This window comes from Salvelinus fontinalis, chromosome 25 (genome assembly GCF_029448725.1).
Source record: "Salvelinus fontinalis isolate EN_2023a chromosome 25, ASM2944872v1, whole genome shotgun sequence".
Lineage (NCBI taxonomy): Eukaryota > Metazoa > Chordata > Actinopteri > Salmoniformes > Salmonidae > Salvelinus > Salvelinus fontinalis.
Window position 1 is genome coordinate 25,960,365 of NC_074689.1, and position 72,089 is coordinate 26,032,453.

At 42.3% G+C, this 72,089-nt stretch overlaps 1 protein-coding gene across 1 annotated transcript; it reads right to left on the reverse strand.

Annotated features, from left to right (window-relative positions):
- Window positions 1-19,822: 19,822 nt before the first annotated feature.
- Window positions 19,823-41,171, reverse strand: LOC129823041 (adenosine 3'-phospho 5'-phosphosulfate transporter 2-like). The gene is made up of 8 exons (XM_055881710.1): window positions 37,431-41,171; window positions 36,656-36,777; window positions 36,111-36,265; window positions 27,347-27,454; window positions 26,959-27,062; window positions 26,106-26,178; window positions 25,839-25,950; window positions 19,823-20,279 (listed from the first exon to the last, which is right to left on the reverse strand). The coding sequence occupies exons 1-8, from the start codon at window positions 37,647-37,649 to the stop codon at window positions 20,252-20,254; spliced, it is 921 nt and encodes a 306-aa protein (XP_055737685.1). The 5' UTR covers window positions 37,650-41,171; the 3' UTR covers window positions 19,823-20,251.
- Window positions 41,172-72,089: the final 30,918 nt, after the last annotated feature.

Below are 72,089 nucleotides of genomic sequence, written 5' to 3' on the forward strand. Positions count from 1 at the left end.
AGCTCAAATTCAAGCAAAACTATAGGATTAAAGCGAAACTAAAAGGACCATAAAACAACCATTGGACTTAATACATTTTGGATTCACTACGTTTGTAGGTGCAACAGTTTTTATTAAATGTAAACTCAGCAAAAAAATAAATGTACTCTCACTGTCAACTGCGTTTCTTTTCAGCAAACTTAACATGTGTAAATATTTGTATGAACATAACAAGATTCAACAACTGAGACATAAACTGAACAAGTTCCACAAACATGTGACTAACAGAAATGGAATAATGTGTCCCTGAACAAAGGGGGGTCAAAATCAAAAGTAACAGTCAGTATCTGGTGTGGCCACCAGCTGCATTAAGTACTGCAGTGCATCTCCTCCTCATAGACTGCACCAGATTTGCCAGTTCTTGCTGTGAGATGTTACCCCAATCTTCCACCAAGGCACCTGCAAGTTCCCTGACATTTCTGGGGGGAATGGCCCTAGCCCTCAACCTTCGATCCAACAAGTCCCAGACATGCTCAATGGGATTGAGATCTGGGCTCTGCCCTGGCCATGGCAGAACACCGACATTTCTGTCTTGCAGAAAATCACGCACAGAACGAGCAGTATGGCTGGTGGCATTGTCCTGCTGGAGGGTCATGTCAGGATGAGCCTGCAGGAAGGGTACCATATGAGGGAGGAGGATGTCTTCCCTGTAACGCACAGCGTTGAGATTGCCTGCAATGACAACAAGCTCAGTCCGATGATGCTGTGACACACCGTCCCGGACCGTGACGGACCCTCCACCTCCAAATCGATCCTGCTACAGGGTACAGGCCTCGATGTAACGCTCATTCCTTCGATGGTAAACGCGAATCTAACCATCACAAATGGTGAGACAAAACCGCGATTTGTCAGTGAAGAGCACATTTTGCCAGTCGTGTCTGGTCCAGCGACTGTGGATTTGTGCCCATAGGCGACATTGTTGCCAGTGATGTCTGGTGAGGACCTGCCTTACAACAGGCTTATAAGCCTTCAGTCCAGCCTCTCTCAGCCTATTGTGGACAGTCTGAGCACTGATGGAGGGTTTGTGCATTCCCGGTGTAACTCGGGCAGTTGTTGTTGCCATCCTGTACCTGTCCAGCAGGTGTGATGTTTGGATGTACCGATCCTATGCAGGTGTTGTTACACGTGGTCTGCCACTGGAGGACGATCAGCTGTCTGTCCTGTCTCCCTGTACCGCTGTCTTAGGCGTCTCATAGTACGGACATTGTAATTCTTTGCCCTGGCCACTGTGACCTTAATTGCAATTTATTGCCCTGTGACCTTAATTGCCTACCGTCTGTAAGCTGTTAGTGTCTTAACGACTCTTCCGCTGGTGCATGTTCATTAATTGTTTATGGTTCATCAAACAAGCATGGTAAACAGTGTTACAACCCTTTACAATGAAGATCTGTGACGTTATTTGGATTTTTACGAATTTGAAAGACTGGGTCCTGAAAAAGGGAAGTTTCTTTATTGGCTGAGTTTATGTAATTTTTCGCTCTCACGTGCACATTTACATCTATTAACAACTATTGATGTGCTACCTTTTTGTAGTATTTCTGACAATGCTAACATCTAGAAGCAAAAACAAAAGTAGGAAGTACCAGTGACTCGTTTAATACGGAAGTGGTCAGATGTTACGCTGAGGGACTGTTTTGCTAGCACAGGCTGGAATATGTTCTGGGATTCATCCAATGGCATTGAGGAGTATACCACCTCAGTCACTGGCTTCATCAATTCATCAAGTGCATCGACGACATAGTCCCCACAGTGACTGTACGTACAGACCCAAACCAGAAGCCATGGATTACAGGCAACATCCACACTGAGCTAAAGACCACTTTGAAGGTGCGGGACACTAATCCGTATGCTTATAAGAAATCCTGCTATGTCATCAGACGAACCATCAAACAGAAAAAGTGTCAATACAGGACTAAGATTGAATCCTACTACACCAGCTCTGACGCTCGTCGGATGTGGCAGGGCTTGCAAACTATTAAGTACAACAAAGAGAAACCCAGCCACGAGCTGCCGTGTGACGCAAGCCTACCAGACGAGCTAAATGCATTTTATGCTCGCTTCGAGGCAAGCAACACTGAAGCATGCATGAGAGCACCAGCTGTTCCGAACGACTGTGTTATCACGCCCTTCGTAGCCGATGAGAGCAAAGACCTTTAACCTTTTACGGGGGCAGCCCGACACCGGTACACTTATGACAACATCCAACTCAAAGTGCAGGGCGCGAAATTCAAAATCAATTTTTTTTTAATATTTAACTTTCACACATTAACAAGTCCAAGACACCAGATGAAAGGTGCACATCTTGTGAATCAAGCCAACATGTCCGATTTTTAAAATGTTTTACAGGGAAGACAAAATATGTAAATCTATTAGCTAACCACGTTAGCAAAAGACACAACTTTTTCTAACTCCATCAGTTTCTTACTCCATCAGGTGCTATCACAAATTCGACCAAATAAAGATATAAATAGCCACTAACCAAGAAACAAATTCATCAGATGACAGTCTGATAACATATTTATTGTATAGCACATGTTTTGTTCGAAAAATTTGCATATTTCATGTATAAACCATAGTTTACATTTCAGCTACAATCCGAAATTGCACCGAAAGCAGACAGAATATTTACAGACACCAACGTCAAATAGCTAATTACTCATCATAAAACATTTCTGAAAAATACATAGTCTGCAGCAATTGAAAGACAGGCATCTTGTGATTCCAAACAATATTTCCGATTTATTAAATGTTTTACAGCGAAAACAAAATGTATCGCTATATTAGCGTAGCTACAATAGACAGACACAATTGGGCGCCCACGGCCAGTTCACATGCACGACAGATATATGAAATAACATCATAAAATGGGTCTTACTTTTGCTGATCTTTCATCAGAATGTTGAAGAACGTGTCCTCTGTCCAGATGAGTCGTTGTTTCGATTCAGAATGGCAAATGTCCCTCTTCAATTAGCATTGGCACTAGCCCAGTGGCATAAATTTCTCCAACGTAAACACAGTCAGAGGACGGAACACGGCAAAACTACCGAATAAAGTTTCAATAATCTGATTAAACTATATTGAAAAAACATACATTACGATGATATGGTCACATGTATCAAAAAAAAATCGAGCCGGAGACGTTAGCCGTTCGTTACCAAGGCAAAACAGAAATCAATCCCACTTCCTTCAGAGTACCGGAAGTGGACCGTCACGTCAAAGAAATCGTTTTTTTTCCACCACAGACCAAGAGGAGCAAAAAAAATTATTCTCTGACATCCTCTTTACACCAATAGGAAGGCGTATAGAGTGTCAGCAGACTCCTAAGTGTTAAGACCATGTATAGGCATCAGGTTGAAAAGAGCATCGATTTCTGACATTTCACTTCCTGGTCAGGAAAAGTGCTGCCGAAGGACTTCTGTTTCACTCAGAGAAATAATTCCAACTCTTTTAGAAACTAGAAAGTGTTTTCTATCCAAAAAGAATAATAATATTCATATTGTACGAGCAAGATTTGAGTAGGAGGCCGTTTGAAATGGGCACGATTTCACTGGCTACTCAACACTTTGCCTTTTAGCCATAAGAAGTTAAACAGGTCAACAATCACAAGGCCACAGGGCCAGATGGATTACCAAGACGTGTACTCAGAGCATGCGTTGACCGACTGGCAAGTGTCTTTACTGATATTTTCAACCTCTCCCTGACCGAGTCTGTAATACCTACATGTTTCAAGCAGACGACCATAGTCCCTGTGCCCAAGAAAGCGAAGGTAACCTACCTAAATGATTACCGCCCCGTAGCACTCACGTCGGTAGCCATGAAGTGCTTTGAAAGGCTGGTCATGGCTCACATCAACACCATCATCCCAGAAACACTAGATCCACTCCAATTCGCATACCACCCCAACAGATCCAAAGATGATGCAATCTCAATCACACTCCGCACTGCCCTTTCCAAACTGGACTAAAGGAATGCCTATGTGAGAATGCTGTTCATTGACTACAGCTCAGCGTTCAACACCATAGTTCCCACAAAGCTTATCACTAAGCTAAGGACCCTGGGACTAAACACCTTCCTCCCCAGGTGGTAAGGGTAGGCAACAACACATCTGCCAAGCTGATATGTAGGACTGGGGCCCCTCAGGGGTGCGTGCTTAGTCCCCTCCTCTACTCCTTGTTCACCCACGACTGCGTGGCCAAGCATGACTCCAACGCCATAATTAGGTTTGCTGATGACACAACAGTGGTAGGCCTGATCACCGACAACAATGAGACAGCTTATAGGGAGGAGGTCAGAGACCTAGCAGTGTGGTGCCAGGACAATAACATTTCCCTCAATGTGAGCAAGACAAAGGAGCTGATCCTGGACTATAGGAAAAGGAGGGCCGAACAGTCCCTCATTAATAGGCGGGACGCTACTGTCCCACTTGGCCAAAAAGCCAGAGAAAATGCAGAGCGCCAAATTCAAATAAATTACTATGAAAATCTAACTTTTATTAAATCACACATGAAAGATACCAAATTAAAGCTACACTTGTTGTGAATCCAGCCAACATGTCAGAATTCAAATAGGCTTTTCGGCGAAAGCAAACGATGCTATTATCTGAGGATAGCACCATAGTAAACAAAGAGAGAGGAGCATATTTCAAACCTGCAGGCGCGACACAAAACGCAGAAATAAAAATACAATTCATGCCTTACCTTTGATGAGCTTCTGTTGTTGGCACTCCAATATGTCCCATAAACATCACAAATGGTCCTATTGTTTTATTAATTCCGTCGATATATACCCAAATTGTCAATTTATTAGGCGCGTTTGATCCAGAAAAACACCGGTTCCAACTTGTGCAACGTGACTAAAAAATATCTCAAAAGTTACCTGTAAACTTTGCCAAAACATTTCAAACTACTTTTGTAATAGAACTTTAGGTATTTTTTAACGTAAATAATCAATCAAATTGAAGACGGTATGATCTGTGTTCAATACAGGAGGAAAACAAACTGTAGCTAGCTTTCTGGTCACGAGCCTCTATCTAACAGTACAATTCAAGTTACCCTCGTTCTGGATGGCCGTACTTCTTCATTACACAAAGGAAAAAACCTCAACCAATTTCTAAAGACTGTTGACATCCAGTGGAAGCGGTAGGAACTGCACGAAGGTCCCTTAGAAATCTGGATTCCCAATGAAAATTGAAAAGAGAGTGACCTCAAAAAAGAAAATTCTGAATGGTTTGTCCTCGGGGTTTCGCCTGATAAATAAGTGTTTCAAGTTCCTTGTTGTCCACATCACCAACAAACTACCATGGTCCAAACACTCCAAGACACTCGTGAAGAGGCCACAACAACACCTTTTCCCCCTCAGGAGACTGAAAAGAATGGGCATGGGTCCCCGGTTGAGTAATCGATGTTTTGATATCCAGAAGCTCTTTTCGGTGGGAGAAACATTATGTAAAAATACATTTCAAATTCTGTAAAAAAAACATAAAAAATAGCGCAATTGGTTTAGAGCCAGTAAAACAGCAGTCATTCGTTTGTCTGTCTTTGCCCTGATGGCATTCAGACTTCTTTGCACCCACAACTTGAAATGGAACACCAATGAATGGAAGACTTTTACTTTCCCAACTGAGTATTTTTTTCCTGTCAAAGGCTGTGCATCTGCTGAAGGTCAAGAATATTACTATTAGAATGAAAGGCTTGTAGGGAAACTAACAATGTTGCTCTATCAAAGAGAACAACTCCTCTGTGCTTGGAATGGAATCCCTTATGCTAGCTAGCTAGCTCGTTTTAGATGAGAGTAGCAACAGTTAGCTGGCCAACTCATTTTAGACGAGAGTAGCAACAGTTACCTAGTTATCTCAAAGAGAAAAGACATCTCACCCTTTTGCCCAAAAGTTTTGTCCTTTCTAAATTACATGAATTTTTGTGATGTTGCCAATTTTGTTCCCGAATATATTTAGTTATTTGGTCCTCAAACTTGAACTCAAGATATGCCATTTCGAAAATGAGGTGTTCACCACGAACCGGAAAATGCATCATCACACTCCCTCATCTGATTGGTTGGGTAGACTGGCCTTCTGACTTTGTGGCTGTAGTAATTAGGGATGACCCATCCAAATGCCAGTCCTACATTCTTCCACAAAACATAGCTTGTTAGCTAGCTAGCTAGTAGGAAGTTCACATACACTTAGGTTGAGTCATTAACACACGTTTTTCAACCACTCCACAAGTTTCTTGTTAACAAACTATAGTTTTGGCAAGTCGGTTAGGACATCTACTTTGTGCATGACACAAGTCATTTTTCCAACAATTGTTTACAGACAGATGATTTAACTTATAATTCACTATAATCACAATTCCAGTGGGTCAGAAGTTTACATACACTAAGTTACCTGTGCCTTTAAACAGCTTGGAAAATTCCAGAAAATTATGTCATGGCTTTAGAAGCTTCTGATAGGCTAATTGACATCATTTGAGTCAATTGGAGGTGTACCAGAAAAGAATTGTAGATCTCCACAAGTCTGGTTCATCCCTGGGAGCAATTTCCAAATGCCTGAAGATACCACGTTCATCTGTACAAACAATAGTACACAAGTATAAACACCATGGGACCACTCAGCCGCCATACCGCTCAGGAAGGAGACACATTCTTTCTCCTAGAGATTACCGTACTTTGGTGTGAAAAGAGGCAATCAATCCCAGAACAACAGCAAAGGTCCATGTGAAGATAGTGGAGTAAACATGTACAAAAGTATCTATAGCCACTGTAAAACGAGTCCTATATCGACATAACCTGAAAAGAGCAAGGAAGAAGCAAGGAAGAAGCCACTGCTCCAAAACCGCCATAAAAAAGCCAGACTATGGTCTGCAACTGCACATGGGGTCAAAGATGGTAGTTTTTGGAGAAATGTCCTCTGGTCTGATGAAACAAAAATAGAACTGTTTGGCCATAATGACCATCGTTATGTCTGGAGGAAAAAGGGGGAGGCCTGCAAGCCAAAGAACACCATCCCAACCGTGAAGCACGGGGGTGGCAGCATCATGTTGTGGCGGTGCTTTGCTGCAGGAGAGACTGGTGCACTTCACAAAATAGATGGCATCATGAGGCAGGAAAATTATGTTGATATATTGAAGCAACATCTCAAGACATCAGTCAGGAAGTTAAAGCTTGGTCGCAAATGGGTCTTCCAAATGGACAATGACCCCAAGCGTACTTCCAAAGTTGTGGAAAATGGCTTAAGGACAACAAAGTAAAGGTATTGGAAGGTTTCACAAAGCCCTGACATCCTATAGAAAATGTGTGGGCAGAACTGAAAAAGCATGTGCGAGCAAGGAGGCCTACAAACCTGACTCAGTTACACCAGCTCTGTCAGGAGGAATGGGCCAAAATTCACCCAACTTATTGCGGGAAGCTTGTGTAAGGCTACCCGAAACGTTTGACCCAAGTTAAACAGTTTAAAGGCATTGCTATCAAATACTATTTGAGTGAGTGTATGTAAACTTCTGACCCACTGGGAATGTGATGAAATAAATAAAAGTTGAAATAAATCATTATCTCTACTATTATTCTGACATTTCACATTCTTAAAATAAAGTGGTGATCCTAACTGACCTAAGACAGGGAATTTTTACTAGGATTAAATGTCAGGAATTGTGAAAAACGGAGTTTAAATGTATTTGGCTAAGTTGTATGTAAACTTCCGACTTCAACTGTAGATCAGTTCAAAACCAGCACTAAACTTTGGGCAAATTGTCATGCTCCTACCTTATAATGCATGCAATGGGCTTTTGCAAGCAAGCTAGCTACTCCATAGTCCAAGCTACGGTAAGAGCTAGCAGAAGGTTTGAATCCTAAGCAACCAGTATACAAATTGTTTGAAGCACAATGTACCAACATACAGTAGTTACTGTAGTAGTTAAAAGCTGTGTCCTGGAATACCTTGGTAGAGCATGGGTGGAATAAGCATTGTGGTGCTTCTGAATTTCTTTTCTTTTTCAGTTTCAGGTCAATGCCTACTTCTAATTTAAACATACTTTTTAGATTTTATTACATTATATGGTTACAATGGTTACTTCCCTTCAATTCAGTGCACCACAACAGGTGACTGAACTGATAACAAATTATATGTACTGGTGCTTATTTCAAATTAATCACCAAGTACCAAATTATATGTACTGGTACTTGTTTCAAATGAATCACCAAGACAGCAGAGGGTGATTATTAGGCAAAAACGAGGTAAATAGAGGGTGGTAAAACAAAGGGCAAGCATAAAATGAATATAATCCAGAATCCTTCATTCCAACCCTGTATTACTCAAAGTGCAAAGGGATCGTTGACAGTGACAAGCTTTATGGCAAATTGTGGTGTGTGGGCGTTAGGCTTAATGGTGTGGGTGAAATGTTGAATGCCCATCTTCCAAACAATATCCCCTTAGGGGAACCAGCTTACGGTACCAATACAGCTACTGTCACGGACCCCCACCAGGAGAATTCCTTATCAGCCCTGTCCCTTAACAACCTGGAGCTGAGGATACACCCTTCTCCCGCAGCTACAGGCAACCCAGCCATGTGTGCATCATCATCACGGGCAGCACCTGGGATTTCTGTTGGTCTGAGTCCAAATACCACTGGATTTAGTGGCGTTGAATGTGCTCCAGAGAAACCAGCGATGGAGCCACTCCCCCCTTCCTTGCCAGATATGTAGCTAGCTCCCTTTTGGAGGGTCAGATGTTTTTTTTTTAAACCTAATTACTGAATATGGTAAACCTGCCTCGGGGTTACCATTATTGATGTTAAACCCCAAGGACATACACACATATGGGCTCCTATCTCTGAGCTGCTTCATTAGTTCACCATAATGTACTTCCTCTCTCGCATGCAACCGCTGACATTGCGGTGGGAAACGGGGCCCCATAATTAAGAAAAGCGACTGTGTCTGTGCTGTTTGTTTGCTTCTGAAGTGATACGTAACACAGGCACTGCAGCCACGTTGTCCCTCAAATCTGTGCTCCCAGCATCCCCCTCTCCTTCAAGACAAATGAATAGACAACCGCCACTGAAGCGTTAAATTGCTTTGCGTTTGCCGACAACTGGCTTTGTATTTTTATTAGAATAGCCTTCTGCTTTTAGTTTTTTTTTAAACAACTTCCCTTTTCGAGGTTGTTCAAAAACAGTCGTAATGAGTGGTATTTTACTTTAGTCATCATCAATATAGTGATGCATTGTATAAATCATATTTTGTCAAAGCATACATTTGGAAAATATGTGAAAAATTAATTATTGAGCAACAAGGAAATAGATTTCAAAGAGTGGATTTTTTTTGTTCTGTCTCCATATGAACATTACTGTGTTATGTACTGTAGCTGGTTCCCATAGAGATGAAATTAAGGCCTTGCTTGATTTTTAGTCTGTTTCGATTCAGTATCAAGATCTCTCCCCTGAAGAAGTCTGCACATACCAGCTGTGTCCTCATGTTCCTGTTGTTCACCATCATTACTCCTCCTTCGCATGACAGCCACACACTCACCCCCCCCATTCTCCCATCCCCCATTCACTCACCCCCATTCTCTCATCCCCCATTCACTCACCCCCATTCTCTCATCCCCCATTCACTCACCCCCCATTCTCTCATCCCCCATTCACTCACCCCCCCCATTCACTCACCCCCCCATTCTCTCATCCTCCATTCACTCACCCCCCTATTCACTCACCCCCCATTCTCTCATCCTCCATTCACTCACCCCCCCATTCACTCACCCCCCATTCTCTCATCCCCCATTCACTCACCCCCCATTCACTCACCCCCCCATTCTCTCATCCCCCATTCACTCACCCCCCATTCTCTCATCCCCCATTCACTCACCCCCCATTCACTCACCCCCCCATTCACTCACCCCCATTCACTCACCCCCCCATTCTCTCATCCCCCATTCACTCACCCCCCATTCACTCACCCCCCCATTCACCCACCCCCCATTCTCTCATCCCCCATTCACTCACCCCCCCCATTCTCTCATCCCCCATTCACTCACCCCCCCCATTCTCTCATCTCCCATTCTCTCCACCACCAGAGATGTATTCCACCATCTAACATATTTTATTTTCCTTCCTTTATCCCTCTACCTTGCGGTTGAGGGGGTCCTGCTCTTGAACACAGTCAGGGGGAATCTCCCTCAAGCCGGGTGTTGTGTACCCGTGCTTTGCCTTGCCACATACGCATGTCATGTAGTGTCAGGGCCAAGGTGGGCCCCTGATGTGATCGGCACTGATGGCAGCATATTCTCTGCTGATGGCGGTCATGGCGATTCCCAGGTATCAAGCCACCACTGCGCTCCCTTCATACGAGAGGTCTGTTCTGGGGATGACTGGCCCACAACTAACCTCTACTCTTCCCAGGCTGCGTCAGGATTCAACATGGCAGCCCTGTTTTTCCAATGTCGTTGCACCCCCATGCTCCACTTCCCTCATTTGAATCCCTATTATTCTGTTCCACTGAGCTCCACTTTAGAAACGTCTCTTATATACAGACCAGACAGGAACCTGCTCCTGGAACACCTAGCCTCTATATAGCTAGCTCCAAGGTGTAGGCTTACAGGCTCCTATTGTATGCCTACATGCCTACACATGGTATATAGGCTATGATACAGGTATAACGTGTGTTTTTTCCCCTCCCTGGCTGGTTAAAGATGCACTGTGCATTATTTAAGTAGTATATAATTAAATATGTGGCTTTGCAAGAGACTTTCAGAGAGATTTTCCTGAGCACTGACTGGAACCCAGGGGGCTGATGGCTGATGGCTGCCTGCCTGTGCAACACCATACTCGAGCGAGAGAGAGAGAGAGAGTAAGAGAGAGAGAGAGAGAAAAAGAGAGAGAGAGAATAAGAGAGAGAGTAAGAGAGAGAGAGAATAAGAGAGAGAGAGAATAAGAGAGAGAGAGAATAAGAGAGAGAGAGAAAAAGAGAGAGAGTAAGAGAGAGAGAGAAAAAGAGAGAGAGAGAATAAGAGAGAGAGTAAGAGAGAGAGAGAATAAGAGCGAGAGAGAAAAAGAGAGAGAGTAAGAGAGAGAGAGAAAAAGAGAGAGAGATAGATAGAGAGAGATATAGAGAGAGAAAGAGAGAAAGAGAGAGAGAGAGAGAGAGATTTATTGTTTTGAAACTTCTGTATGTGTAATGTTTACTATTAATTTGTATTGTTTGTTTCACTTTTGTGTATTGTCTACCTCACTTGCTTTGGCAATATTAACACATGTTTCCCATGCCAATAAAGCCCCTTGAATTGAATTGAATTGAGAGAGAGAGAGAGAGAGAGAGATGGCTAAAACTTAACAAAGGTACAATCTATTCTGACAATGATGCATACATATGTGCAGCTAATGCTCCTCCTTCAGATTCATCATATTATGATGATCCGTTTTTTTGACAATCTCCATACAGAAATCATTCAATTTCAGGCAGAGGGTAAAGTGCTTCTTTGTGGAGATTTCAAAGCAAGAACAGGTTCTGAGCCTGACTACACTGATGCGGGAGGTAACCACCACATATTTGGACACCCCTCCTTGTACAGTAGCCCTATTATAAATAATAGAAACAGTCCTGACCAAATACTGAACAAAAATGGGAAGGAGTTAGTGCATCTCTGTAGAGGCTTAGGCCTGTACATGCTTAATGGTAGAATCAGAGGGGACTCTTTAGGTCAGTTTACTTAAGCTCTTGAGACAAGTATAGTCGATTATGCCATCACTGACATTGACCCCTCCTCCATTAGTGTATTCACTGTCAGACGACAGACACCATTGTCAGATCACAGTCAGATCAACGTGTTTCTGAAGAAATTAACCGGCAATATTCATTAAAAAAAAACTGCCCAATAAACTCTACAACATAAACCAATCGTACAGATGGGCTCCAAACAGTGCAGAAAGATTCATTGAAACATTGAACTCAAATGAAATTATGAACTCTATACAGTTTTTCAATAACTCACAATACCAAAACAATAAAGATGGTGTCAATTCGGCTACTCAAAACATCAACTGCATATTCCAAAAAGCAGCATCGAAAGCAAATTTGAGAAAACCAAAGAAATGCAAGATCAGAAACAAAAAACAAAATGTTTCTGACAAATGGTTAAATAATGAATGTAAAACAATTAGAAAACACCTAAGACAAATGTCAAACAAAAAACATAAGCAGCAAAACAACCCAGAGCTACGATATTAAAACTTTGAAACAGTATAAACAAACACTGAAACACAGGAAATTGAATTATACCAACAAGACACTTGATGAAATTGAAAACGCAATTGACCAAAATCAGTTCTGGGAATCTTTTCAACATTTATATCAATGAGTTAGCAGACATGTTGGACCATTCTCCAGCCCCAGGACTCACACTATTTGACACAGAGGTGAAATACCTGCTATATGCTGATGACTTGGTACTTCTATCACCAACCAAAGAAGGTCTTCAACAGAACATTCATATTCTAGAGGAATATTGCCATAATTGGGCCCTGGCAGTAAATTTCCCGAAAACAAAAATCACGATTTCCCCCCCAAAAAACAGATGTCAGAAACACAAATATAAATTCACCCTGAACAACACCATAATTGAACACACTAAAAATTACACCTACCTTGGTCTGACCATATCTGCATCGGGAAACTTTAATATGGCAGTGAATGCACTCAAATAAAAAGCCCGCAGAGCATTGTATGCAATAAAATGAAATTATTCAAAATCAACATCCCAATTAGAATTTGGACCAAAATATTTGACAGTGTAATCCTACCAATAGCTCTTTATGGAAATGAGTGTAACGCGCTTCCTCCTTCTCCTCATCAGAAGAGGAGTAGCATGGATTTGACCAACGTGCAGCGGGTTCTGAATACATCATGAAACTTTATTTACAAGACAAAACTAAACACACGAAGAACACTTGAATATTTTACAAAACAACAAAACGAAGAAGACAGACCTGAACGAGAGTACTTACATAAAACACGAAGAACGCACGGACAGGGAAAACAGACTACACAAATACCGAACAAACGCTACAGTCCCGTGTGGTACACCGACAAGGACACAGGAGACAATCACCCACAAACAAACAGTGAGAACACCCTACCTTAATATGACTCTCAATTAGAGGAAAACGCAAAACACCTGCCTCTAATTAAGAGCCATACCAGGCAACCCAAAACCAACATAGAAACAGAAAACATAGACTGCCCACCCAAAACTCACGCCCTGACCATCACACACATACAAAACAACAGAAAACAGGTCAGGAACGTGACAATGAGGTTTGGGGGCCCCTCAATAAACTGGAATTTAAAATGTGGGACAAACATCCAATTGAAACCCTACATGCAGATTTCTGTCAGAAAATCCTACAAGTCCAGAGAAATACACCAACTAATGCATGTAGGGCAGAATTGGACCGCTTTCCAGTAATAATGAAAATACAGAAAATATATATATATTTTTTGGCTACATCTAAATTCAAGTCCAAATTCAAATCTGCAATTTAAAGCACTTCAAACCCAAGAGCTGAGCCCAGAAACGAGCCCTCTCAGTCAGCTGGTGTTGGACCTAACCAACCAAGCTGACAACAGCACTGCTTCAAAAGAAAGAATTCCAATAAACAAAATCATGAACCAATCAAAGGACTCATATTTACAACATTGGAAAAACGAAACAAAATCCCAAAGCCGACTAAATTGCTATCTGACTCTAAACAGAGAATATGAGTTGGCTGATTATCTCTACTCTGTCAGAGATACGAAGCAGAGACAGATCCTTACCAAGTACAGGTTGAGTGACCACCAATTGGCAATAGAAACCGGCAGACATAAAAAGACATGGCTACCCAAAGAGGAGCGTGTATGTGGTCACTGCACAACAGGGGAGGTACATTTAACATTACATTTAAGTCATTTAGCAGACGCTCTTATCCAGAGCGACTTATAAATTGGTGCATTCACCTTATGACATCCAGAAAGGTAGAAACAGAGATGCACTTTCTCCTTTACTGTGATAAATATTCCTCACCAAGAGATTCATTATTCACAGAAATGACTACATTTATTCCAAATTTGAACTTATTAAACCCAGAGGAAAAACTAAAAATACTCAAATATGTATTTGCCTGCCATAGCCTGAGGGACACTGAATAATAACATCTGCATAGTAAGCAGTAACTTACTTATTATTACTATTATTGTTATTACAATTATTATTGTTGTTTATCATTTCAAATAGTAGTGGTATGGGTGGTAATGATAGCAGTTTAGTGGTGGTGGTGGTAGTAGTGGTAATGATGATGATGGTAGTTGTAGTACTGATGTAATGATGAAGATGACCGTTATTTAGTTATAAGTTAGTTATAGTTTAATTTTCCATATTTATTACATTCTACTATTGACTGTTATCATTTTATTGTTATTATTTTTGTATTTAATTTTGTATTATTATTTACTGCCATTTGATATTATTATTTGTTATTGTTTGTTATTGTTTATTGTTTTATGTCTATTGTATACATTGTTGCTTTGGCAATATTAACACAATGTTTTTCATGCCAATAAAGCAGCTTGAATTTGAATTTGAAATTTGAGAGAGAGAGAGGAGCAGTGGTTAACATTCTGCATTTGCCCGCCGCTTGTAATTTATTGAAACTCATATGTAACATGGCTTGGCACTGATTTATATATTGATTTGAAAAAGAAATACAAGTGATAGAAACCTGAAACCTGATGGACTGTCGCGACATGCAGGAGTAACGATATGAAACATTGGGAGGAAATGAGATAATATGCCCCCCTAGACAACTGTAGCCACCAGCCCATTCATTATTAGCTTGATATTTATTATTACGAATTTCTCTTCATGAGTGACTGCAGAATATGTGGGTCGGCTCAAGCTGTTAAGTCCCTGACAGGAATGAAGTGTGGGAACCTTCTGGCTGTTGGCTGCTGACAGCAAATTTGGAGTGGAAGATTCATGACTTGCATTATTGTAACACACACACACACACACACACACACACACACACACACACACACACACACACACACACACACACACACACACACACACACACACACACACACACACACACACACACACACCCTCGCAAACCCACACCGATACACACACACAGATATGCTACACACTCACACAATATTTTCATGCAAGGATGGATGGACGTAGTTTCAATAACTTTGTCACATCATGATCTGAATATATACACATGGTTGTCATGGCCACCGGGGTTAACACCCACTTTACATTCCAGCACTCACAGTTATCTGTTCTAAGCCCACCAAGTATATGAAAATGAATGCAATGAAGTCAAGCACACTTACATCATGAACAGAAATGCATGCTCATGCATGCTTATCGCTCCAGACTCACTAGACTACACTACATTTACTGGAACAGCGGGGGGAAATAAGGGCCAGCTGTTTAAAGGAATTCCTACTTTCCCTGCCAAGGCTTTCACCACCAGTTTAAAACGACTTTATAATCACAGACAGCACAGTCAAATAAATCGTAACAACATACAGTAGGGCTGCCATCCAAGCCAGGGACATGATTATTATTTTTTTTGTCGAGGCACAGACGACGAAAAAATTGCATCATCCCATTTCTCCAGCTCACTTTACCCTTGCTAATTATGACTGCAATCATTGATGCATTTTGCCTCCTTTACATGAATTACAGTGAGGACGCTAAACATCTGCCCCGGGGCTGCGAAAATATGTCCCTGCGAAACAGATGGCCTTCATATTAGGAGTGTGTTAATTTGGAGGCAGGAGGGTGGTAATGAGTTTGGGTGGAAGGTGCTGCTGCTGCTGTGGGGAAGTGTACTGGATTCATGTTGGAGGAAGGCCCAGCGTCAAGAAAGGGTGTTCAGTAGCTGACTATTTTGAACTTGTCCAAAAAGAAAATTAATGCTAATTTCTTTTTTTTTCTGTTGCAAAACGTTTTGCTACGGTGTGTCCAAATGAGCATGACCCAGGTTTTGCCGCACTTCAACATGATAGGAAACTTCTGTTGAAAGAATCTGTGTTGACTTTACTTACCCTACAACAGGAGTCCCCGATTACATTCAACCGTGGGCCAATTTTTCTTTGTGTGGAGAGTCGGGGTGCCGGAAACACTGTAAATTGACCGCAACAAACCCAAACAGATATAGGATTTGACAAAAACAGAATAATTTCAAACCTTGATTACACTGGGGTACCAGATACTGTACTATCACATATGCCTTTGTTTATGCGTGGGAATATTTGGGGACAGATTTCCGAAATTAAAATAACTTCGAGCTGATTTCCTGGTGATTTTACAGTATTTTATGTCCAACAACGAAAACGTAATAAATAATAATAAATAAATAAAAGTGTTGCTCAGAAATCTTTGGGGGAAAAATACAATGCTCAGCAGGCCGCCTATTGGGGAACCATGCCCTACAAAGTACAAATGATTGGCTACCTACATTGAGTAATATCTCTCATTTTAGTATCCTTCTGTGTATCCTTCTGTCCTTCTCATTTTAGTATCCTTCTTTTTGCCCATCCGTATGTCCATCCATCCCAATATCATCCTATTTAATAACTTAACCCTCTCCAGTCTCCACAGATCTACCCAAGCCATCAACTGACTACAACTCAGATCTGTGTGAGGCACACAGGGAGATCTCATGACCTACGCTAAGCCTACTAGCTGGTGGTAGCCCAGTATTGCAGTACACCCACACAGCCTCCATGTCCTGCGACTACTCTCTCACAACCACCCAGACCCAAGGATGAAAACGGCTGCTCCCGCTGAACTAAGAGCTGTAACGAATAGGCTGCCAGACCACCCCACTGTGGCAATTTGAATCGGACAACATTATATACCACCCTATTTGCTGCTGTGATGAGCTGTAGACAACTCACATGATTTATTAGCAGAGGCCAGCGGAACAGCGCAGAGGTCACTGGACCCAGGTAAACAGGTGACCTTAATAAGAGAGAGGGAGAGGCGTGAGAGAGATGGAGAGAGGGAGAGGGAAAGAGAGAGAGAGGCGGTGATAGAGAGAGAGAGAGAAAAAGAGGCAGTGACAGAGAGAGAGAGAGAGGCGGAGAGAGAGAGAGAGGTGGTGATAGAGACAGAGAGGTAGTGATAGAGACAGAGAGGCGGTGATAGAGAGAGAGAGGCGGTGATAGAGAGAGAGAGACTGAGAGAGAGGACAAGAGGCAGAAACAAAGACAGAGATATCTGTACTACTACTTTGTGTCCATTTATTGAGTGGTTATTCAAAGGAATGTGTTGGTTTGAACCCTCTGGGAGGTTGTTTCCTACCACCGGTGGTCATATATTAGGATTAAAAGGTGTTATTGGTGATTATTACACAATACTATTTTTGGCCAATTTTACATTCTCTCTAAATATGATTTTATGTTAATTAGGATCTGTTTACGCAAAGTTGACGGGGACATCATAGTCAAAATATGCAACATTTGATGCATGATTAATATGCTGCATTTCAAACTGGGGGTTAGCCTTATTTATTTGTAAAAAAATGTTGATGTGCTATAAGACAAATGGTATACGTAGCCATGGGTCAACAGGGTTTTTCTATCCCATAATGACCTTTCAGAGGGATGGAAGAAGTTCTACTGCTCCCTCCCTCAGCATCATGGAAGGAACCACAGGCTACTGCATCTCAACAGATGACAACAGAGGTGTGATGCCTAACATCATAACACCAACCTCTCAACCTAACATCGAATGATAGCCTATCCATCCATGGTTGTCACATCGTATGAAGTCACCACAGTATCAAGTCAAACAATATCTCCCCAAAAATATTTTGGAAAGAATTAATTTAATAATATTTATTCTGGTGTCGTTCAAAAACACATAAATGTTCTAAAGAATCCACAAAATATCTCTACAACCGATTTTTGCCTTTTGCAGGAAAAAGAGGGTGGCAGACATTTGCATAACACTTGCCACTCCATAGATGAACCCAAATGAACAGTCCTGTGAGGGTTCCACTGTAGCCTGGAGACACTAGAACCTTGAGGAGGATCTATCACTTTGTCAGCACTGAGAATGTGACAGCTTTTATGAAATACCAAATTACTAATTGCCCTGTGTTGTTTTCTTGCCGGGATGTCAGCTCGTAACATCTCCACTTCCATTAGACCTCTAACAGAGCAGTATCCTGCCACCTACAGAGCTGGCTAATATTGTAATTTCACACCAAGCTACGGAGGACCAGTGTCATTTTCCCTCAAATATTTTTAATTAGCTGACGGACTATTTGTATTGGCAAAATCTTACAGATTGCACCTATAATACCCAAGTCAGTTAAATCCTTTAGACTAAGGTCCACTCTTTAGACGCAGACCAGGGTCCACCCTTTAGATGTAGACTAGGGTCCACCCTTTAGATGTAGACCAGGGTCCACCCTTTAGATGTAGACCAGGGTCCACCCTTTAGATGTAGACCAGGGTCCACCCTTTAGATGTAGACTAGGGTCCACCCTTTAGATGTAGACCAGGGTCCACCCTTTAGATGTAGACTAGGGTCCACCCTTTAGATGTAGACCAGGGTCCACCCTTTAGATGTAGACCAGAGTCCACCCTTTAGATGCAGACTAAGGTCCACCCTTTAGATGTAGACCAGAGTCCACCCTTTAGATGCAGACTAAGGTCCACCCTTTAGATGTAGACCAGAGTCCACCCTTTAGATGTAGACCAGAGTCACCCTTTAGATGTAGACCAGAGTCCACCCTTTAGATGTAGACCAGAGTCCACCCTTTAGATGTAGACCAGAGTCCACCCTTTAGATGTAGACCAGAGTCCACCCTTTAGATGTAGACCAGAGTCCACCCTTTAGATGTAGACTAAGGTCCACCCTTTAGATGTAGACTAAGGTCCACCCTTTAGATGTAGACTAAGGTCCACTCTTTAGATGCAGACTAAGGTCCACCCTTTAGATGCAGACTAGGGTCCACCCTTTAGATGTAGACCAGAGTCCACCCTTTAGGGAAGGCAAGTTGAATGTCTCAATCTTCCTGCTAGTCTTTTCCCAGAGTGGAGCTGTTTGTTCACCAGAGTGGTGGTAGCACATCAAAGGCTCTGTGGTGTAAAACAGACAAAACTGTACCAGCTGAACTGAATGGGAATAGATGGGTCTGGATCTCTTGGCAGATGACAACCTGTGCCCTGCGTTGTCATCTGTAGAAACCATATGTATTCTAACGCCATAGGTTGCACAGATTTCTCTCTCTTTCCCTTTGAGGATAGCAGAAACCGAAGAAACCAAGATGTATGTTTGTCAATTAAAACAATTGGATCTAAAATATCACCACATGATTTGCTGAGGGATTATCAACCCCTAAAAATGATAAGTAATCACCATCCACCCCATGCCTCAATAAAAATCCAGGTGCTGATTGCATCATTCCTTCCTAGAGGAGACAATCTAACATTCTCCCGAACGTCACCCTGACACACCAACATACACGTGATGTTCCACTCATCCAAATTAGGTCTAACGCCAAACCCTTTGAACAATGCTTGTTTTCGCTCTAGTGCCATCTTATTCCAGGATGACTAATAAAACAAGCCCGGGGCCATCTGATGGGTAAACATCTGAGAAGATCCTTGGCAGCCGTTCAACTCTCTCCTCTGCAGCCAATGGATAAGAGATGACTGGCAAGCTAGTTACTTACGCTGTAATAAATGAAAACACACAACAACAAAAAACCTTTTGAATAAACTTCCCAGTTTGTTTTTAATGTAAAAAGAGCTAACCTTTCACCAAAATAAATTGTTCGCAAATATGGTAGTTGACACGTTTATACACTTCCGAGCATGACAAGATGTCAATGTGCTGCGGAGCGGTATTTTGTACAATTGGATATAAATTACAAATAAACCATAAGAAGACATTTCTCAGACAATGATTGAGAAAAACATTTGTTTTTGTTGTCTTCTGGCACATGCAGGTGAAAATAAATATTCAATTTCGGGACATGATCAGTTCAATAAAAGTTTATAGCTTATCTTTCAACCGTCTCGTCCCCCTTCGCCTTGAACAGGCTAAAGTCATAGTCACTTACAGTGCAAAACTGTGCTATTAAGGTTAGCTAAGAAGCCAGCTTCCATTTCAGAGTCTCGTAGGTGCACCATATCCATGTTCTCCTCCTGGGAATGTTTATGGGTGGGGCTCTATATGTCCGTCACTGAAATGAACAAAAGACAGAAAAGTGAGAAATATAATACCACACAACCTTGAATCTAAGTGTAACAGTCCTGACCTATTTATGTTAGTTTTTATGTGTTTTTGGTCAGGGCATGTGTTTTGGGTGGGCAGTCTATGTTATCTGTTTCTATGTTGGTTTCGGTTTGCCTGGTATGGCTCTTGATTAGAGGCAGGTGGTTTGCATTTTCCTCTAATCAAGAGTCATATTTAGGTAGGGCATTCTCACTGTTTGTTTGTGGGTGATTGTCTCCTGTGATGTTTCGTGTTGTTCGATATATATTCACAAACGGGACTGTTTGGCTGTTCGTATGTTTCGATGTCCGTTCCTGTTCGTGAGTTTACGTTTGTCTATGTAAGTTTATGTTCAGGTTGCGTCGACGTCGTTTTGTTATTTTGTAAGTGTTGAAAGTGTTTTGTTTTGTTTAGTCTACGTCGTGTTATATAATAAAGATGGCATATTTCCCTGACTCCGCATTTTGGTCCGAAGATCCTTCTCTCCTCACCTCATCTGAGGATGAGGAAAGCGACAGCTATTACAGAATCACCCACCAAAATACAGAGACCAAGCGGTATGGGAAAAATCGACGGAGCAACAAGGACTTCTGGACTTGGGAGGAGATCCTGTCTGGTAGAGGACCCTGGGCGCAAACTGGAGAATATCGCTGCTCTCGTGAGAAGAGTGAGGCAGCCACAGCCCAGGAGCGCTGGTATGAGGAGGCAGCTAGGAGACGTGGATGGAAGCCGGAGAATCAAGCTCGTAACCGGAATTATGAGGGGACTCGTCTTGCACGGAAGCCCGAAAAGCCCGTGAGTAACTCCCAAAAATTTCTTGGGGGGGGGCTAAAGGGTAGTGGGCCAAGGGCAGGTAGGAGACCTGCGCCCACTTCCCAGGCTAACCGTGGAGAGCGGGAGTACGGGCAGACACCGTGTTACGCAGTAGAGCGCACGGTGTCTCCTGTACGTGTGCATAGCCCAGTGCGGGTTATTCCACCTCCCCGCACTGGTAGGGCGAGATTGGGCATTGAGCCAGGTGTCATGAGGCCGGCTCAACGCGTCTGGTCTCCAGTGCGTCTCCTCGGGCCGGCATACATGGCACCTGCCTTACGCAGGGTTTCCCCGGTTCGCCTACACAGCCCGGTGCGGGTTATTCCACCTCCCCGTACTGGGCGGGCGACCGGGAGCATTCAACCAGGTAAGGTTGGGCAGGCTCAATGCTCAAGAGAGCCAGTACGCCTGCACGGTCCGGTATTTCCGGCGCCACCTCCCCGCCCCAGCCTAGTACCTACAGTGCCTATATTACGCACTAGGCTACCAGTGCATTTCCAGAGCCCTGTTCCTCCTCCAAGCACTCTCCCTGTAGTGCGTGTATCCAGTTCAGTGCCTCCAGTTCTGGTCCCACGCACTAAGCCACCTGTGCGTCTCCTAAGTCCTGTACACACTGTCACTTCTCCCCGTACTAGTCCTGAGGTGCGTGCCCTCAGCCAGGTGCCACCAGTGCCGGTACCACGCACCAGGTATAGAGTACGCTTTGAGAGTTCAGTGTGCCCTGTCCCTGCTCCACGCACTAGTAGGAGGGTGCTTATCATTAGCCCGGTGCCTCCAGTTCCGGCACCACGCACCAGGTCTACAGTGCGCCGTATCCGGCCAGAGCCATCCGTCTCCCCAGCGCCATCTGAGCCATCCGTCTCCCCAGCGCCATCTGAGCCATCCGTCTGCCAGGAGCCTGCAAAGCCGCCCGTCTGCCATGAGCCTGCAAAGCCGCCCGTCTGCCATGAGCCTACAGAGCCATCCGCCAGACAGGAGCCGCTAGAGCCGTCAGCCAGACAGGAGCCGCTAGAGCCGCCCGCCAGACAGGATCTGCCAGAGCCGCCAACCAGACAGGATCTGCCAGAGCCGCCAACCAGACAGGATCTGCCAGAGCCGCCAACCAGACAGGATCTGCCAGAGCCGCCAACCAGACAGGATCTGCCAGAGCCGCCAGCGAGCCATGAGCAGCCAGAGCCGTCAGAGAGCCATGAGCAGCCAGAGCCGTCAAAGAGCCATGAGCAGCCAGAGCCGTCAGTGAGCCATGAGCAGCCAGAGCCGTCAGAGAGCCATGAGCAGCCAGAGCCGTCAGAGCGCCATGAGCGTCGAGAGCCGTCAGCCTGCCATGAGCGTCGAGAGCCGTCAGCCTGCCATGAGCGTCGAGAGCCGTCAGCCTGCCATGAGCGTAGAGAGCCGTCAGTCTGCCATGAGCGTCGAGAGCCGTCAGCCTGCATGGACCTGCCAGAGTCCTTCAGCCGGGATCTGCCCCTTGTCCCGGTGCTGCCCCTTGTCCCGGTGCTGCCCCTTGTCCCGGTGCTGCCCCTTGTCCCGGTGCTGCCCCTTGTCCCGGTGCTGCCCCTTGTCCCGGTACTGCCCCTTGTCCCGGTGCTGCCCCTTGTCCCGGTGCTGCCCCTTATTCCAGTGATGGTCCTTATCCTGGTGCTGCCCCTTGTCCCGGTGCTACCCCTTGTCCCGGTGCTGCCCCTTGTCCCGGTGCTAGCTGTTTATTTAGGGGAAGGTAGTGTTAGGGTGGTCAGTAGAAGGGGTAGAAAGAAGAGGGGAGTGACTATGGTGGTGCGGGGACAGCGTCCTGAACCGGAACCACCACCGTGGTCAACTGCCCACCCGGACCCTCCCCTGGACTTTGTGCTGGTGCGCCCGGCGTTCGCACCTTGGGGGGGGGTACTGTAACAGTCCTGACCTATTTATGTTAGTTTTTATGTGTTTTTGGTCAGGGCATGTGTTTTGGGTGGGCAGTCTATGTTATCTGTTTCTATGTTGGTTTCGGTTTGCCTGGTATGGCTCTTGATTAGAGGCAGGTGGTTTGCATTTTCCTCTAATCAAGAGTCATATTTAGGTAGGGCATTCTCACTGTTTGTTTGTGGGTGATTGTCTCCTGTGATGTTTCGTGTTGTTCGATATATATTCACAAACGGGACTGTTTGGCTGTTCGTATGTTTCGATGTCCGTTCCTGTTCGTGAGTTTACGTTTGTCTATGTAAGTTTATGTTCAGGTTGCGTCGACGTCGTTTTGTTATTTTGTAAGTGTTGAAAGTGTTTTGTTTTGTTTAGTCTACGTCGTGTTATATAATAAAGATGGCATATTTCCCTGACTCCGCATTTTGGTCCGAAGATCCTTCTCTCCTCACCTCATCTGAGGATGAGGAAAGCGACAGCTATTACACTAAGTCTGTCACATCCAAAGTACATCAAGGAAATAGACATTTTTTAAACTTTGGTGATGACTACTTTGGTGATTACTTTGACATTTGTCTTGCAGTTAACTTCTTGTCAATAGGGGGGCGCTGTTTTCACTTTGGAAAAAATCGTGCCCAAATTAAACGGCCTCGTACTCTGTTCTAGATCATACAATATGCATATTATTATTACTATTGGATAGAAAACACTCAGAAGTTTCTAAAACTGTTTTAATTATATCTGTGAGTAAAACAGAACTCATTTGGCAGCAAACCTCCATACAGGAAGTGAAAAATCTGAAAACGTGGCTCTGTTTCAGGGCCTGCCTATTCAACTGGCTTTTATTTATCGATATGTATGCACTTCATACGCCTTCCACTAGATGTCAACAGGCAGTGGAAGGTTGAATGGGGTGTCTAGCTTGATCTGAGGCCGAATAAGAGCTTTTGGAGTGGCAGGTCCGGTATTTTGTTTGTTGTCGACTGCGTGCGGGGGACCTCGACATTGTCTTCTGAAGAGCGTTCGGTATACACGGCGAATTGCTCCGGCTCTGATTTTATTTGATACATATGATAAAAACATCATAAAGTAGGATTTTTCAACTGAGTTGTATCAGTTTATTCAACGTTTATTGGGACTTTTGGAATTTTTCGTTCTTTGCGCCAAGAGTTGATGGGCATGTTCGCGCCACATGGCTAGCCAAGGTTGCTAATTCGACAGAAGAAATGGACATTCTAAAACCAAACAACGATTTATTCTGGACCAAGGACTCCTTGCACAACATTCTGATGGAAGCTCAGCAAAAGTAAGACACAATTTATGATGTTATTTCGTATTTCTGTGGAATATGTTGACCCTAACAGGGCGGAGAATATGTGAGCGCTGTCTCACAATAATGCATTTTGTATGTTGTAGTAAAGTTATTTTTAAAAATCTAACACAGCGGTTGCATTAAGAACCAGTGTATATTTCATTTGCTGTACAACATGTATTTTTTTAGTAAAGTTTATGATGAGTTCTTTGATTAGATTAGGTGACTGTCCAAAATATCTCCGGAGATTTTGGTGAATTGTTGCTACATATTCACAATGTATAACCACGATTTGCAGCTATAAATATGCACATTTTCGAACAAAACATAAATGTATTGTATAACATGATGTTATAAGACTGTCATCTGATGAAGTTGTTCAAAGGTTAGTGATTAATTTTATCTATATTGCTGTTTTTGTGAAATCTATGCTGGCGGTGGATAAATAGCTTTGTGTGTTTGGCTATTGTGATGAGCTAATATAATTCTATATTGTGTTTTCGCTGTAAAACACTTAAAAAAGCGGAAATATTGGCTGGATTCACAAGATGTTTATCTTTCATTTGCTGTACACCATGTATTTTTCATAAATGTTTTATGATGAGTATTTATCTATTTCACGTTGCTCTCTGTAATTATTCTGGCTGCTTTGGTGCTATTTGTGATGGTGGCTGCAATGTAAAACCAGGATTTGTAGCTATAAATATGCAAATTTTCGAACAAAACATAAATGTATTGTATAACATGATGTTATAAGACTGTCATCTGATGAAGTTGTTCAAGGTTAGTGATTAATTTTATCTCTATTTGTGGGTTTTGTGAAGGCTACCTATGCGGTGGAAACATAGTGAAAATATGCCGTTGTGTGTTTGGCTATTGTGGTTAGCTAATATAAATACATAGTGTTTTCGATGTAAAACATTTAAAAAATCGGAAATGATGGCTGGATTCACAAGATGTTTATCTTTCATTTGCTGTATTGGACTTGTGATTTCATGAAATTATATTATATGATATCCCTGTCCCGTTAGGCTAGGCTATGCTAGTCAGCTTTTTTGATGAGGATGCTCCCGGATCCGGGATGGGTATGAAGTATTAATGTCAAAATTAATCTGGAAGTTTCCAGAACTTTTAAATAAGATTCCGATCACTCTAATCTAGCTTAATTTCAGTAATCTGATGTGGCTTTTTTACCACTGCGAAATGTCAAAAGTTTATGCTTTTAGAATTTAGAGGTAGAGTCGGAGGGTTAGTAAGGATATAACAAGTCAGGGGCCTTTCTGTGGAGCCATATACTTACTTAGGGGAGTTCTAACTCAAGGTTCCATTGGTCCAAAAATTCACATTCTGAATGAAAACATTTTTTAAAATTAAAATATGGACTAGTCATAGGAAACAATGGGAACTGTTCAATTGAACACTTTGAAACATAAACAGAGAGTACGAGTTCTTTTGTGCGGTTCCACAAGCAAAGCATTTTCCCCCAGACCTGAATGATGTTCTCACCTGTGACTATGACCAGGGCTCCGAAAAGTTTGATCAAGGCCAGCACAAATGAAATGCCAAAGTATCCCGTGAGAGAGAAGAAGAATGCATAACCGTATGTCATCACAGGATGCTGAAAAATAAAAAATAAAATAAAATAGATTGTCACATCAACATCTTTTACCAAATTCATACGTTGTCCACAGTGTGCATCAAACAAATGACAACTACAGAACGGTGAATGCTTCAACTATTATGATGAAACATGACAGAGAGGGTTTCACTAACCTGAGAGCAAAAGGCCACTGCTGGTCCCAATCCACCCACACCAAACAGGCCTGTCAATATGTACCCACAACCGCTGGAACAGGAATACAAAGCCTTTAATAACACCTCACATAAGTCTGATACATTTCTCAGGTGATTCCGGACAGTTTATACAATAGGGTTTGCAATATAAATATACCAGCTTGGTTTTAAGGCAGGTCCTCAGTACCTCACGACACAAGGCCTCTCCCCTATTTGACCTAGATAGTTCATGTGTATGTATGTCACGTTCCTGACCTGTTTTCTCTTGTTTTGTATGTGTTTATTGGTCAGGGCGTGAGCTGGGTGGGCATTTCTATGTGTTGTGTTTCTATGCTGGGTTAAAGGGTTAATTGACCTTGTATGGCTCTCAATCAGAGACAGGTGTTTTCGTTTTCCTCTGATTGAGAGACATACATAGGGAGGTTGTTTCTCACTGTTTGTTTGTGGGTGATTGTCGCTGTGTCTATGTCGATGTTCTATGTTGCATGTATGCACTAGTTCATTCGTAGCTTCACGTTCGTCAGTTTTGTTATTTTGTTAGTTTGTTAAAGTGGTTTCGTTTTGTGTTGGTTCTCTTCTAAATAAAAGAAGATGGCTTATTTTCCACATGCTGCGCCTTGGTCCTCACTCTCTACCTTTGACGATCGTGACAATGTATTGATACGTAGGCTACGTGCACTTTAAAAAAAAGTGATGTAGTTTTGTCCTTGAGCTGTTCTTGTCTATTAATGTTCTGTATTATGTAATGTTTCTGGTTTTGTGTGGACCCCAGAAAGAGTAGCTCCTGCTTTCGCAAACAACTAATGGGGAGTCTAATAAAATACCAAATTACCAGTACAATTTCAGAGCTGGAGCTGTTGTGGAGCTTCATGGCTTTCTCCTGCACGTTCCCAATGGCAGCGTCAGCGCACAGAGCCAAAGAGATGAGGAGGACACCTAAAACTCCAGAAAAAACAGGTGTACCACTGTAACCAATAACAGCACTCATCTTTAGGGAGTTCAAACTTCACATTTAAAAGTACTTCAGTCCCAGCCCAGGTAACAAGTACTAGGCTTAATTTGGCCCATGCTCATAAATGTCAGCATTCTGATTACTTTGATACACGTTCTTGTCTTAAACTTATTTGAATGGTGAAAGGATTGATCCATAGCTAAACAGTGTCGTAACCACTCCGCCGATTTACCAATAGATACACAACAGATTAAGATTCACGTGTTACCTGTTGCATTGAAGTTGGGTGTTACTTTACTGTCAGCTAGAGTGAACCAGATGAGTCCCAGACTCATACAGAGAGCAGCCAATACATCAGCCAGATTGTTCCGTTTCCCTAGAAAACAGAGAGGTGTTAGGATACAGAGTCAAGGGAATTTCTCCATAGCAGCTGACTTTGAATTCAGGGAGACTACTCGACTGACGCGTTCCACTTGGATAGAACGTTGAATACACCAAGTGGATCTCAGTGTCGAGAACTTTTTTTAATGATTCCAATTGATCCAACATCTGTCATGACTGACATCCAATCACAAAAACCTTTGAAACGAAAGGTGAACTAAACTTTTGAAATTTCGGAGGGCATTTCCCTTTGTGACAAGATGGGGGAAACAACAGAACAGGTGGAGACAGATGGAGCCTGTGTCTTCTCACCCCTCCATATGGGTCAAGTGGAAAACGTAAATGCGCTGGCTAGATAGATGCAATTCTGAGCGCAGATAGGAGGGGAGCACTTGGCAGACAAGTCGCCACTCTGCCTCATATCAGCGTGAGTTGAGAGAGGCCCACGTCACACTGGCTGTTAAAGTCGGAAGTTTACATACACCTTAGCCAAACACATTTAAACTCAGTTTTTCACAATTCCTGACATTTAATTTAAGTAAAAATTCCTGGTCTTAGGTCAGTTAGGATCACCACTTTATTTTAAGAATGTGAAATGTCAGAATAATAGCAGAGATAATTATTTATTTCAGCTTATATTTCTTTCATGGGTCAGAAGTTTACATACACTGAATTAGTATTTGGTAGCATTGCCTTTAAATTGTTTAACTTGTGTCAAACGTTTCGGGTAGCCTTCCACAAGCTTCCCACAATAAGTTGGGTGATTTTTGGCCCATTCCTCCTGACAGAGCTGGTGTAACTGAGTCAGGTTTGTAGGCATCCTTGCTCACACACACTTTTTCAGTTCTGCCCACACATTTTCTATAGGATTGAGGTCAGGGCTTTGTGATGACCACTTAAATACCTTGACTTTGTTGTCCTTAAGCCACTTTACACAACTTTGGAAGTATGCTTGGGGTCATTGTCCATTTGGAAGACCCATTTGCGACCAAGCTTTAACTTCCTGACTGATGTCTTGAGATGTTGCTTCAATATATCAACATAATTTTCCTACCTCATGATGTCATTTATTTTGTGAAGTGCACCAGTCCCTCCTGCAGCAAAGCATCTCCACAACATGATGCTGTCACCCCCGTGCTTCAAGGTTGGGATGGTGTTCTTCGGCTTGCAAGCTTCCCCTTTTTGCTCCAAACATAACAATGGTCATTATGGCCAAACAGTTCTATTTTTGTTTCATCAGACCAGAGGACATTTCACCAAAAAGTACGATCTGGCAAACCGTAGTCTGGCTTTTTTATGGCGGTTTTGGAGCAGTGGCTTCTTCCTTGCTGAGCGGCCTTTCAGGTTATGTCGATATAGGAATCGTTTTACTATGGATATAGATACTTTTGTACCTGTTTCCTCCAGCATCTTCACAAGGTCCTTTTGTCACGTTCCTGACCTATTTCTGTTAGTTTGTTATGTGTGTTAGTTGGTCAGGACGTGAGGTTGGGTGGGCATTCTATGTTTTCTGTTTCTGTGTTGGTTTTGGGTTGCCTGGTATGGCTCTTAATTAGAGGCAGGTGTTTGGCGTTCCTCTAATTAAGAGTCATATTTAGGTAGGCGTTGTCACAGTGTTCGTTGTGGGTGATTGTCTTCCGTGTCTGTGTAATTGTTTGCATCACGCGGGACTGTTTACGGTTTGTTCGGTTTGTGTAGCCTATGTTCCTATTCGTGCGTTTTTCTTGTTTTATGTAAGTACGTCGTCTAGGTCTGTCTACACCGTTTGTTGTTTTTTGTTAGTTTAGTCAAGTTCGTGTTTCGTTAATAAAATATGTCTTTTCACTACGCTGCGCCTTGGTTCCCTCAATACTCCTCCTCTTCAGATGAAGAGGAGGAGGACTGCCGTTACAGAATCACCCACCAAGAATCCAGAACCAAACAGCGTAATTTGGAGCAACGGGGAAGTATACAGGACTTGTGGAGTTGGGAGCAAATATTTAACGGAGAAGGACCATGGGCTAAAGTGAATCACCGTCCATGGGAACAGCTGGAGGCAGCTCGGAGAGTGGAGGAAAAGAGAGAGAGGAACCGGAGTTATGAGGGAACTCGTCTTGCACGGAAGCCCAAAAAGCCCGTGAGTAACACCCAAAAATTTCTTGGGGGGGGGGGCTAAGAGGTAGTGGGCCAAGGGCAGGTAGGAGACCTGCGCCCACTTCCCAGGCTTACCGTGGAGAGCGGGAGTACGGGCAGGCGCCGTGTTACGCAGTAGAGCGCAAGGTGTCTCCTGTACGAGTGCATAGCCCGGTGCGGGTTATTCCACCTCCCCGCACTGGTAGGGCTAGATTGGGCATTGAGCCAGGTGTCATGAGGCCGGCTCAACGCGTCTGGTCTCCAGTGCGTCTCCTCGGGCCGGCATACATGGCACCTGCCTTACGCATGGTTTCCCCGGTTCGCCTACATAGGCCGGTGCGGGTTATTCCACCTCCCCGCACTGGTCGGGCGACCGGGAGCATTCAACCAGGTAAGGTTGGGCAGGCTCAATGCTCAAGAGAGCCAGTACGCCTGCACTGTCCGGTATTTCCGGCGCCACCTCCCCGCCCCAGCCTAGTACCTACAGTGCCTACACTACGCACTAGGCTACCAGTGCGTTTCCAGAGCCCTGTTCCTCCTCCACGCACTCTCCCTGTAGTGCGTGTATCCAGTTCGGTGCCTCCAGTTCCGGCACCACGCACTAAGCCTCCTGTGCGTCTCCAGAGCCCTGTACACACTGTTTCTTCTCCCCCTACTAATCCTGATGTGCTTGCCCTCAGCCCGGTGTCACCAGTGCCGGTACCACGCACCAGGTATAGAGTGGGCTTTGAGAGTCCAGTGTGCCCTGTCCCTGCTCCCCGCACTAGTATGAAGGTGCGTGTCCTTAGCCCGGTGCCTCCAGTTCCGGCACCACGCACCAAGTCTACAGTGCGCCTTATCCGGCCAGAGCCATCCGTCTCCCCAGCGCCATCTGAGCCATCCGTCTCCCCAGCGCCATCTGAGTCATCCGTCTCCCCAGCGCCATCTGAGCCATCCGTCTCCCCAGCGCCGTCTGAGCCATCCGTCTGTAATGAGCCTGCAAAGCCGCCCGTCTGCCATGAGCCTGCAAAGCCGCCCGTCTGCCATGAGCCTACAGAGCCGTCCGCCAGACAGGAGCCGCTAGAGCCGCCCGCCAGACAGGAGCCGCTAGAGCCGTCCGTCAGACAGGATCTGCCAGAGCCGCCAACCAGACATAATCTGCCAGAGCCGCCAACCAGACAGGATCTGCCAGAGCCGCCAACCAGACAGGATCTGCCAGAGCCGCCAACCAGACAGGATCTGCCAGAGCCGCCAGCGAGCCATGAGCGTCGAGAGCCGTCAGCCTGCCATGAGCGTCGAGAGCCGTCAGCCAGCCATGAGCGTCGAGAGCCGTCAGCCAGCCATGAGCGTCGAGAGCCGTCAGCCAGCCATGAGCGTCGAGAGCCGTCAGCCAGCCATGAGCGTCGAGAACCGTCAGCCAGCCATGAGCGTCGAGAGCCGTCAGCCAGCCATGAGCGTCGAGAGCCGTCAGCCAGCCATGAGCGTCGAGAGCCGTCAGCCTGCCATGAGCGTCCAGATTCGTCAGTCAGCCATGAGCTGCCCTTCAGCCAGAAACGGCTATATACCCAGAACTGCCCCTCAGTCCAGAGCTGTCTCTCTGTCCGGAGCTGCCTTTCAGTCCGGAGTTGCCCTTCTATCAGGATCTCCCTCTCTATCTTGATCTACCTCTTTATTCTGATCTATCCCTCTGTCTTGTGCTATCCCTCTGTCTTGATCTATCTCTCTGTCCCGGTGCTGTCCCTGTCATTGATGTTACTAAGGGGATTTTGTGGGGGTAAAATGAGGGTGGACATTCTTAGGGGGAGATGGAGGCTAGGATGGATTATGGTGGGGTGGGGACCTCGCCCGGAGCCTGAGCCACCAACGTGGTCAGATGCCCACCCAGACCCTCCCCTAGACTTTGTGCTGGTGCGCCCGGAGTTCGCACCTTATGGGGGGGGGGTTATGTCACGTTCCTGACCTATTTCTGTTAGTTTGTTATGTGTGTTAGTTGGTCAGGACGTGAGGTTGGGTGGGCATTCTATGTTTTCTGTTTCTGTGTTGGTTTTGGGTTGCCTGGTATGGCTCTTAATTAGAGGCAGGTGTTTGGCGTTCCTCTAATTAAGAGTCATATTTAGGTAGGCGTTGTCACAGTGTTCGTTGTGGGTGATTGTCTTCCGTGTCTGTGTACACGTGTCTGTGTACCCGTGTCTGTTTACGGTTTGTTCGGTTTGTGTAGCCTATGTTCCTATTCGTGCGTTTTTCTTGTTTTATGTAAGTACGTCGTCTAGGTCTGTCTACACCGTTTGTTGTTTTTTGTTAGTTTAGTCAAGTTCGTGTTTCGTTAATAAAATATGTCTTTTCACTACGCTGCGCCTTGGTTCCCTCAATACTCCTCCTCTTCAGATGAAGAGGAGGAGGACTGCCGTTACACCTTTGCTGTTGTTCTGGGATTGATTTGCACTTTCCGCACCAGAGTACGTTCATCTCTAAGAGACAGAACGCGGCTCCTTCCTGAGCAGTATGACGGCTGTTTATACTTGTGTACTATTGTTTGTACAGATGAACGTGGTACCTTCAGGCATTTGGAAATTGCTCCCAGGGGTGAACCAGACTTTTTTTTATGATGTCTTGGCTCATTTCTTTTGATTTTGCCATGATGTCAAGCAAAGAGGCACTGAGTTTGAAGGTAGGCCTTGAAATACATCCACATGTACACCTCCAATTGACTCAAATGATGTCAATTAGCCTAACAGAAGCTTCTAAAGCCATGACATACTTTTCTGGAATTTTCCAAGCTGTTTAAAACTTAGTGTATGTAAACTCCTGAGCCACTGGAATTGTGATACAGTGAATTATAAGTTAAATAATCTGTCTGTAAACAATTGTTGGAAAAATTACTTGTGTCATGCAGAAAGTAGATGTCCTAACCGACTTGCCAAAACTATAGTTTGTTAACAAGAAATGTGTGGAGTGGTTGAAAAACAAGTTTTAATGACTCCAACCTAAGTGTATGTAAACTTCCGATTTCAACTGTAATTACGTATATAGAGCTATTTCGTTTGTTGTTTTTTTATTACCATTTTCATTATCTAATTTCCCTTAGTCCTGCATGTTGGAGCTCAGTGCCTAAGATGTACACTGTACCCTGCAGTCACACCTGCAACCCTGTACATGTGACTATTAAACACTGTACCCTGCAGTCACACCTGCAACCCTGTACATGTGACTATTAAACACTGTACCCTGCAGTCACACCTGCAACCCTGTACATGTGACTATGAAACACTGCACCCTGCAGTCACACCTGCAACCCTGTACATGTGACTATTAAACACTGTACCCTGCAATCTCCCCTGCAAATGTGACTATTAAACACTGTACCCTGCAATCTCCCCTGCAAATGTGACTATTAAACACTGTACCCTGCAATCTCCCCTGCAACCCTGTACATGTGACTATTAAACACTGTACCCTACAGTCACACCTGCAACCCTGTACATGTGACTATTAAACACTGTACCCTGCAATCTCCCCTGCAACCCTGTACATGTGACTATTAAACACTGTACCCTGCAATCTCCCCTGCAACCCAGTACATGTGACTATTAAACACTGTACCCTGCAATCTCCCCTGCAACCCTGTACATGTGACTATTAAACACTGTACCCTGCAATCTCCCCTGCAACCCTGTACATGTGACTATTAAACACTGTACCCTGCAATCTCCCCTGCAACCCTGTACATGTGACTATTAAACACTGTACCCTGCAGTCTCCCCTGCAACCCAGTACATGTGACTATTAAACACTAAATCTGAATGTGAAAGGTTGGTAGGTGCACACGGCACTTTGAACAAGTTCAGCCATGCAAAATTATATTTAAAAAAAACTTTCTACGGGACTTTTCAACTCAATCAAATCCAAACAGGAGAAGAGAGAGGGTTGAGGTTGGTTTGTGTTGAACACATGTAAAACGAAAGGAAGAGGAGACTGAAGAGTCTTCCCAAAAAGGCCGATAGTTGCCTTGGGGGTGACAAGGTGACGCAGCAGGTTGGTCTGGCGTGCTTTGATTCCCCCTCTGCTCTCCTTTGAAGGGTTCACATCAGATCTCGTTCGCATCCTGTGCGAACGCAGTAGAGCTTCCAACTAGCCCCCCTGGGGGACCAGTGGACCGCATCGCCAATGCAGGGAGGGGGTGAAAGGAAAGCAAAAAAACAAGCCTCTGATCGCCTTTATGAAGACAGTGTCTTGGAGATGAAAGGCAGAATACCAAGAACTAGGCCTCCTCAAACTCCACACTCACAAACAACTTCCCCCAAAAAGTACGGACGGAAATCCGAAATAAAAGTTGAACAGTGGTCAGTGCTTGGAGATGAGGGCGTAACTAGTGTGAAGTAAGACACATGTATAGGTTTCTAGACAGTGTGAGGTAAGACACATATAGGTTTCTAGACAGTGTGAGGTAAGACACATATAGGTTTCTAGATAGTGTGAGGTAAGACACGTATAGGTTTCTAGACAGTGTGAGGTAAGACACGTATATGTTTCTAGAGAGTGTGAGGTAAGACACATATAGGTTTCTAGAGAGTGTGAGGTAAGACACATATAGGTTTCTAGACAGTGTAAGGTAAGACACGTATAGGTTTCTAGACAGTGTGAGGTAAGACACGTATAGGTTTCTAGAGAGTGAGGTAAGACACATATAGGTTTCTAGACAGTGAGGTAAGACACGTATAGGTTTCTAGAGAGTGTGAGGTCAATCAATCAATCAAGTTTATTTTATATAGCCCTTCCTACATCAGCTAATATCTCGAAGTGCTGTACAGAGACCCAGCCTAAAACCCCAAACAGCTAGAATGCAGGTGTAGAAGCACGGTGGCTAGGAAAAACTCCCTAGAAAGGCCAAAACCCAGGAAGAAACCTAGAGAGGAACCAGGCTATGAGGGGTGGCCAGTCCTCTTCTGGCTGTGCCGGGTGGAGATTATAACAGAACTATGCAATGATGTTCAAAAATGTTCATAAGTGACAAGCATGGTCAAATAATAATCATGGATAATTTTCAGTTGGCTTTTCATAGCCGATCATTAAGAGTTGAAAAACAACAGGTCTGGGACAGGTGTGGGTTCCATAACGGCAGGCAGAACAGCTGAAACCGGAACAGCAGTAAGGCCAGGCGGACTGGGGACAGCAAGGAGCCACCACGCCCGGCAGTCCCGACGTATGGTCCCAGGGCTCAGGTCCTCCAATACGTGGGTAAAACTGGGTAAAAGGGTAAAACTAACCTGTCACACGACGGTCTAACACAGCTCACGTTCCCTATTAGTGGGTGAACACTCCAACGCTTGGTGAATTCTGCTTCACAATGATAGGAAGAGCCGACATCGAAGGAGGTAAGACACATATAGGTTTCTAGACAGTGTGAGGTAAGACACGTATAGGTTTCTAGACAGTGTGATCTAAGACACGTATAGGTTTCTAGAGAGTGTGAGGTAAGACACATATAGGTTTCTAGACAGTGAGGTAAGACACGTATAGGTTTCTAGACAGTGTGAGGTAAGACACGTATAGGTTTCTAGAGAGTGTGAGGTAAGACACATATAGGTTTCTAGACAGTGTGAGGTAAGACACGTATAGGTTTCTAGACAGTGTGAGGTAAGACACGTATAGGTTTCTAGACAGTGTGAGGTAAGACACGTATAGGTTTCTAGAGAGTGTGAGGTAAGACACGTATAGGTTTCTAGAGAGTGTGAGGTAAGACACGTATAGGTTTCTAGACAGTGTGAGGTAAGACACGTATAGGTTTCTAGACAGTGTGAGGTAAGACACATATAGGTTTCTAGAGAGTGTGAGGTAAGACACGTATAGGTTTCTAGACATTGTGAGGTAAGACACATATAGGTTTCTAGAGAGTGTGAGGTAAGACACGTATAGGTTTCTAGACAGTGTGAGGTAAGACACGTATAGGTTTCTAGATAGTGTGATCTAAGACACGTATAGGTTTCTAGACAGTGTGAGGTAAGACACATGTATAGGTTTCTAGAGAGTGTGAGGTAAGATACGTATAGGTTTCTAGAGAGTGTGAGGTAAGACAAGTATAGGTTTCTAGACAGTGTGAGGTAAGATACGTATAGGTTTCTAGAGAGTGTGAGGTAAGATACGTATAGGTTTCTAGAGAGTGTGAGGTAAGACACGTATAGGTTTCTAGACAGTGTGAGGTAAGACACGTACAGGTTTCTAGACAGTGAGGTAAGACACGTATAGGTTTCTAGACAGTGAGGTAAGACACGTATAGGTTTCTAGACAGTGCATCTCTTATGGTTGACAGTTATTCCTCTTCTGTTTTTTCCTCTAGTGTTATAAGTTCATTATCACAGCATTATCAGGCAGCATCTTCATGTCAAAATCAGGGCCCGTATTCATAAAGCCTCTTAGTGTAGGAGTGCTGGTCTAGGATCAGATTCCCCCCTGTCCACATCATCTTATTCATTGTGATCTAAAAGGCTAAACTGGTCCTTTATCACTCCTATTCTGAAACCCTTTGTGAATACGTACTCTCATACAAACAGCGATCCACTTACCTTGAATGAATATCCCTCCTATCATGACAGGAATGAGTTTGCAGCACTTGAAGATGACCTGTGTAGGATAATTCAAGTAACCCAGTGAGGTGTTTGATAGGCCCATGGTCCCCACCGTTAGAAATGCTATGATCATGTATGTCTTCCCTGGTATTCTGCAAAGAGAAAAGGAGCAATTAGCCTTGTGGGATGCCATCAAAAACAAAAGGTTTTCTAGCAAAACAAAACAAAGTGTTGTTGATATAGAGAGGTCTTGTGAGAGATCACAGGTCATATTCTTTGGCGTTATAAGGCACATAGCTAATTAACATAATATGTATAGTTAACGGGATAGAGACTGATCATCATTCTATGATTAAGTAAATCTGTTTTTATAGTGCTTAAACACCATTAACCATGAAATAGGCTAGTCCGTTTATGGACGTTATTCTCGGGGAAAGTCCTACTTTTGGATTCCCGTCTTTGTTGGTGAACACCGTCCTACTTTTGTTTGCTGAAGCGCAGAGGCTTAATGGAACTCAATTCTCTTGCATTTCCTTGTTTACCTTCTCCGTTTGTCCTGTGTGAGCTGCAATTCCACCAGTCCAAACGGGGAGTAGAACCCAAACTGTACAAGGCTGAGGTACCATCCAAAGGGCTTGAAACCCTCCATGGAAAATATTAGCCCCTGAAAAAACAGACAAACAAATTTTGCTAAGTCTCTTTTCAGGCTTACTGTGAGGTAAATTATTAATTTTCCTGTGGATTTTCATAGAATCCTTAGTGAGGCTTGGTGATAAAGTACTTTGCATGTGGCAACCACCAATTGTACAGGTGAATCGATTGATTAATCAAATGCATTTTTATAAAGCCTTTTTACATGAACAGCTTTAACTAAGGGCTTTATAGACACCTGGCCTCCACAGGGGAACAAGCACAACAGAAGTGAAAGCACAGTTTCCATGAAAACCCCCTAGAAGGAAGGAACCTAGAAACTAAACTAATCTCCTCTTATGACTATACCAGGTTGAGATTAAGAGTACACGTGACCATTCAGGCTAGAGTGAAGAATGTGACAAAGTTATCATGCTCTTGCAATATAACACTACCTAAAACACACTTCTTCAAAAAAGCGTGGATATTGGAACAGAGCCTCTGGCTCATAGCTTAGCGGACATCCGCCACAAACAAATTAGTCAGGGTCAGGCTGGGGTGTAATCACTCGTGCACACTGTTGCAAAAACAATCTCAACGGAAAATGTTTTGCAACGAAAACTAGTTTCAGGTAGGTCCCTCGCCGATTGCTTCTGCTTGATTCCTAGTGAATACACCTCAGCTTACCTGTAGGTAGCCATAGAGGAGGTGAAAGAGGAAGATGCCCACAGTGCAGATGCCGAACTGGGTAGCTGTGTTGAAGCTGCTCAGGTTAATGCCCAGCACTCTCAGCTCCTCCACAGACTTGATGTGCGGAGACATCGTGACCTCACTGGACGACGGAATGGTGATAGACAGATGCTTCCGGGCGTTGTTGTAGTTCATCGGGCCGAATTTGTCACTCATGGTGTCTGGGGGCTGGAGATCAAAGACAGGAACAAGGCAGTTTCATTACTTATGTTGCGAAAGATGCGACTGTCACAGACTACCGTAAAACTTCAATTAAATGCAGTCTCAAATAGCCTGCCTGTCCCTTTTAATAGCTGGGCAACAGCACACATTTCAGCAAATAAACACCTGGCTATTAATTGAAATTTGATGGTTTAAATTGAGGGTGGGAAGATTAAGAAGTTGTCTGTGTACTCGCATGCTTAGATAGTAGGCAACATCGTATTAGGAATCACTGACACACATTGTCAATTCAGAACTGGCATAGCTAGCTAGCTAGAGAACTTACCTGTAACAATCAAGGACAGCAACAGTGCAATTATCATTGATCTGATTTCCGTGGGAGTCTCTGGATTTGACTATTCCAGATGTGCAGCACTACTAAGCCAGCTAGCTAGCTATATGATTGAGTACGCCAATGATTCATTGCTAGCTAATAAGATAGTAATCTAGCTACAATACATCACCAAAGTATGTGGACACCCCTTCAAATTTGTGGATTCGGCTATTTCAGCCACACCCGTTGTTGACAGGTGTATAAAATCAAGCACACAGCTATGCAATCTCCAAAGGACGATGATACGAGACAGAGAGGGGCTGGAGTAAGATGAGGAAGCGGACTGGTGTGAATTGTATTGGAAGGTCGGAAGGCCCAGTTGTGTTGTTGTAGGCACGTTATTGGGGACATGAGCAGAACTCCAGAAGGGGAAAATGGAGTCCCTAGAGAAAGAAAGTACAAGATGGGTGTCAGGGATGAAGTGGTAGTATTATCATAAGGAGATGTGTACTTGGAAAACGGAGAAGGAATGGAGGGAAAAAGAGAGGGAGAAGAGGTCTAAGAGAGTGAGGGAAGAAGAGGGTGAGCTTGATAAAAAGGGAGATGGTTTGTCAAAGAAGAATGGTAGAAAGTGTAAGCAGAGGGAGCTGATGACAGGAGGAGAAATGGCAGTGAATGAGGGTGAAGTATCGGAGGTGGTAGGTGCGGTAAAGTTATCGGAGACCGAGGTATGCACCGAGGATCAGGATGAAGAAGAGTGTGACAGTAGGAGTGAAGTTTATGGAGAAAGTGGACTCTTGCCTTTTGGCTGATCCATTTGTGGTTTTACGGTGGGTGAAAAAAGAGTTGGGTCATGTGGAATCGGTGAGGGTAACTAGAGGGGGTCTAGTGATAACTGTTTGTATTTCAGTTGGGCAGAGGAAGAATGCTCTCGAAGTAAAACGAATGGGGGCAAGAAAAGTGAATAGTTTCCTTCTCAAGAAAATGGCACCAATGAAAGGAGTGATAACTGGGGTAGCAGTAGATATGAACGTTGACTAGCTGAGGACAAAGATTCCCGGTGTGTGTGATGCTAGTCGTTTGATGCGACGCAGACAGTGTGGCGAGAGCGGGGAAACAGAAGAGTCAATGTCTGTTCTTTTTGAGTTATGAAGTTGAGTCTTTGCCTGACAAAGTGAAGTTAGGATATAGAAGTTATCCTGTATGAGCGTATGTGCCGAACACATTGAGATGTTACAGGTGTCAAGCTTATGGGCATGTGGCAGCAGTGTGTAGGAGGGAGGGTCCAAGGTGGGAGAAATGTGCAGAAGGGCACGAGACAAAGGAATGTGTAGTATTGGGGAAAGAAGTGGAATGTGTTAATTGTAGGGGTGCCCATGGAGCTGGGGATCAGAAATGTCCTATGCGAGAGAGGCAGGTTGATATTTCCAGGGTTAGAGTAGAGCCGAAGTTGTCATATGCTGAGGCAGTGAAGAAAGTAGAGGAAGATGGCTTAAGGGGGAGGAGTGGTGAGAGTAGTAGAGATATACCAGTACAGAGGGATAGGCCAAAAAGTGATTTTTAGCATTTATAGCAATGGTAATTAATCGTACTGCAGGGATGGATCGGAAGTCTCAGAAAATTGAGTTTGTGGTGGCAGCTAGAGAGTTATTTGGGTGTGCGAGACTTGACGGCAGAAGAGTTACAGGATGTGTTAAGTGGTGATGTCTCATCCTTTCAGGGTGATGGTATCAGGTAGAAATAAATACATTTAATTAGTGGAGTAGGGGGATGTTCATTTATTTTATACAATTTTGAAATGAGTGAGTATAGTGCTAGATGGTCGGGTATTTATTTAGTAAATTTTTCTTTTTCAAGTAAAGTACAAGGGAGTTGTACTCCAGTCTAGTAGGTGGCGGTAATACAACACATTGGATGCCAACTGCCGTTAAACCTCATAGAAGATGAAGCAATCTCCATAGACAAACATTGGCAGTAGACTGGCCTTACTGATGAGCTCAGTTACTTTCAACATGGCACCATCATAGGACGCCACCTTTCCAACAAGTCAATTGGTCAAATGTATGCCCTGGTCAACTGTAAGTGCTGTTTTTGTAGAGTGAAAACGTTTAGGAGCAACAATGGCTCAGTTGCGAAGTGGCAGGTCACACAAGCTCACATCTGTCCTTGGTTGCAACACTCACTACCGAGTTCAAAACTGCCTCTGGAAGCAATGTCAGCTGTTTGTTGGGAACTTTATGCCTAAGCATTGGGGCGCTACCTGCCCCAATGCATAGTGCCAACTGTAAAGTTTGGTGGAAGAGGAGTAATGGTCTGGGGCTGTTTTTCATGGTTTGGGCTAGGCTTCACTTAGTTCCAGTGAAGGGAAATCTTAACACTAGAGCATACAATGACATTCTAGATGATTATGTGCTTCCAACCTTGTGGCAACAGTTTGGGGAAGGCCCTTTCCTGTTTCAGCACGACAATGCCCCCGCGAACAAAGCGAGGTCCATAAAGAAATTCTTTGTCGAGATCAATGGGGAAGAACTTGACTGGCCTGCACAGAGCCCTGACCTCAACCCCATCGAACACCTTTGGGTTGAATTGGAACGCCGACTGTGAACCAGGCCTAATCGCCCCTCTCACTAATGCTCTTGTGACTGAATGGAAGAAAGTCCCCTAAGCAATGTTCCAACATCTAGTGGAAAACCTTCCCAGAAGAGTAGAGGCTGTTATAGCAGCAATAGGGGGGATCAACTCCATATTAATGCCCATGATTTTGGAATGAGATGTTCGACGAACAGGTGTCCACATACTTTCGTCATGTAATGTTAGTGTCCTTAGTTAGCTAGCTAAGCACTGCAGTGAGCTGTGTGGCAAATCCTTAAACGACCACAAAATACAATGACATACATTCTGACCTGCCTTATTACCAGCAGTGCTGTTATTTCGCAATTCAAAATAAAAATGTGCTAACTTCTTTGCATGCTTAGAAAGTTGCTTTTTCTGAAAAATGTATTGTAATGACCTGACTAGATCATAAAAGAACAATTGTCCAGACAGAGGATTGAGTTTACGAATTGACGGTTTATTAAACCAACTTTACACAGGCTACTCTTTGGCCGTAGCCCACGCCAAATAAATGAAAGATAACGACAAGCCAATCGTGACCTTCTCTTGTGAAGGCCAGACGTAAGAGAGAGAACAAAGGCTGAACCTGGTCTTAACTTCCAATGCTCCACCCCCTGCCCAACCCCCCTCCACGCCACTCCGCCAACCGCCACGATGCCCGGCATCAGAACATTCCAGGCATTCCCGTGATTGGCCGATAGCAGGTTGATTGGCATGTCGGACCCCGTGAACACTGGGTACTGGTCAGTACAACACAACCACCTACTAGCCTAACACATAACACACAGCTGTCTGTGCGGGTCGCTACACAGCCCCCCCACCACAAAGTCCCTCGTCCCCGAGGGAACAAACAAAGTCTCTGAAGCGACCTGGAGGTCTCCTTTGTCTGCGTGGCCGTGATGGTCGCAGAGTGCCCCTCTGGGAACCAGGGGATGAAGGCAGGGATATGGGGGACAAGGAAGCGGGAACGGGTAATACAGTCCGTGGCTCTGGGGAACCACGCGGTGACACAGGGGGGGAGACAGGGGGAGTGGGCTGTCTGGAGCCTTGTCTGCGGCACCTGGGGGTGGGTGCCTGGAGAATGTCATTGCCAGAGAGGGGAATTGTGGGGGTCCCTGGGGTTTGGGGAGAAGAGGCCCCTCTGTATGGGGCTAACCTGCCCCGGTGCAGTGTCACCTTTCTCCCCCTGGGAGGAAGCTGCACCCGGTAAACAACCTCCCCTACCCTCTCCAGCACACTGCAGGGCCCCACCCAGTAGCTGTCCAACTTGGGGCAGCTGCCTTTTTACCTTAGGGGGCTGTAGACCCAGACCAGCTCCCCAGCCACAAAGTGCCTTCCCCGGGTGTGCACGTCATAGTTCCTCTTCTGCCTCACACCTGCATTCACCAGCTGCTCTCTGGCGAAAGTGTGGGCTGTCTCCAGGCGGTCCTGGAGTCTCCGGGCATACTCCGGCCCCGGGGGAACAGGAGGGCTATCCAGGGGCCGACCAAACGCCATCTCCGCTGGGGTGCGGATCTCTCTCCCCAGCATGAGGAGGGCAGGCGTGCAGGAGGTGGAGTATTGAACAGCAGAGCGGCATGCCATGAGGACCATAGGCAGGTGCTTGTCCAAGTCACGCTGATGTTTGGAAGAGACGATGGCCAGCTGTTGTCCAAGCGTTTTGTTGAAGTGCTCCACAAGGCCATCACTTTGAGGATGGAGAGGGTAACTATTTCCAAAGTTGTCGCTATAAATAAGGTGTTCTTAGTCAATTTACCTAGTAAAATACGGATTTATTTAAAAAACTACACCAGAGCAGGTGAGAAGTGAAATGCAGAGAGGCATAGAGAAACTACATTCGTAGTCTAATCAGTCGGTGCAAAGCAGAAAAAACATGTTTTATTTTTGTTCACATCACAGATTGTAGTCTTGACTGTATTGATAAGTTTGGTCCTACCTTGTCCAGTGCCAGAAGATCCATAACTTCTTATTTCATTACTTTGTGCACACAATGGTCATCTTTCGTGTCTGGAAACAATTGCTGTAACTAAATCTGCAAACAGCAGAACCTGTCCTACCAGACTGTCTACCTTAGAAGGGGGCTGCGTGAAAAGATGCCTATTTATATTATACATTCCTTTCTTGTTGTATGTTTACTTCTTCATTTGTTTTTTGCAATTCAACAAATGGTGAATTCTGAGCTCACTGAACATAATTGACAAGAAGGCCAGATAGAACATGAATTTATTGATTTTATCCTTACCTACTAAATGCACATTTTGCTGTTTTTCAGATTCAATTACAGAAGCAATACCAGAGAGGTGAAACTTTGACATATCCCTTGTCTGACCAAGAAGGACCAATCCTGTCCTGTGTTTGATGTTGACACTCCTCAAGGCCTTTACAGCTCACGGAATGATTCCCTCTTTCCCTCATCTCTCCTCACCCCAAGCTATGCTGTATCCCTCTGCCCTCTCTCCATCCCTCCTCCTTCCTTCCTTCCCTCCCTCACCCCAGCCCTTGCTGTATCCCTCCCTCCCCTCCTCCCTCCATCCACCCTTCATCCCTCCCTCCATCCAGCCCTTACTGCATCTCTCCACCCTCCCCCATCCCTCCTCCCTTTCTTTCCCAGCCACCCAAGCCGACCTGGGCCTCTCTCTCCATCCACACAGGAGGTTAATTCACTCTAGGATGGCATTATTTCCTCCTAGCTCTTTGACAATATAAAAATTCAGAGTGGACAGCTCTATCCCTCTTCCATCTCAGATTTGATTGTAATGGTATTGCCTTTTGTCCCTAGGGGGCCCCGTGCCGCCTCGGCCGGGGCTTTATGACACTAAATAGCAAGGCTACAATTTTTCCATCTATTCAAAAAGTTCTGTTAATAACTCATTTTGAATGAGACTTGGGTGCTGCCTGGCTGGCCACTCCCGCCAGGTCCCTTACCACCCACCACTCACAGGTCACCTCCTAGACCTAGAAAGTGCCTAAGCGCTGAATGCAAGGGGTTAATTAAATGTCTCTGAATTTATGAGTCCCCTTCCTGTTACACTGCACTCCAATTGACACAAATGTCATATTTACAGCCTGGCTGTAAAAAAGTATTCAGTATTGCACAGTATAGTCTGCATGGGGCTGCCCACTTTCTTTTCCCATCAAACTTTACAAGTGTACCCATTCATCAAAAACAATGGATTTATATAAAACCCATTTCCTCCCCATAAGATCCTATTAAATAATAAAATAATTATTGATTGATTATTCGAAAAGATACACAGTGGTGTAATGGCTTTGCACCAGACCACCGGACGGACCTGCCATAAATAAAGGGAAATTACTTCTGAAACAGTCAAATCTGTATTCAATATGTCCCCTTGCAGTGTTGATCACTGAGGCCATTCAATATTTTTGAGGTTCGCATGGGACCTATATGTTCTTGATAGAAAAGACAAAGTACAGAAACGGCATGAAGCTTAATTGCCTTTTCAAATGAGACTGGTTGTGAGGACTACAAAGTGAAGTGAGGACTACAAAGTGAAGTGAGGACTACAAAGTGAAGTGAGGACTACTAAGTGAAGTGAATAAACAAAAATGGAAAATGTATAGTTTTAGTAATTCGTCTATAGGACTAAACTGTTGTGAAGCACCGTTAAAGCAATCAACAGTTACCTAGCAATGATGACTGAAACAGAAATATCCATTGAGTGGGTGGTTTTACAGTATTCAACAAGTGTGCTTAGATGTGTATTTCAAAACCCTAGTATGTGTTGACTACAGTATGTGTTGACTACAGTATGTGTTGACTACAGTATGTGTTGACTACAGCATGTGTTGACTACAGCATGTGTTGACTACAGCATGTGTTGACTACAGTATGTGTTGACTACAGCATGTGTTGACTACAGTATGTGTTGACTACAGCATGTGTTGACTACAGTATGTGTTGACTACAGTATGTGTTGACTACAGTATGTGTTGACTACAGTATGTGTTGACTACAGCATGTGTTGACTACAGTATGTGCTGCAGTCTGAGAGTATGTGTTGACTACAGTATGTGTTGACTACAGTATGTGTTGACTACAGTATGTGTTGACTACAGTATGTGTTGACTACAGCATGTGCTGCAGTCTGAGAGTATGTGTTGACTACAGTATGTGCTGCAGTCTGAGAGTATGTGTTGACTACAGTATGTGTTGACTACAGTATGTGTTGACTACAGTATGTGCTGACTACAGTATGTGCTGACTACAGTATGTGTTGACTACAGCATGTGCTGACTACAGTATGTGTCGACTACAGCATGTGCTGACTACAGTATGTGTTGACTACAGTATGTGTTGACTACAGTATGTGTTGACTACAGTATGTGTTGACTACAGTATGTTCTGACTACAGTATGTGTTGACTACAGTATGTGTTGACTACAGTATGTGCTGACTACAGTATGTGTTGACTACAGCATGTGCTGACTACAGTATGTGTTGACTACAGTATGTGCTGACTACAGTATGTGTTGACTACAGTATGGGTTGACTACAGTATGTGTTGACTACAGTATGTGCTGACTACAGTATGTGTTGACTACAGTATGACCAAAGCATGTGTTGACTACAGTATGTGTTGACTACAGTATGTGTTGACTACAGTATGTGTTGACTACAGTATGTGTTGACTACAGTATGTGTTGACTACAGTATGTGTTGACTACAGTATGTGTTGACTACAGTATGTGTCGACTACAGCATGTGCTGCAGTCTGAGAGTATGTGTTGACTACAGTATGTGTTGACTACAGTATGTGTTGACTACAGTATGTGCTGACTACAGTATGTGTTGACTACAGCATGTGTTGACTACAGTATGTGTTGACTACAGTATGTGTTGACTACAGTATGTGTTGACTACAGCATGTGCTGACTACAGTATGTGTTGACTACAGTATGACCAAAGCATGTGTTGACTACAGTATGTGTTGACTACAGTATGTGTTGACTACAGTATGTGTTGACTACAGTATGTGTTGACTACAGTATGTGTTGACTACAGTATGTGTTGACTACAGCATGTGCTGCAGTCTGAGAGTATGTGTTGACTACAGTATGTGTTGACTACAGTATGTGCTGACTACAGTATGTGTTGACTACAGTATGTGTTGACTACAGTATGTGTTGACTACAGTATGTGTTGACTACAGTATGTGTTGACTACAGTATGTGCTGCAGTCTGAGAGTTTCCCAGCACCTTCCCTTGATGACCTATGTTTCACCCACAACCCACTTTCCTGAGATTAAAAAGAAAATTGACCCATATATCCTTACACACAACCTACAACTCAAAGTTCCACCTTCAAAATGGAAAATTCCAGAAGAAAATGACACTGGCGCTTGTCTTATCAAAAACAATCCCTAAATGTATTTTGTCATAAAAACCCTTATCTTTTGCGAACAAGGGGGGAATGGACCTTTCCAAAAGGATCGAGGAACGCTATAATGTCACCCAATCCTATATAACATTGAGGGTTTCTTAAAAACCCATTTGAGTTTGCTTTTTGCACAGGCTAAAGCCTGTTGTCTCTGTTGTCTCTTTCCTGGGCTAGTCTGAAGCCTCTTGCATGCTATGGAAAACAGATGCTATCTCCGCTATATTACTTCTCAAAGCACTCATATCCTCTCTCATGTTATTTTCTTTGATCTGCTAGGCTTGCTGGTCTCACAATTTATTTATTTATTTTATTTTTTGGGGCCTTCTCTGCGAGTGACCTTAGAAAAGTACTGTGACGATATTGGTGGGGTTGCGGATGCTTCTCAGAATGTACCTCCTATGTCCTGTTTTGGTAAAAGGAATGTATTGTAAGATCTACTAAGCCATTAAAAGGGCTTTCAAACCGTCTTCCTGTGTATTCAAGTGAATGTTTTCCTTAGGATTATCGTGAACAGAACAAGTGTTGACTATAGTATGTGTTGACTATATTATGTGTTGACTACAGTATGACCAAAGCATGTGTTGACTACAGCATGTGTTGACTTCAGTATGTGTTGACTTCAGTATGTGTTGACTACAGTATGTGTTGACCACAGTATGTGTTGACTTCAGTATGTGTTGACTACAGTATGTGCTGACTACAGCATGTGTTGACTTCAGTATGTGTTGACTTCAGTATGTGTTGACTACAGTATGTGCTGACTACATTATGTGTTGACTACAGTATGACCAAAGCATGTGTTGACTACAGTATGTGTTGACTACAGTATGTGTTGACTACAGTATGTGCTGACTACAGTATGACCAAAGCATGTGTTGACTACAGTATGTGCTGACTACAGTATGTGTTGACTACAGTATGTGCTGACTACAGTATGTGTTGACTACAGTATGACCAAAGCATGTGTTGACTACAGTGTGTGTTGACTACAGTATGTGTTGACTACAGTATGTGCTGACTACAGTATGTGCTGACTACAGTGTGTGTTGACTACAGTATGTGTTGACTACAGTATGACCAAAGCATGTGTTGACTACAGTATGTGGTGACTACAGTATGTGTTGACTACAGTATGACCAAAGCATGTGCTGACTACAGTATGTGTTGACTACAGTATGTGTTGACTACAGTATGTGTTGACTACAGTATGTCCTGACTACAGTATGACCAAAGTAAGTCCAGACAATGCATATCAATTATCTAATTTGACAGCTGATGTAACGTAACCTATTAACTGATTATATTTCTAACTAAGAGCTAAACCATTTGAACATCTCTTTGGATTTATGTGAAATACTTTGAGACTGCTTCCACTGCACTTTAGGCAACAGGTTGGTAACAATAATTTCTCACCATATATGCTTTACCTCAATACATAACATTAAATATACAGTATTAAAAATAGTAAACCAATGAGGGAATAGAACCTAGTATACTACTACACACTCAAACTCCAGAAGGAAAAGGAAGCTTTTGTTTTCTTGTTCGTGTGCAGCCAGGAGGGGGAAGCATACCTCTTTGCAAATCGGACCAAAAGAGAAGAAAAGTAAATGTAATTAAACATACAATTTTCTCAGGAACGGTGTCTGCTTATCCAATCTGAAAATACGCGTTTCCTTCTAATACATAGAGACAGAAAAAAATTGTGTTTGTTGTCTTCTCAGAGCGTCTGTAAATGACATGCATGTTTCAGTGCGCATTAATTTAACCTGAGCCCTGCATATATAGGAAAGGGATTGGGAAACAAATTATGTAGTGTCATTTAATTAAGAGTTTTGCTTTGAGCAATAATACTGTTTTCCACATAACCTTTAACTACTTAATGGATGTGAGAAGCTATTACCTTTCAAGATTTCAGTTTTTAATTATTTTGAATATTGCCAGAGATATGAAATGTCAATCAAAATGGGGATTATTGCAATTTTTGTCTTTGTACGTTGTGCACTCAAGGACAGAATAATACAAAGCCTAATGTGTTTACAATTCTAGGGATATGCAACACTTTGCGCCCTCTGACAAATGCCTAAAACACACTACTCAGATTTTTGGCCTACATTTGCTTTTAATTCTCCCATAATTCTCTCATGTGTGTTATGGAGTTAACGATTACAATTAAAGTTTTAGGAATTAACCTAAATTCTGAGCTATGTCATCCATAATATATTTAATAACGTACTATATAGCATATGATGTGTTTAACATACAGTACCACTCAAAAGTTTGGACATACCTACTCATTCAAGGGTTTTTCTTTATTTTGACTGTTTTCAACATTGTAGAATAATAGTGAAGACATCATAACTATGAAATAACACATATGGAATCATGTAGTAACCAAAAAATTGTTAAACAAATCCAAATATATTATATTTGCCTTGATAACAGCTTTGCACACTGTTGGCATTCTCTCAACCAGCTTCATGAGGTAATTACCTGGAATTCATTTCAGTTAACAGGTGTGCCTTGTTAAATTAATTTGTAGAATTTATTTCCTTCTTAATGCATTTGAGCCAATCAACTGTGTTGTGACGTGAGAATATAGGGGTGGTATACAGAAGATATTTGGTAAAAGACCATATTATGTCCATATTATGTCCACCATTTGTTTAACCCTTTCTTTGGTTACTACATGATTCCATATGTGTTATTTCATAGTTTTGATATCTTCGCTATTATTCTACAATGTAGAAAATAGTAAAAATAAAGAAAAACCCTTGAGTAGGTGTGTCCAAACTTTTCACCGGTACTGTATATTGGGATGTTATTACCCCCTGATGCCTCCCATTACCCTTCTCCACCTGCGTCCCACATCTGTGTTCCAGGGATTATCACTCAGCCTGGCACATTTAGGAACGCCTCTAAAGTGGCGGGGAAAGTTAATTTACTTTTCCCAGAGGTCATTGTTGCGTCCGTGGCGACAGGCAAACCCTTGTATGTGACGTCAGGCTCGTTTTAGTGTGGATCTGACTTTAAGTTTGAAAAGGACTGACACATGGGCGTAGTTTTTAGCTGGTATCCCATTCCAGGTGCCAGGACCCCCCCCCCCCCATCGCACAGGGCATCGTGTGATCGTCATTGAAAGCCTCTGTGTGTGTCTCTCTCCCCATCCCATAAACCAGCTAAATGGATTGTGTGGTCAGGAAAAAGAAAATGAGAGAAGAGAATGAAATTACAGACCTGGCTGAGTGCACAAATCATGCATATAATGATTTATGGCTTACCAGAAGAATTCAACACCTGTGGCTCACCGTGGCTGTAATTGCATGTGATGCACCAGATATCAAGATGTTTGTCTTTGCAATGGCGAGGGCAGGTTCAACAGAAGAACTTATAAGGGAGGGATCTGGGAGTGTCTGATGTTTTTAGTTCTTGTAAGATCACTTGTGAACCACCCACAGCTCACACAGGGTCTGTATCATAGAGGCTTCATTAACCATTGTAATTACTGTGTTTGTTGATCGTTACCTGGATTTGGTGGTAAAAGGTGGATGATGATTCATCAGATCAGGATGAGTTGATATGGAGTTGAATTAAACAAGGCAATCAGGGAGCCATAAATTCAACACAGCGTGATCAACCCTGTCTGAACTCGGTCCTGGGAAAGGCTGATTAACGCGGTGAGAAAATGCCCATTCTGCAAACATAGGCTTCTGAAACCTTTCCAAGTGCAACCAATCTCTCAAGAGCTGTTTTAATTTACCCAAGGTGTAGTAATAAAGAGCAATGTTAAGGCAACCTAGTTTGCTATAATATCACATTCTCTTTTAAAATAACTACACCTACTGTATGTAATTTGTAAACCTGAGATCCAACATCACTGTAGATTTATTATCAAAAGTTTTTGTCGTTGTGTCATTGCTGAGCGCTCAGACAGAATAAGAGTATAGGATGGATGGATAGATCCCAAACAAGACAATAGTGTGAGACATTTGAGAGCTCTCTCTCTCTCTCTCTCACCCCCTCACCCCTCTCTCCGGCTGATGCTTCAGCCAAATTGATTACCCCACTCCATCTGTATCAGGCTGGCCGCCTCCTGTGCTCACCGCGTTGTGCCTACAGCCCAGAGTTAGTGTACAATTACATACAGTTTAATATATCTGCTGAGCACCTTTTTAAACAAGCATCACAAGTCCAGGAGGTGATTTGTCTTCCAGCGCCATTACTCCATTGTACATCTTGATAGGCGAAGATTGCTCCTAGCCATGTTTAAGCATTAAATAGTGTATTATTATTTCACATAAATCACGTTGGGATGTAAGGGGGATTCATAAGTTTAGTATTTCTTTTAGATAGTATTTTAAACCTCTCTCTCCCCAGCATGGTGGAGTTTCAGAGGGAAGCAATTCCATATGGGCATATCAGGGAGGTATGTTCAACACAATGTATAATGCCATTTAAATTCAGTTTAAACTACTTGTAACACATTTGTCATAAGTGCTGTTCCTATAACAGAAAGTACTACTACTGCTGCTGCCAACTGCTGCTGCCAACACCTACAGAGAACAATAGGCCTACTACTACTACTACTACTACCACTACCACTACCGCTGCCAACAACTACAGAGAACAATAGGAATATTACTACTACTACTACTGCTACTACTACTATTACTGCTGCTACTACTACTACTACTACTACTACTACTGCTACTGCTACTACTATTACTACTACTGCTGCTGCTGCTACTACTACTACTACTACTACTGCTGCTACTACTACTACTACTGTTACTACTACTAATACTGCTACTACTGCTGATGCTACTACTATTACTACTACTGCTACTACTATTACTACTGTTACTACTACTAATACTGCTACTACTGCTGATGCTACTACTATTACTACTACTGCTACTATTATTACTACTACTGCTGCTGCTACTACTACTACTGCTGCTGCTACTACTACTACTACTGTTACTACGACTAATACTGCTACTACTACTGTTGCTACTACTATTACTACTACTACTACTGCTACTACTACTACTACTGCTACTACTGCTGCTACTACTACTACTACTGCTGCTACTACTATTACTACTAATACTGCTGCTACTACTATTACTACTACTACTGCTGCTACCACTATTACTACAACTACTGCTACTACTACTAATACTGCTACTACTGCTGCTACTACTGCTGCTGCTGCTACTACTATTACTACTACTGCTACTGCTACTACTATTACTACTACTACTGCTACTACTACTGCTACTGCTACTACTATTACTACTACTATTACTACTACCACTACTGCTACTACTACTGCTGCTGCTGCTACTATTACTACTACTACTGCTACTACTACTACTACTGCTACTACTACTAATACTGCTACTAATATTACTACTACTACTGCTACTACTACTACTACTGCTACTACTATTACTACTACTACTGCTACTACTACTGCTGCTGCTGCTACTATTACTACTATTACTGCTTCTACTACTGCTACTGCTACTACTGCTACTGCTACTACTACTACTACTGCTTCTACTACTGCTACTACTATTCCTACTGCTGCTGCTGCTGTTACTACTATTACTGCTACTGTTACTGCTACTACTACTACAGCTGCTGGTACTACTACTACTACTGCTACTACTGCTGCTACTACTACTACTGCTATTACTACTACTGCTACTGCTGCTACTACTGCTACTACTATTACTACTGCTGCTGCTGCCAACAACTATAGGCCTGCTACAGCTGCTGCTTCTACTGCTACTACTACTACTACTGCTACTGCTGCTACTATAACAACTACTACTGCTGCTAATACTGCTACTACTGCTACTGCTGCTAAATTAACAACTACTATTGCTGCTAATACTGCTGCTACTACTACTACTATAACAACTACTACTGCTACTAATACTGCTGCTACTACTACTTCTGCTACTGCTGCTGCTGCCAACAACTATAGGCCTGCTACTACTACTTCTGCTGCTGCGACTACTACTACTGGTACTTTTTCTACTACTGCTACTACTGTTACTATTACTACTGCTGCTACTACTTCTATTACTGCAGTAGGTACAAAAGTATCTGTATCCACAGTAAAACAAGTCCTATATAACCTGAAAGGCCGCTCAGCAAGGAAGAAGCCACTGCTCCAAAACTGCCATAAAAAAGCCAGACCACGGTTAGCAACTGCACGTGGGGACAAAGATTGTACTTTTTGGAGAAGAACAACATCCCAATTGTGAAGCACGGGGGTGGCAGCATCATGTTGTAGGGATGCTTTGCTGCAGGAGGGACTAGTGCACTTCACAAAATAGATGGCATCATAAGGGAGGAAAATTATGTGGATATATTGAAGCAACATCTCAAGACATCAGTCGGGAAGTTAAAGCTTTGTCCCAAACGGGTCTTCCAAATGGACAATGACCCCAAGTATACTTCCAAAGTTGTGGCAAAATGGCTTAAGGACAACAAGTCAAGGTATTGGAGTGGCCATCAGAAAGCCCTGACCTCAATCCTATAGAAAATATGTGGGCAGAACTGAAAAAGCGTGTGCGAGCAAGGAGGCCTACAAACCTGACTCAGTTACACCAGCTCTGTCAGGAGGAATGGGCCAAAATTCACCCAACTTATTGTGCGGAGCTTGTGGAAGGGTACCCGAAACGTTTGACCTAAGTTAAACAATTTAAAGGCAATGCTAACAAATTCTAATTGAGTGTATGTAAACTTCTGACCCACTGGGAATGTGATGAAAGAAATAAAAGCTGAAATAAATAATTCTATCTACTATTATTCTGACATTTCACATTCTTAAAATAAAGTGGTGATCCTAACTGACCTAAGACAGGGAACAGGGAATTTTTACTAGGATTAAATGTCAAGAATTGGGAAAAACTGAGTTTAAATGTATTTGGCTAAGTTGTATGTAAACTTCTGACTTCAACTGTAGGTATCCTATCACAGTATCCTTTGGATGCTCCATTTCTCCCATTTGTTCAAGTCATATCTGATGGAGTACAGCGGTGGAATGGGATCAGAGATTAGGGTCTGTATATGTGGGGGACAGGGGATCCGGGTCTGTGTGGGGGGGGACAGGGGATCAGGGTCTGTGTATGTGAGAAACCTGGTTTCCCTGCTGCCTGTCGTCTCTCTCGACCCACGGGACAGGGTTTCTGCCTTGACAAAATGTCTTCATGTACTCTCTCTCCACCTCTGTCCTGGAAACTGGTCTGTAATGTACTCTCTCTCCACCTCTGTCCTGGAAACTGGTCTGTCATGTTCTCTCTCTCTCTCCACCTCTGTCCTGGAAACTGGTCTGTCATGTTCTCTCTCTCTCTCCACCTCTGTCCTGGAAACTGGTCTGTCATGTTCTCTCTCTCTCTCCACCTCTGTCCTGGAAACTGGTCTGTCATGTTCTCTCTCTCTCTCCACCTCTACCCTGGAAACTGGTCTGTAATGTACTCTCTCTCTTTACCTCTGTCCTGGAAACTGGTCTGTCATTATTCTCTTAATCACACTCTTTTGACTTTCAAATAGACGTACACCGGCAAGATAAGGTAAACATAGGGTTAAACTGAATCAACACAAGCCAGACACCCCTCCATGCCGTTTTGAAACCTCATAATATCGAGCTAGAATTATGCCATTAAACTATACATAAATAGTCGATACATTAAAAGTCAGCAAAATATTTAGCCTCTGATGAAAATGTGTTCGTACTCCATACAGTACAGCCTAGAATGGACAAAATCCACGAACACCAGAGGAGATTCCCTTGGCATTGTGTTTTGTGTTTGATTTGTCTTGACTCTTCTTGTGTACAGCATACTGGAACGGCATTCTGCTTGTCAATCATCATAGCAGAAACTGGTTGGGTGTGTCTGGCTCAGAGGCTCAGCCTTTTGAAGTGAATTTATTTTGGGTACTGTAGCTCTGCGTCATTGGAACTCAATATTGTCAGAGCCCTGTGATAAAAACATATTTTTTTTGCAGTGCACCACTTTTAACTCACAAAGATATTATATTAGCGATTTAACTTTTTTAATGCCCTTCGGCACCTGCCATCACACACACACACACACACACACACACACACACACACACACACACACACACACACACACACACACACACACACACACACACACACACACACACACACACACACACACACACACACACACACACACACACACACACACACACACACACACACACACACACACACACACACACACACTGCAATGCCACAAACCAACACAGTCTTTCTTCATGCAAAAAACTATTGACAATAGTAGTGGCATTATTGAAATTCTTTTAAACAAAATGCATTTTTGACATGTCTGTCTACACTATATACACACACACATACACATTCGAAGCACACTCATAGCAGCTCCCAGTAACACGACACTATGTGCTTTATCCTTTGTTATCTCCAGCTTCCTTTTTGCCCTTTGGTGAAACATTTTTCTTGGCATGCATGATCTCATTTAACTTTGATTTCCTTTCTCCAGGATTGCATTCTAGATGTTTCCAATTTCCAGGCCATTCCCCAATGTTCAACTCCAATGAGAGACAACACATGCTGAATTGGCTGTTTACGTAAAGTCAGGAATTGGTAAGTGATGATTTTAAAATGCTGTTTAAGATAAAATTGACAATTTGTTGCCGATAAGGACTTGCCTTTTTAAAGAGCAGGAAACTTGTGTAGCTCATTTAATGTTTAATTTACCGGTAGTAAAAAAATAAAAATAATGTTGCTTATTAAATGTATTTTGTATCTTACTCTAGACTAGAACATTTGACCACTCACAGTAACTCTTAAAGCAAACTTGATGAGAAGAAAATGTACTACGATGCAAAGCTGTCTTATAGAATGCCTTAACTGGCTTAAAATATACTGTTTATAGAAAATAAAGTTTTATACTGTATTGTATATTGACTTTGCTTTAGATGATAAAATAACTCTGTGCTGATGTTAGGCATGTTGTCTGAATCTCATTACAAAACCCTCATCTACTAACACCATGTACAACACGATTGGTCTGATGTAGTCATTTATTATAGCAGTAATGTAGCATAATAGCAATAATAGCATAATGATAACATATTATGTTGATAAGAGTGATCTAATCCTACGACGGTTCACCTACTGTATTAATTCAGGGTTAATGTTTAAATCTGAGCTGTTCCCTCAATTGTTTACGCCATTATTCAAGTATGTTAATTTGTTTTCATTATTTTGTACACAAAAATAATGTTATTATTTTAGTGAATTATCAACGTCACATTTTGCTCTACCCTGTCAATCAATTAATGTTTTTGGGGGCATGGCCAAACTTTTTTTGTTAGATTCAATTGTTTTGTGATTGTACTATTGAAAATGAAAGTGATTTTTGCCAACTTTTCATACTGATTAACATACGCTGGGTGTTGATAAAACGATTTTAAAAAATGACTTTCTGCAGACCTACCTGAGCTTCCTCTGTGTGAAGTCAAATATACTACAGGGCAGTTTCAGTAGATCTATTTGTCTTATTCTTTCAACTAAAAGTGGTCTTATCAAAACCAACTCAATAAATCAATCGAAGCCCTGCACATGGCTTAAATACCCTTAGAAAAACCACAAAGTTAAGAATAATATGCTTGTCTGTTTGTAGGCTATCTTGGTTGTGTTGTTTCACATTTTCTGAATATTTGCTTTTGAAACTGTTCTTGATTCGTCTCTGGACTGTGAAGAATGTGCCCAGCATGTTGAAACCTTTTGTTCACTGAGAAAGGGACTCATTGTAGGATCTTAAAGGGGTTGTGTAATCCCAGGACCAATACCATCAAAACCAAAGGATTCCCCAAATCAGTTTCCAGCACATTTTCAGAAGAAGAACCTGGAAATTCATCCTCTCAACTCTGTCATAAATCTAGTTTCCATTTTCATATCAATCGGATTAGTTCCAAGACCAGGTAAGTAGGTATAATGTAAGTAACCATACAAATTTAAATATAGGACATCAAAACATCGTTCTGCATTCATTTATTTTTTAACATGCACAACGCTGTGTGAAGATGAGGTGCAATCTCTCAGTTTTTCAGCTTCAAAGCTTTGTTTATTTGAAATGTACTGTACAGTGCAATATTTCAATTTTCTTTACTGCTGTGTCATTCTAATTGACTATGTTAAAACATACTCACAAATGAAATGTACAATTATATTTTATCCCCTTTTCAATAGCAGTGCTCCCACCAAAATGTTACAGTTAACATATTAAAGCATTGACTTTTGTCAAGCTGCTAACATTACATTTTTTTCTCATTACCTTTATACATACATGCCATTAAGTCAACACACACACACGGACGTGCGCATGGATGTGTGTCTGTCATTGTCTGAGACTGAGCGCAGTGGCTCTCTCTGTCTGGATGGAGATTGGTCCTCTATAAAACAGATTCAAACAGGAAAACCAATAGTAGGAATAGACCTCAGAACCTAATTAATTTTGGGACTATTATTGCAGGAGGAAGAATTCTAATCAGTTGCAGATTCCTTCCTGTTTGGTTAGCGTGACCGTAACCAATTACAAGTGACCTTTGTGTTACAGTTCCACTTCCTGTGCTACCCAAATAGTGGTCAGGTCTGGGATTGCACAGGCGCAATACAACAAAAATAGGAATTGAGAGTTAGAGGGAGCGAGAGAGAGATTTACAGATGTCATAGGTTTGACAGTTTAATTGCAAAATGTGGCATGCATCTCTGACCCCCTAATAAAGCATATAGCATGTGCCCTGGAGCCCTGGCCTGACTTTCTGGTGGAACGTCTCCCTCTCACGAAGAGGGTAAGGCTAGACCTCTACAACTGATGAACAACGAACTGAAGGAAAGTCTAAAATATGGAAATACATAGCTAAATCAATTTATGATAATATCAAGGAACAATCTGGCATTTTTTTGTTTCCTCCTAATACAATAAAGCCCATGGCACAAAACAAGTGAATGATGAATACAGGAGAATATGGAGATTAGCATAAAGTCTTTTTTTCAGAACAGAGAAGTAATTCAATATGCCATGGTACTTCCTCACAAATACTCCACCCATATTAGGTCAGGTAGTACTATCGCTAAGGGCTTGCCAAGCTAGTATACTATAGGTCACGGCATATTACAACAAAATGGCCCCTAAATCAATCATCCTCTTCTCGGAGATACTTTTGCCATTGCTTTAAATGTATATTCCCTTGGAACACTGTAGTCGAGTCCACAAGAAGAACACTGCCTCAAAACCACTGTGTCTGTCTCTCTGGTCTCTCTGGTCTGGGCACCAGAGCCCTCTCCTCCCCAAAACATGGCGAAGGAAGGGTCTAACCAGGGCAATTGCCACTGAGCTGTCCAAAGTAAATTGGTAAATACCTGACCTGCCAAACCCAGCTCCCTTCGGTTTGATCTCCTTCCTTCTCCTTCCAACTCTCACCCAGCCTCCTGAGGGCCTGTTCCCATGGTCGCAGGCTCTAATCGTTTTTTGGCACATTAGTTCCTCCGTTCCACCCCAGAGGTCTCCCTAATTCACTTTTGATATCATTGTTAGATGATGTGGGATTGGGATTGGCAATGTGACATTAATTAATTCATTCTAGTTTGATAATGACAGACCCCCCCTCCCAACCCCATAGATCACAGATAAATACTGCCATTTGAATTTGAGCATCTTTTCTTCGTAAACGATGCCTTCTACGGTTTAGCCTGTGTTTCCTGCGAAGCTACAGTAACATCCCTTTTTAGATGGTGTAAAATATACATACTTTTCCTGAACTAAGCCTGTGGGAATGATACTTAAAATCGAAACATATTAACCAAATAAATACATTTAACCCAGCTACTCCGTCTGATTACTGTTGTATTCGGCGCATGTGACAAATAACATTTGATTTGATTATTCTTAAATTTCATGTCACAAAGAGAACAAAGTGTGACCAGAATTAAATAGTATCCATAATGCACCAGTGGCAAAGCGCCTATATAAATGTATATTCCCTTGGAACACTGTAGTGCTTCTCAAAACATAAAAACTGGGACAAGTGTCATATTATTCAGTGTGAACACGAGAACCCAACTCACTAAACTAATACAAGCACCACCAAATCATACCCCGGCCCAGTTGCTGAGGATCATTTCAGAAACAAACAGTATCCCCTGGAAGGATGGATTCTGTTAGATAGTACATTGATCACCTACATAGCCCGCAGAAAGAAGATGGCTTTACAAGCAATAAGATGTGAGACAATTATATTATTTTAGTGAAATAAGACGGAGTACAAGTGCCGAGTGCCAATAGCCTTGGCATCCCGTCGTGGTTAGCTGTTTGTGCTTCATCCTGTGGCATTGTAATCCACTAAAGTTTCCCAGCTCGGTTTTCCTCAACGCAATCAGGATGCGAAGGCTCACCAGTGATTGCGTTCATTTGTAAAAGCATCCAAGCCAAAATTGAACCCCAAGGCTGATAAAGTATAAAGATGCTGATCAGGATGGCAGCTAAATGGACTATACTGTAGGGCAGAAGGTGTCAGCGAGCCATCCAAAAGACCAATGACTGTGTGTACCTTATTTCAAACCGTGCTGCTGCCCAGAATACAAACAGAAGAAGAAAGAAAGAAGGGGAAACATATGACAACAACTGCAGGATTTATTTTCATCCCCAAGCGTCTTTCCAGGGAGCACATTTTCAATTTAACAGATTAGTAATTTTGAGATTGTTCTTTGTGGACCTCCATTAGATTGAGTTTATTCATTGTGGTAGCAGCTTTTATGAAGGATTTTCTATTGATCCTTAGGGGTTCATTTGGAAGATCTATTCAATGAGTGACAGATTTTTTTTTAAATTGACCCATTTTTTTTTATCAGGCCCACGAAATCGTAAATTACTCTCAACCTAGACATAAAAAACTCAAATGTATGTACAGTGCATTCAGAAAGTATTCACACCCCTTGAGCTTTTCCACATTTTGTGGTATTAAAATGGATATAATTGTAAAAAATGTTGTCAACGATCTACACAAAATACTCGGTCAAAGTGGAAGAAAAATTATAACATTTGAAATACAATTATAAAAAAATTAAACAGCGATATACAGTATCTTGATTAGAGTCAATACATGTTAGAAGCACCATTCTGGGTACGTCTTTAGGAGTTAACCACATCTGGATTGTGCAACATTTGCCCATTATTCTTTCCAAAATTCTTAAAGCTCTTTCAAATTGTTTATTGATCCTTGCTAGACAACCATTTTCAGGTCTTGCCATTGATTTTCAAGCAGATTTAAGTCAAACCTGTACCTCGGCCAATCAGGAAAATGTACTGTCTTCTTGGTTAGCAACTCCAGTGTAGATTTGGCCTTGTGTTTTAGGTTATTGTCCTGCTGAAAGGTGAATTAATATCCCAGTGTCTGATGGAAAGCAGACTGAACCAGGTTTTCCTCTAGGATTTTGTCTATACTTAGCTCCCTTCCGTTTCTTTTAGTTCTTAACGTCTATAAGCATGGCCATGGCATGATGCAGCCACCCCCATACTTAAAAATATGGAGAGTGGTACTCATTAATGTGCTGTGTTGGATTTGTCCCCAAACATAACAGTTTGAGTTTGTGACAAAAGTGAATTGCTTTGCCACATTTTTTGCAGTTTTACATTAGTAAAAAACAGGATGCATGTTATGGAATATCTTTATTCTGTACTGGCTTCCTTCTTTTCATTCTGTCAATTAGGTTAGTATTGTAGAGTAACTACAATGTTGTTGATCCATCCTCAATTTTCCATTAAACTCTGTAACTGTTTTAAAGTCACCATTGGCCTCATTTCCTTCCTCTCCGGCAACTGAGTTAGGAAGGAAGCCTATATCTTTGTGGTGACAGGGTGAATTGATACAACATCCAAAGTGTAATGAATAACTTTACCATGCTCAAACGGATATTCAATGTCTGATTTTTTTTTTACACATATACCAATAGGTTCCCTTCTTTGCAAGACCTTGGAAAACCTCCCTCGTCTTTGTGGTTGAATCTGTGTTTGAAATTCACTGTTGACTGAGGGAACTTACAGATGATTGTATGTATGGGGTACAGAGATGAGGTAGTCATTCAAAAAACCTCTTAAGGATCTGCCCCTTTTTTCAATTTAGAATACAACACATTAGATCTGGTAAAAGATAATACAAAGAAAAAACATTTTTTGTACCATCATCTTTGAAATGCAAGAGAAAGACCACAATGTATTATGCCAGCCCAGGCGCAATTTAGATTTTGGCCCCTAGATGGCAGCAGTGTCTGTGCAATGATTTAGACTGATCCAATGAACCATTGCATTTCTGTTCAAAATGTTGTATCAAGACTGCTCAAATGTGCCTAATTGGTTTATTAATACATGTTCAACTTCATAACTGTGCACTCTACTCAAACAATAGCATGGTATTATTTCACTGTAATAGCTACTGTAAATTGGACAGTGCAGTTAGATTAACAAGAATTTAAGCTTAACAAGAATTTAAGCTTTCTGCCAATATCAGATATATCTGTCCTTATTGTTACTTACAACCTCATGCTAATCACATTAGCCTACGTTAGCTCAACCATCCCGCGGGGGACACACCGGTCCTGTAGAGGTTTTAAACACTTTTATTGCACTACAGAGTGAATCCATACAACTTATTATATGACTTGTTAAGCACGTTTTTACTCCGGAACTTATTTAGGCTTGCCATAACAAAGTGGTTGAATACTTATTGACTCAAGACATTTCAGCTTTACATTTTTTTTAAATTAATTTGTTAAAACACTTTAACTATCCCTTTTAAACGTAATAAATGAGAAACGTTTCAAATAATAGTATTATTACTATCTATCCTACCTCCTCTTTATTAACAACATTATTAACACCTACTTAAAGTATGGTATGCATTTGACACTGTGCATTTGAAATAACTACATTGTTATTGCATATACATTGAGGACAGAGAGAAAGAAAGGGAATCATCTGAACCGGTTTTCTCTTTCGATTCTCGTGGGCCCCTGTGATAAAATGTCAGAGACATCACCATTAGAAGCGAATTCCAGGAGCTATGTGAATGGGACGATTGAAGACCCAGTTTGATTGACAGGTCTTCCTCTCTCCCTCTGCCCCCAGGGTGATTGACAATGTGGTTCATCTCACATTTTGTGACTGAACTAATCCAGTAAATTCCTACCAGACGGTACACAACTCAGCAGAGACCTCTCTTTTCCAGGTGGACTTTTATCTCCCAAAATATATATGTTTTTCCATCTGCGACTCTAAAAACAAACTGACGGAGTATAATTAAGTGTAAGTACATAATTAAGCAAGTATAGAAAGTGCTAGTTTTCAATAAATTAAAATGTGTGCTAATTACATATGGGAATAATTCCTCCTGTTGTGCTAATGATTAATATTTTCATAGGTGTCTCAATATGGTGCCAGTGTTGAAATTGGATCACCTCACTGGAACGATTGATCTCTTGCCAAGTTCAATAATTAATTGACTACTTCACTGCCACACAACTATCTCAGAACGTAATTATTCACCCACAAGGTGTTCAGCGTGTCTTCCTGACCTTGCACCTGTATTTTGATGGAGGCAGATCCCTTCACACGGTTGCCACATCACATCTCTATCCACACAGCTGGCATTCAGCTGACAAAGATGAATAGATCCACACATTGAACCCACAGGACTTTCAGTATTAAGTTATTGTACTATGCACAATATGTGTAATTACCTGAACATCTGGGATAACTTCTTGACAGTTGTGGCCAATCTTAATAGAGAATTAAATGAGAGAAATATGCAGTGCTTTCATTAATCATCATTACTAAATGAAAGTCTGCGTTTAGTCATGATTAATTGCACGGTGAGGTTAGTCAGCCACTGACTGTAGTCTTATAGAGTACTGGTCTGCTGATAGGATGAATAGGCTGAACATGTGGGGAACGAAGAAAGCATTAACTTACCGTAGTAACCGAGTCACTTTCCAATTCAAAGGCTTATTAACACCTGACTCCCACGACGAGACCTTGGACCTCAGATCTATTTGCAAGACATGGACATGTGGCTAGTAGGGGAGACATCCATATGTTTTACAAAAAGAAAGATAGCTATCCACTATATGATTGTTCAGGAGCCTTTTTTGCCATTGAAGACAAAGGGGCGGACATATGATCTGAAGTGAAATGCAGGATAGCCAATAGGAGGAATGCTTGAACACCTTCACTACCCATCAAGGAGCTGGACAGACCAAAGAGTTGGGCCTCACAGTTATCTACTCACTAAGAATGCCTCCCAGCACATGATCTCCTCTCGCGAAGCAGAAGGTTAAAGGTCACGTTGAACCCTAGCAGAACATCTCTTCTTCTTCTCTCATCACATAGGTACATTTTTTTGGGGCCAGCGAAGGCACAATTTGTGGTGTGAGAGCATTCATTCATGGGCTGAAACATATTTTCCAGACAGCCATCTAAATGCATTTTCATGGAGATCCGTCCTGTAGCGTCTGGGACATGACATTGACGGCCCTGTGTCTCTATGTTTTTGGCTGTACTGTTTGTATGGCTGAGGTGGCTGTGTCTAGAGAACAATAGTCCAGTGTGAGAATCAGGTGTTCAAACGCCCTGAGAGAATAACGATGAAAGCCAGGAGGAACCATAAAACTAAAGATAATAGGAAATTAAGAATGACTCCTACAAGAGGTTAAGTACGTATGTGGTATTGCACTTACTAAATGCCATGTCTTTGATGCCAGTGGAGCCATATGGGTGTGGTTGTTGCAGTTCCAACACAAACCTCTCTAATTCTGTATTAGCAGTGATGTCAAATATACAATTATTATCACTGCTTTTTAATAAGCTTTACGTATCGAGCTCACGGCCAATCAAATGCCGATACATAAAGCTTATTAAAGAGCAGTGATACTGTCAAAAGCAGTGTGTGTGAGGTTTCTTCTTTTTTCTCATCTTATCCAACTGTTACCATGCACCTGCAACAGAGATAGCTCAGATTTGAGAGTTTTGAATTTGAATTTTGAAATATACAATTATTCCAAACTATTTCGGAATATATGTTTATGCAATTAAAGTGGTTGTGCAATTTTTGTTTACGTAGTTAAGCTAAATAAAAATGTGTAATACATTGTTAAGCTAAATAAAAATGTGTGTATGAAATATTGTTTAAACACTTAGAAATTGTGAATAAAATATTTGGTAATAGTTTTGATATAGCACATACTTGTATGGCAAATGTGGTATATTTTTAGAGTGAAATGATTCAAAATCAAATCCTTATTTCTTGACACAACCAATATGTTTCTATGTTTCTTGACACAACCAATATATTTCAATATATCTTGACACAACCAATCTGTCACAATTACAATTTTTTTGTTTTGTTAAATAATTAAAAAAAGAAAAAACAACTAATGAACAAACCTTACTTGAGGGTTTTGATGCTCTACTGACTATCATATGAAATAATATTAATGTAATCCTGTGCATTTAATGGATCATCAAACACAAGTTCTTTTCCATATTTCCCTCTGAAGACATGACTGGACACTGGTGTCTACCTTGCCCTCCACAGTAATGAGGGACATTCTACATTATTCACACCTCTCTAGTGATTAGATGACATAGTCCTTATACTAGATATTCTATCAACGCTAATATTACCCTCATGTTTAATAATGGAAAAGGATATTGATTCAGTTCTATCTATAATAACGTCATATTAAGTTATACACAAGCAAAAATGCATTTCATATTAAAAACACTCTTATCGTTAACAACCCTCCAGACGAGCTATAATGCCATACAACTCTCCTTCCGTGGCCTCCAACTGCTCTTAAATACAAGTAAAACTAAATGCATGCTCTTCAACCGGTCGCTGCCTGCACCTGCCCGCCCATCCAGCTTCACTACTCTGGACGGTTCTGACTTAGAATATGCGGACAACTACAAATACCTAGGTGTCTGGTTAGACTGTAAACTCTCCTTCCAGACTCACATCAAACATCTCCAATCCAAAGTTAACTCTGGAATCGGCTTCCTATTTTGCAACATAGCATCCTTCACTCATGCTGCCAAACATACCCTCGTAAAACTGACTATCCTACCGATACTCGACTTCGGCGATGTCATTTACAAAATAGCCTCCAATACCCTACTCAATAAATTGGATTCAGTCTATCACAGTGCCATCCGTTTTGTCACCAAAGCCCCATATACTACCCACCACTGCGACCTGTACACTCTCGTTGGCTGGCCCTCGCTTCATACTTGTCGCCAAACCCACTGGTTCCAGGTCATCTACAAGACCCTGCTAGGTAAAGTCCCCCCTGATCTCAGTCACCATAGCAGCACCTACCTGTAGCACACGCTCCAGCAGGTATATCTCTCTGGTCACCCCCAAAGCCAATTCCTCCTTTGGCCACCTCTCCTTCCAGTTCTCTGCTGCCAATGACTGGAATGAACTACAAAAATCTCTGAAACTGGAAACACTTATCTCCCTCACTAGCTTTAAGCACCAGCTGTCAGAGCAGCTCACATATTACTGCACCTGTACATAGCCCATCTATAATTTAGCCCAAACAACTACCTCTTCCCCTACTGTATTTATTTATTTATTTTGCTCCTTTGCACCCCATTATTTCTATTTCTACTTTGCACATTCTTCCACTGCAAATCAACCATTCCAGTGTTTTACTTGCTTTATTGTATTTACCTCGCCACCTTGGCCTGTTTTTGCCTTTACCTCCCTTATCTCACCTCATTTGCTCACATTGTATATAGACTTATTTTTCTACTGTATTATTGACTGTATGTTTTGTTTACTCCATGTGTAACTCTGTGTTGTTGTATGTGTCGAACTGCTTTGCTTTATCTTGGCCAGGTCGCAATTGTAAATGAGAACTTGTTCTCAACTTGCCTACCTGATTAAATAAAGGTGAAATAAATAAAAATAAATAAACATATCTATAAAAAATAATAAGAGCCTTTAAACATTTTTACTTCATTAAAAGGTCAATGTTATAATGTTTATAAGCTGACCTAAAAATGATATGTTCCCCATGCGTCTTCTTTGAGCCAATAACTATGGGGAGACTAGTTCTCAGCAGTCGACTCAATATGAGCCAATAAATAAAGCAGAGATGGAGGAGCATCCTCAGTATTAGGTCCTCACACGGTGGGGAAAGAGCATATACTGTTTCTCTCTCTGTGTGTGAATCAGTGAAAGTGCCCGAAGCTCCGGTGACTGGCGGTGTAATCTGTGCCTGGCCTCTCTCCACCTCTCAATAGCTCTCTCTCTCTCTCGCTCTCTCTTCCTCCCTCTCTTCACCTCTCCACACATGAGAGATTGACAGTCATGACCGCTCTCCTTTTTTTTCACCAGCAGACAGATGAAACCTTCTCATTACGGTGGATTTGAAACAGAGTCAACTGAGAACCCACATTTGTTTTGGCGACTACTACAGGACAGACCACACATGCTGAATCACGCTCCTCACTGTCTTGGTAATTGTTTCAGGTTTAATTAATGTTTTACCCTTTGATACTATAGCTATGTCACTTTGTCGACAGTATTGTCATAAAGATTTACTTTAAACAAACTTTGTAATACATTAAAATGTGTATTTCATTATTCAATGTTTTTAATTGCTTGATACCTGTGAACAAATCTATCTAAGTATTAAATATTTATTCAAAGAACTAGAGGACGTTTATCACTTTGTTGTCAAATGGCTAACTTTAAAGTTACCCAAACAAAAACCTTACGGAAAAACAATCTCTTTCTTGCAGTTGTCCTTTCGAACACTCAACTAAAGAGCCAAATGTTGTTTTGCATGTTTTGAATGTGTTGCCCATAGCTGTTCCAGAACGAGGCAATGTCTGATCAATCATGCCCCACCAGGTCGACAGCATGCCATTTCCACACAATAAATGACTGTACACTAAACTAAGCTCACCCCAACCTATGCAGATAACAGAGCCATTCATTTGAACATGCTCATGCTAAACCTGCCTGATAAATGATATGCCTAGCAGCACTTCCGTCCATATTTTATCACGGGAAGACACCGCTCTGCGTATACGCACATTTTCCCTATTCCGATGCAGATTCAGCCAGATCTCCTCAACCTCCCAACAGCCTGGCTGCCATAATTAACTTTTTTAAAGGGAATAATTGTTTTATGTCAGAAATGACAGGAAGACACTGTGGTAAAAGTAAAATATAGGTATCGTTCATTTACCACAACTCACATGAACAGATTTTCCCCTGGGAATTCATAACCACACAGGTAACGTCAGACCTTTGGGAATAACTATAGTGGTAACAGGATACACCCTTGTGGAATACCACTCAGAGCTATTTGACATATACCTTGACAGGCCAACTAGTGACCTGCTCCGAGTTGAGACCTGTTGGCTGAGCCCATAGTGTCCAGGCTCTGCTCTTCTTCAGTAACCTCCCATAATCCTGCTGAATTCCGCTCGTGAGCCTTGTGTCTCGTCTTGCATGCATTTTGTTAAAAGGTATCATTAATAGCTTGGCTGTGACCTCTGACCATCCCTTTAAATCATTAGGGGCACTGGTTGCAGAGGAACGGCTGGTTCCTATTTAACATCTCCACAGGAAGTATTAAAGCTTCTGCCTTCTGCAATATCACTGCTGGGGAGAATCACTGTCTGAGGGTCTGGGAATCTATGAATTGGATTTTACTGAATGTTATTTAATGTGGATGTAATGTCTACAAATTAGTTATTGATATTTTGTATATTTTTAAATAATGGAATATCATTAGCATATTTTGATATCTTGGTAGAGGTCCATTCAATCTCCACAGAGTTAGGCAAATCTGCCCTTAGCTACCTTGCTTGCGGAAGTTAACTGAAATTGAGTGAAGTGGTTCCTCTGAAGAAGTGTGAGGCCCTTTTTAAGCAATAATTACTTCCTTTTTTATGATTCTAATCTTTTTAAATTTTTTATTATTATTATTATTTTTCTTTTTGTTGTGTTTTTTTGCAGGGCCTTCAGAAAGTATTCACAAAAGCCTGCATTTAAAACACATAGTACCCCATAATGTCAAAGTGGAATCATGTTTCTACACATTTTTACAAGTTAATTAAAAATGAAAAGCTTAAATGTCTTGAGTCAATAAGTAGTCAACCCCTTTGTTGTGGCAAGCCTAAATAAGTTCGGCAAGTCACGTAACAAGTTACATGGGCTCACTGTATGCAATAATAGTGTTTAATATACTTTTTATGACTACCTCATCTCTGTACCACACACATTCAATTGTCTGTAAGGTCCCTCAGTCGAGCACTGAATTTCGAACACAGATTCAACCACAAAGACCAGGGAGGTTTTTCAATGCTTTGCAAAGAAGGGCACCTATTGGTAGATGGGTAAAACATTGAATATCCCTTTGAGCATGGTGAACTTATTAAATACACTTTGGATGGTGTATCAATACACCCAGTCACTACAAAGATACAGTTGAAAACTGAGTATGGATCACCAATTGTACTTACTCCACCATGTAAACCTAAATGACAGAGTGAAAAGAAGGAAGCCTGTAACAGAATTCACATTTTCCAAAACATGCATCCTGTTTGCAATAAGGCACTAAAGTAAAACTGCAAAAAAAATGTGGCAAAAAAAATGCATTTTATGTCCTGAATACAGTGTTTTTGTTTGGGGCAAAATCTAACACAACACATCCCTGAGTACCACTCCTCATATTTTCAAGTATAGTGATGGCTGCAACATGCTATGGGTATGCTCGTCATCGGTAAGGACTAAGGAGTTTTTTTAGGAATATAAAGAAACGGAATAGAGCTAAGCACAGGCACAATCCTAGAGGAAAACCTGGTTCAGCCTGCTTTCCAAAAGACACTGGGAGACATATTCACCTTTCAGCAGGACAATAACTTAAAACACAATAACACAAAAACACAAAAATACACTGGAGTGTCTTACCAAGTTGAAATTGAATGTTCCTGAGTAGCCTAGTTACAGTTTTGACTTAAACCGGCTTGAAAATTGAGGTCAAGACTTGAGCTTGCCATTTTTAGTTTTAAGATAATGTACAAATATTGTACAATCCAGGTGTGCAAATCTCTTAGGGACTTACCCAGAAAGACTCACAGCTGTTATCACTGCCAAATGTGATTATAATACAGTATGCATTTACTTAGGGGTGTGAATACTTATTTCAATGAGTTATTTCTCTCTTTAATTTTCAATACATTTGCTACATTTTCTAAAAACATGTTTTCACTTTTTCAAATTAGGGTAATGTGTGTGTATATGGGTGAGAAAAAAATCGATTTAATCCATTTTGAATTCCGGATGGAACAAAAGAAAATGTGGACAAGTCAATGGGTATGAATACTTTCTGAAGCCACTGTATCTTGTAACTAAGTCTATGTTTTGTAACTTTCCCCAGGTCATTGCTGCAAATGAGAACGTATTCACAGTCAACTCACCTGGTTAAATAAATAATAAACAAAAATCAACGATATTGGTTGGTTATCAGTTTGATCATTTTGATGTAAGCCTATAGTGGTCTCATTTTGAAATGTTTAATTAAAATCATTGTCTTCCTACATGTTCATTATTGGAGCAATACAAAACAGACATTGCCCAAAGTCACAATTGTATTTGTGTAAATGCTGAGAGGAAGGCTACATCAGTCACATGAATAGGCTGCTTCACTGCTTTGTGACCACTTTTAATGTCACCTTTTCTGCTATCGTTTTAACACATTTCTGCAACATAAAGAAAAAATAAATACATTTAAGGCCTCCATTTTTCATTCCAGTCTTTAGCACTGTAGCATTCCACAGTAGCTGTCACTGATCTCAGTCTGTAATGGTAACCCAACACTCAGGGTTTCCCTGCAAGAGTCTACCAGGGTGACATCCCCCGGGGCGAGACCCTTTAAGGCAGGGGTGTCAAACTCATTCCACGGAGGGCCTTGTGTCTGCAGGTTTTTGGTTTTTCCTTTCAATAAAGCCCTAGACAACCAGGTGTGGGGAGTTCCTAACTAATTAGTGATGTTAATTCATCAATCAAGTACAAGGGAGGAACGAAAACCCGCAGACACTCGGCCCTCCGTGGAATGAGTTTGACACCTGTGCTTTAAGGTTTGGATGATATCAGTGTCAGCTGAGATCCACAGGGGTAAAAACTGATTACACGAAAAAGGTGAATGACATCTATTTGTCTATACCAATTGCAGGTGTCAGAGACAACATATATTTTTAAGGATAACCGAATAGATGACAGGGAGCAGGGAAATTAAACTAATGTTGAGGTACTGTACATACAAACAAAGCTAGGTAACTGAAGTTGTTTTTTGGAAATGTGCCTTCGGAGTAATGTGTATTAAATGTAAAACTGCACAACTGTCAGTTGGTAGCTACCATTCAACAACATATCACTTAAATCTGTCTGTGGGGCACAAAGTCCATTTGTCACGTCACGCTTTTTGTTATCGTGCACTTTTCAGAGCAACAAACAACAATGTGCACAAAAGGGCCCGGCACTTCAGATGTGACCGAGGAGTGGATCGGAGAGAGAGAGAGAAATGAAAGAGGAGGAGAAAAGGGAGAGAGGAAGGAGAGGTGCATGTATAAATGTTGTGTATGGCGGGGTGAAGTGGTGTCGGGAGGGGTGATCCTCAGGCCCTGCCTACCCGCCCCATGGTTAAATCATGTGTACAAGCTGTTTCCAATAAACTGTTAAATTTGATAAAGAGCGCAGTATTATATTACAAAGCCCAGAAGGCAACTTGCACTTCTGGTATCATGAATACATTTTGCCTGATAATAACGTTGTGACTTCAATCACAGGCAAAGAAAACCCTGCTCTCTTGGAAATCAAGTCAGGGGTGACACCTGTATAAATCGACACCCGGTAAGATGATCATATATTTGTGCTTTCTGTAAGACTCCGACAAGTGAGCGGGAGTAGGCTAACCGAGCGAACTGCTGAAGCGCCACAGGGACTGCAAATATACCTCTGCAGCCTCTTACTATGGCAGTCTGCGATAACACAGCTATGACAAAGCAACCTTTTCTAAAGATGTATTCACTTGATGTTTGTTGCTTTTTTTGTTTCAGGATGCTAAAATGTTTTTTTTTTTTTTTTTAGGGATGACCGGGGAACAAAGTAACATGGTGCACAAAGTAACAAATAAATAACTTAAATGGGATGGCAGGTAGCCTAGTGGTTAGAGCATTGGGCCAGTAACAGAAAGGTTGTTGGATCGAATCCCCGAGCTGACAAGGTAAACACATGTCATTCTGCCCCTGAACAAGGCAGTTAACCCATTATTCCCCGGTAGGCTGTCATTGTAAGGAAGAATTTGTTCTTAACTGGCTTGCCTAGTTAAAAAAAAAAAATGAAGTAATTTAAAAGTTGTTTTTCAATGTGCTAATGCTTTGTTAGTGTATCTACATGCCTAGGACATTTTTCTTATATACATAAATAGTTTTTTGTTTACTTCACTAAATCTCTTTTTGTCAGGACGAATTTGATATATTCTTGCCTCTCTTTTTTATTATTATTGACCTGTGGAACATTCCACATGTACAGTTGAAGTCAGAAGTTTAAATACACTTAGGTTGTAGTCATTAAAACTTGTTTTTCAACCACTCCACAAATGTCTTGTTAACAAACTATAGTTTTGGAAAGTCGGTTAGGACATCTACTTTGAGCATGACACAAGTAATTTTTCTAACAATTGTTTACAGACAGAGTATTTCACTTATAATTCAATGTATCACAATTCCAGTGGGTCAGACGTTTACATACACTGAGGTGACTGTGCCTTTAAACAGCTTGGAAAATTCCAGAAAATTATTTCATGGCTTTAGAAGCTTCTGTTAGGCTAATTGACATCATTTGAGTCAATTTGAGGTGTACCTGTGGATGTATTTCAAGGCCTACCTTCAAACTCAGTGCTTCTTTGCTTCACATCATGGGAAATCTAAATAAATCAGCCAAGACCTCAGAAAAGAATTGTAGACCTCCACAAATCTGGATCATCCTTGGAAGCAATTTCCAAACGCCTGAAGGTACCACGTTCATCTGTACAAACAATAGTGCGCAAGTATAAAAACCATGGGACCAAGCAGCCGTCATACCGCTCAGGAAGGAGACGCGTTCTGTCTCCAGGAGATTAACGTACTTTGGTGTGAAAAGTGCAAATCAATACCAGAACAACAGCAAAGGACCCTGTGAAGATGCTGGAGGAAACAGGTACAAAAGTATCTATATCCACAGTTAAACGAGTCCTGTATCGACATAACCTGAAAGGGCGCTCAGCAAGCAAGAAGCCACTGCTCCAAAACCGCCATAAAAAAGCCAGACTACGGTTTGCAACTGCACATGGGGACAAAGATCGTACTTTTTCGAGAAATGTCCTCTGGTCTGATGAAACAAAAATAGAACTGTTTGGCCATAATGACCATCGTTATGTTTGGAGGTAAAAGGGGGATGTTTGCAAGCCGAGGAAAACCATCCCAACCGTGAAGCATGGGTGTGGCAGCATCATGTTGTGGGGGTGCTTTGCTGCTGGAGGGACAGGTGCACTTCACAAAATAAATGGCATCATGAGGTAGGAAAATTATGTGGATATATTGACGCAACATCTCAAGACATCAGTCAGGAAGTTAAAGCTTGGTCGCAAATGGGTCTTCCAAATGGACAATGACCCCAAGCATTCTTCCAAAGTTGTGGCAAAATGGCTTAAGGACAGCACAGTGAAGGTATTGGAGTGGCCATCACAAAGCCCTGACCTCAATCCTATAGAACATTTGTGGGCAGAACTGATAAAGCGTGTGTGAGCAAGGAGGCCTACAAACCTGACTCAGTTACACCAGCTCTGTCAGGAGGAATGGGCCAAAATTCACCCAACTTATTGTGCGAAGCTTGTGGAAGGCTACCTGAAACGCTTGGCCCAATTTAAACAATGTAAAGGCAATGCTACCAAATACTAATTGAGTGCATGTAAAC

What these genes read in the sequence shown, in the direction of transcription:
- LOC129823041 (XM_055881710.1), bottom strand. Translation starts at nt 37,649, where the DNA reads ATGAGTGACAAATTCGGCCCGATGAACTACAACAACGCCCGGAAGCAT. An exon ending in ACACAGGACAAACGGAGAAG is followed by an intron (nt 36,266 to 36,655) that starts GTAAACAAGGAA and finishes TTCTCTTTGCAG; the next exon opens with AATACCAGGGAAGACATACA. An exon ending in AGCCCTGGTCATAGTCACAG is followed by an intron (nt 20,280 to 25,838) that starts GTGAGAACATCA and finishes TGTTCATTTCAG; the next exon opens with TGACGGACATATAGAGCCCC.